At 45.4% G+C, this 56,376-nt stretch overlaps 2 protein-coding genes across 2 annotated transcripts; both read right to left on the reverse strand.

Annotated features, from left to right (window-relative positions):
- Window positions 1-8,400: 8,400 nt before the first annotated feature.
- Window positions 8,401-25,611, reverse strand: MMP14 (matrix metallopeptidase 14). The gene is made up of 10 exons (XM_072622940.1): window positions 25,075-25,611; window positions 17,296-17,444; window positions 16,416-16,538; window positions 15,721-16,028; window positions 14,505-14,666; window positions 13,025-13,185; window positions 12,695-12,833; window positions 12,406-12,556; window positions 11,143-11,258; window positions 8,401-10,796 (listed from the first exon to the last, which is right to left on the reverse strand). Exons 1-10 carry the CDS (start codon window positions 25,177-25,179, stop codon window positions 10,468-10,470), a joined length of 1,743 nt encoding a protein of 580 aa, XP_072479041.1. The 5' UTR covers window positions 25,180-25,611; the 3' UTR covers window positions 8,401-10,467.
- Window positions 25,612-27,587: 1,976 nt separating this feature from the next.
- Window positions 27,588-32,256, reverse strand: MRPL52 (mitochondrial ribosomal protein L52). The gene is made up of 5 exons (XM_072622942.1): window positions 32,153-32,256; window positions 31,996-32,053; window positions 31,386-31,453; window positions 28,905-28,969; window positions 27,588-27,751 (listed from the first exon to the last, which is right to left on the reverse strand). The coding sequence occupies exons 1-5, from the start codon at window positions 32,178-32,180 to the stop codon at window positions 27,611-27,613; spliced, it is 360 nt and encodes a 119-aa protein (XP_072479043.1). The 5' UTR covers window positions 32,181-32,256; the 3' UTR covers window positions 27,588-27,610.
- Window positions 32,257-56,376: the final 24,120 nt, after the last annotated feature.

Below are 56,376 nucleotides of genomic sequence, written 5' to 3' on the forward strand. Positions count from 1 at the left end.
GAATTTTTACTCACTGTTCCCCTTGCCTGAAATGCTCTTCCCCCTTATTTCCACCTCCTTGGTTTCCATCAAGTTCCACCTAAAATCTTTTATTCTAATGCATTCCCTGGTTCATTATTTCCTATTTATCAATCAATCAACATTTACTAAGTACTATTAGTCGTGAGGGCTTATGGAAAATTACGTCAAAATTTGGTTGCCCAGAGAAGTTCATCAGCATTATACGGCAATTTCATGATGGCATGTTTGCCCAGGTTCTGGATAATGGACAAAGCTCTCATGACTTCCCAGTCACCAATGGAGTGAAACAGGGCTATGTGTTTGCTCCCGTGCTTTTTAGCGTGATGTTTTCAGCCATGTGGTCAAATGCTTTCAATGAGGATGAACAAGATATCAAGGTCAACTACCATGCTGATGGTAAGTTCTTCAATTTGAAAAGGCTACAAGCCAAGACCAAAGTGGAGGGAGTGTTGGTGCATGATTTTCTGTTTGCAGATGATTGTGCACTCAATGCAGCCTCTGAAGCTGAGATGCAACAAAGTGTGGATCAATTCTCTGCTGCCTGAGCTAATTTTGGCCTAATAATTAACACCAAGGAAACACAGGTGCTCCATCAGTCACAGGACATCATGAATATGTGGAACCATCGGTTACAACATTTGGAGAGTTTTGCTATGGATACACTTACCTTAGCAGTGTAGTTTCCAGGGATGTACACATTGACAATGAGGTTGATGCATGCATTGCCAGAGCTAGCTCAGTGTTTGGGAGGCTCTGAAGAAAAGTTTGGGAGAGAAGAGGTATTGAACTGACGACCAAACTGAAGGTCTACAGAGCCATTGTGCTGACTTCATTGTTGTATGCCTGCGAAACATGGTGAGTCTACCAGCTCCATGCCAGGAAACTGAATCACTTCCATTTGAACTGTCTTAGGAAGATTCTGAGGATCACCTGGCAGGATGAGTTACCAGACACTGAAGTCCTTGCTCAAGCTGAACTGCCAAGCATTCAAACTATGCTTCAGAGATCACAACTCTGATGGGCTGGCCATGTTGTTCAAATGCAAAATGTATGCTTGCCCAAAAGACTATCTTCTGGAGAACTTGCCTGGGGCAGGCAATCAAATGGTGGCCAGAAGAAATGATCCAAGGACACTCTCAAAGTCTCTCTCAGTAACTTTGAATTTGACTGTGCAACATGGGAGACACTGGCACAGAACTGCTCAGCATGGTGTGCCCACATCAGAAAGGGGGCTGTGCTCTTTAATCAAAGCAGAATTGAGACAACACAAAGGAAATGTAGAATGCACAAATTTGCAGCAACCACCCCAAATATTCACACAGACTACCTGTGCCCAATCTGTAGTAGAGCCTTCGGAGCTCGTATTGGTTTGATCAGCCACAGTTGCTCACGCAGAAACTTGGCTTTATCATATGATGTCATTTTGGGCTTTTTCCCAAATGAAGGACAACCACCACCATTTATCAATCAATCTACATTTACTGAGTGCTTACCCTAGGCACTGCGGTAAAAGCTGGCGATAAAAATGCAGAAGGTAGAGTCTGACCTCAAAGAATTTACAATCTCTTGTAAGAAATAACAAAGATATAAAGCTAGCTATGTCCAGGATGAATAGGAAGTAATTAACATGGGGAAGGCCCCGGAAGACTTCCCACCAAATGTAGAATTGTAGTTAGAATTTTAAATTCTTTAAGAAAGCCTAGAGGAGGGGGGGGAGAACATTCCAGACTTGGGGGACAGTGAGAAAATGCCTACATTATATATAGCCTTTTATTCTATATACAGCTTGTTTACATGTTCTCCCTCCTATGGTACTGTGAGTGCCTCCAGGGCAGGGACTATCTTTCGCTTTTCTCCTCACTTAGCTTGGGGTAGCCTGTAGTAGGTGCTTAATAAAGGCTTATGGATGGATTGACTGAGATGAGTAAATGTAAAATACCGGCAAAGTGAATACGAAGTAATTTAGTAGTTTTGAGGGGGAAAGAACTAGCAACCATAGGCGCCAAGAATACCTTCATGCAGAAGATGATGTTTGAGTTGACTCTCGAAGGAAATTAGGAATTCTAAGACACGGAGGCCCAAAGGGAATGTGTTCCAGGAATGGTATAAAGGCAAGGAGATGAAAGGCGGAGTTTCCTTTATGAGGAACTATAAGACCAGTGTGGTTAAAGTGCATGAACAGAGGAGTAATATGTAACAAGTCTTGAACCTAGAGGCAATAGGGAGCCACTAGAGTTTAGAGGGCAGCTAGGTGGTGCCATAGTGCATATAGGGCTGGGCCTAAAGTCAGGAAGGCTATGCTTAATGAGTTCAAATCCAGCCTCGGACACTAGTAGCTGTGTGACCCTGGGCAAGTCACTTAACCTTGTTTGCCTCAGTTTCCTTATCTGTAAAATGACCTGAAGAAAAATATGGCAAGCTGATCCAGTATCTTTTCCAAGAAAACCCCAAACAGGGTCATGAAGAGTCAGACAGGATTGAAAAATGGCTAAACAGTAACAACAAAAGAATTTATTAAGTAGTGGTCTGTGCTTTAGAAAAAAATCACTTTAGAAGCTGTGTGGAGGAATGACTGGAATTCAGAGATGCTCAGACACAGAAATCAATTCAGAAACTATTGCAGTCATTCAAGTGAGGGGTAATCTTTTCTTTCCATTCATACTAACCCTTCTTTGGCCCCCTCCTCACCTTTTACCTATACCCCCCTTAACTTATTTGTCTGCCTACAGCTGTCTCTCCCTTCAATCTTTTCTGCCCATAGTTCCCGGTTTAATCTTCCAGCTTAATAAGGCACAGGTCTCATCGTGCCATTTCCTGGCTCCAAACTCTTCAGTGGCTTTGTATTACTTCTCTTAGCTTGGTTTCTAAAGGTCCCCGTGATACTGGTTCTAATCTACCTTTCCAATTTATTTTGTATTATTCCCTTTCCTATATTCTCTTCTAATAAAATTGGGCCATTACCTGAATTTAACATTGCATCTCCTGCCTTTGTGCATTTGCTGAAGCAGCCGTCCCCCACTTAAATCCAATTCACCTGCACATCAGGGTATCTTCTGCCTGATGTCCCAGTCCTCTTCCATACTCCCTTCTCTTTACCTCTATTGTGAACCCTTCCCTGATTCTCTTAAAAAAGTGTTTTCTTTTTCTCTAGATATTCCTAGAGCCTTTGTCTAGATCTCTCTTTTATGCTATCACTCTCTCCATTGTCGTATTATTTATCAGAGTATATTTCATATCTTCTCCTCCACAAGTAGAACGTAAGCTTTTCTTTCCCCCATTGTGGGGGAGAGAATCCTGGGAGGTCAAGAGGTGATAGGGATAGGATAGAAAAAGAGAGAGAAAAAAAAGCCATTGAAACCGCTTTTAAAATATGCATAGCAGAAAAGGAAGGTCAGAAAGAAATCGCAGACAAGTAGGGCAGCTCTGAAAGTGACAGGCTGAAGTCATTATATATAGAACTTAAAATGAAAAGTGGCATATAAGAGATATGTTGTTTCATGACCAACCCTTTTTTTTTTGGAGATGCCATCTAATTTCAAATTTTACCTGGTGTTTATTAAGTTCAAAATGAAAAGGAATTTGAGTTGCTTATATTGTCTAAGCAATTTTCATATGTGTGAAAGGGACATGATAGTTCTCTTTCCCAGGATTGTTGTAAGAAAACAATGTCATCCATTTTATAGTACCTAACATATAGGTATGAGATTTTTATGTTAAATACAGAATGTAAGTTTCTTGAAGGTAGGAACTGTTTCTTTGTCTTATTCCCGCTCCTAGAACTTAGTGACTTTGCAGCCAGGTCGGTGTTTGATAAATGTTGGTTTTTTTTTTCTTTAAATTTGTCTGTTTTTGTATCCCCAGCGCTGGGCACACACTGTGCGCTCAATTAATTCTTATTAATGGACTGACTCTTGCACTAGCTCACACTTGCCTGAACTCTCTGGCTGGGGTCAAGGGTATTCATCTTTTAGTATGAAACAGACGGAGACTAAACTGTCCAATGGCCTTGATATCTGAAGGGGAAGGGGTCCTTATGCAGATGTTCACGGGCAGGACCTGGCACAGTCTTTGTGCAAGGGAAATGCTCTTTACATGCAAACCAAGGAGACAGCAGGATGTGACTTATGAGGCAGTGTTCTTGTTTCATTCTTTTTGCCTCTGTCTAGTGAGTCATGAGCTACTTTGGGCCTTTAGAGGAAGCCTATTCATCCCTCTGCCACTTCAGTCACTACCCCTTCCATCCTCCCTTTCTGCCCTGTTCCTGCCACCCCAACTATGAGCCCTTGTGTAAGCTCCTCTTCCTTCCCGGACCCATGATCACAGAGCCTTTAGTGAAATAGGAGGAGTGAAGAAGGTGGTGGGATTTGGTGTCCCACTGGTCTTCAGGATGGTGGGCCAGGGAGTCCAGTCCCTTTGAGGTCCATTGAGGAAACCCCTTGGTTATGGTATCTCCAAGGGGCCCAGGAGAAAGTGGCAGTGAAGGTCGGAGGGGGTTGGGGCTTGGCTTGGGGAAAGCCTGGCCTGGGAAGAGCTCAGCCATCGGCTGTGGGCCAGGGTGGAAAGTGTGTGTGAGTGATCTCATTTGGAAGGCGGCAGGCCTGCTTCCCTTCCCCCTTCTGGGCTCTGGGTCTTCCCTGTGGCTCCGGAGACTGTTGGGGGACAAAAGGCAGCAGTCCAGTAAGATCGCCCCAGGACAGGGGCTGGGCTTATGGGAAGCAGCCTGATAGATATAAAGTCAGAGCCAAGAGAGGGGCCACACCAGTGATGGTGGATGATGGAGTAACTTTGGCAAGGACTTCCCTCAGGGCCCCCAGAGAATGGACATAGCTCTCTTCTGATTCCCAGTTTCTCCAGAGCTCCTTCCTAGGCCAATGAGTATCCCTTCAGGACTCCAGGAAGCCTGCTGCCCTGTGTTCTGGTCTTGAGCTCTTTTATTTGAGTGGGGAGTTGAGATGAACCCCAAAGGGAAGAGGATCGATCCTCTCTAAGCCAAACAAATGTGAACAGAGTTCATGTATATCCTTGTACCTATTGATACTTACAAAGTACCCCACAGACACAGTCACGCAGAGACCTGGAGACACTAAAACTTGGAAAACCTGGAATTCCCATCTACCCAGGCGCAGGTGAGGTGGTATTGTACAACGGACTGAGAGCTGGCCTGGGAGCGTCTGACACATAGTGGCTGTGTGACGATGGACGAGTGATTTAACCTCTCCTTTCTCTAACGCACTCTCTTGGGCCTAATAAATCGTAGAGAAGGTTGGGACCCGTATTATTAGAGGCACATGTAGGGTGAGAGATGCAGAATCAGAAAAGCTTCTGACTGGAAATGGGGTTAAGAAAGTGGGTAGGAAGAGGGGAGACCCAGAGAAAGGGGGAAGGGAGGAGTGGAGGTGGCTGGCCCAAGGGGAGGAGGGGCAGTCAGCCATAGGGTTCCCTCCCTTCGATGACTGGGTTTGGTTCAGCTCTGCTGACCCAGCGCCTGGCTGGCAGCCCTGCAGGCGGGGAGCCTAGCTGGCCGCAGGAGTCTCTGGAGGAGACTAGAGATGACAGGGGAGTCCCCAGCTACCCCTCCCCATTAAGGGGAGGGGGTCAGGGAGGAAGGCTACCCTACCCTCTTGTGGACATCCTTGCCCCCAGTTCTCTTCCCATTCCTCTCCCATCTTCAGTCTAGCTCTTTCTCACATGGTGCTGCTTTCGAATAAAGGAACTTGGAATAGGAAAAAGTGGGTCAGGCCTGGCTGGGCTAGTTGGGTCAGGGAAAGATCCAAGCAGGGCCAGGTGGCTGTTCTCTCATTCCATGGTTTGTTCTTCCCTCTTCCTCTTCTTCCACCCGTTATCCTTGTCCATCCCCTATACTGCTCTGGCCCAACCCAAGCAATACACTCAGGGACATCAGACTGGGGGTAGGGGGTGAGTGTGGCAGACACAGCTCCAGGTTTCTGCTCTCTCAAAGGGCAAGACTGGAGCTTCCCAAGCCCAAGTGTGATACGGTATGAGTGGTCTGGGGTGAGATGAATTTAGGGGTCCCCCTGACACTGCTGTGCTTGTATCGAAGCCACCCTTGCCTTGTTCCCCCTCTTTTCTTTTCCGCCTGCCCCGTCTCTCCCACTTGGCTGCTGAGAGCATCTTGTGATTGCAGAATCAGCTCCAAATAATTTTCCTCGTGATGGGGAAACCGCACTCCAGCAGCAGGAACCCTGGGCTCCCCTCCTCTTTTCCCTTGGCTGCCCCCCTCCCTCTAGGCTCCACCATTCTCCTTCACTGGCTCCAGCTGTGTTTTGCAGAACTCCCACTGGAGAACATCTGTAATTGCCTCCAGATGTGCCCCACACAAACACAAAGGGGCCATGAGCTCATCTTTGAGTTCTATGCCACATAAACTACCCTGCTACCTTTGAAGGCTCCCCCATCCAGGCCCAAATCATGTCACTCAGGATCCCCTCCCCCACTGAATTCCCCAAGATGAGGAGGGGCAGGATGTCTCTGATGGGAGATTCTGGCCCTAACAAGGCAGGGGCAGCAGTCCAAACAGCTGTTGGCAGGGGAAAGGCAGGGGGCCGGGCATAGGGTCAGGGTTCCTGGTTGGCAGGAAGGTGGGAGACCCCTTCTGCCAAAGCAATCAGACCAACCCAGCTCTGCAGAGCAGCTGGATAAACTGTCTGGGCTAGAGGAGACTGGCCGTGGAAACTGAGAACCCAGAGAGGCAGAATGATGGCGAGCAGAGAAGCCCAGGGTGGATAGAATGGGACTTAAAGGGTCCATGTCAGGAGTGCCAAAATGGGGGCATGCACGAATCTTTCCCTTACCCCCTCCCAAAAGCCAGGGGTTAGACTGGGCTGCACCAAGGGAAGGGCCTACCCTTCCCCAGCTGGGCTGACTCAGCATTGAGTTTTTCCTGTCCAAATGAACTGTGAGCTGACTGTGCTCATCTTCCTGGTGGGATGCACTCATGGGACAGTGAAGTCTATCCTTCAGCAGGGAGGGAAGGGAAAATGGGACTGTAATTTGGGGTCCCCTTCTCTGGGATTTTCTTTGTTGGAAAGGGGATTCATCTGAGATTTGACACTGGCTGTTCCCCATGTCTGGAATACTTTCCTTCTTTACCTCTACCTCCTGATTTCCTTGGCCTCCTTCAGGACTCAGCTCAAATCCAACCTTCTGATCTGCCTCCACCCACTCCATTACCCTCTGCTACTGCTTTCCCTCTGAGGTTACCTTTCATATTCTCTCTCTCTCTCTCCTCCTCTGTGTGCATCTGTGTCTCTTTCTTAAATGTACCTAGCTGATTTCATGTTGTCTTCCATATTAGATGTGAACTCCCTGAGGCAGGGACTTTGTTTGTACCCTCAGCCCCTAACACAGTGCTGGGCACATAATAGGTGCTCAATAAATGCTTTTGGAATGATTGACCCTTCCCTGGGTTGGAGTGGGAATCTTCATGTTCAATTCATGCCAAATGACCCCAGTGGGGTCAGGCTTTTGCCCCAAGGTAGCTATATGGCTATTTCTCTCCTTCTAGATTTCTGGGTTCTTGAACCTGAGAGGTGACTGATGTGTAGAAGACTTTGGAGGAATCAACTTGGGACTGTACCTCATGAGGCTTAGGAGAAGTTTGGAAATCCCCAGTTTGCTCAAGATAAAAGGGAAATGAGAATTGATGGCTAGATCACATGGCTAAGTCAGGAAAATTTAGGAAGATTTTCCTAGATGCCACTAGCTTGATCACTTCCTCTTGCCAAGGGGCCTTCCAACATGTCTCAGTCTCTCGTTTATTATGGTTCACTCTCCATCCGACACTGTCATCACCTCCAGGAATCTGTCTTCTGATCCTTTCAAGGTAGGATTCTGGGAGTTGTCATATCCACTTAAGAATACCCAAGTCCTACCTCACAGAAACAGAAGGTCATATTCTCTACCATATGCACCCCTCACTCTCTCCTCCCATAGCACCATAGGATTCAGAGCTGGAATAATAATAGCTAGTATTTATAGTCTTTTAAGATCTGCAAAGCATTTTACATCTATTCTCTCATTTGGGCATGACAACAGCCCAGTGAGGTAGGTGCTACTGTCTGCGGACACACGTTAGTAAGTGGCCTAGGCAGTGTTCAAACCCAAGTGTTCCTGTCTCTAAGTTCTGTACTCTGTCCACTACGTCATGAAAGAACATTAGAGTAAGCTGAAACCCCTAAAGGGGAAAGGACTTGTCCAGGGTCACACAGCTAGTCAGTGGCAGAATTTGTTCCCAAACCAGCGCTTTTTCCAACATCATAGATCTAACTTTTCCCCTGACCTTCCCCCCCCACACCCTTTTCCTTGCCACATGAACATCCAAATCCCAGCCACCCCTGGAGAGAGCAGTAAGCACTCGGAGAATGTGAAACACTTTTATTCTTTGTGAAAACACTGAAGGATTTAAAAAAAAAATGTTCTCCTCAGAGGGGACTGACCCAGACCCGCCCTGCAGGTTCCTGGGGTTAAAATTCCCTCCTTCCCCCCACCCCCACCCTCCACTTCCCATACCCTTTGTTAACAAAAAGGAACTATTTTAATGGAGTCATATAATAATTATAATAAAATATACATTAAAAAAACAAAAAAAACAAACAAGAAACAGAAATTTAGCCGAATTGCCAGCACCGTTCACCCCATCCCCACGATGTGCCCACCCCTTCCCCCCCTTTCCTCCTTTCCCCTTCCCCACAGGGTTCCTCCCTCTCCCAAGTCCCCCAGTACCATGTCCACCTTCTGGTGGCTGAAGGAGTTTGGAAATGGACAAATTGGGTGGGGAATGGGAGGGGAGGTCCAGGACAAAGAAGGGCGACATTAAAGTTCAGGTGTGAGAGGACCATGGATGTGAAGGTGGGAACCCCCAGGCCTGAGAGCCAAGTCCCAGCCCTCCCTCCTGAATGTGCAGGCGCTGAGGCTGCTAAGTTCTGCTCACTTTGGCCAAGATTTGTCCCAGTCATTTAGGGTGGGAGCCTGGGACCCTGGCAGCCAGGCCGAATCTCTAAAGAGGTGTCACTGGGCACTGTCCATCCAGGCTCAGGACATTCTTACTCTGTCTAGGAGCTCTCTGACCATCCTCTCTATTATCCCTCATTCCTCCTCCCCTGGCTTTCCTTGAGTCCACCTCCTTGGGTCCTGCTCACATGCAAAGTTGTGGGAACCAGTTTAAAAAAAGGATCTCCTCTCTAAAGCAGCCCCTTTCTCCAGCCTTCATAAATGCTTCCCTTCCACTGTGGAGCTCCTCACTAGTCAGTCCCAGCCCCCACCCTTGGCACCAGCTCCACCCTCCAGTTAGTCTTTGATTTGCTTTATTTACCTTTATCTTCTCTGAGTCTATTCACCCCCCACCCCTGCCCTGGGTCCCAGCCCCAGCTCCACTCCTCATCCATGTGGCTTTTGCCTCCATTGTTAACAGTCTCTCCACATCCATCATTGGGCCACTGAGCCTTTTCCCAGTTTCTTTTTTCTCTGTATAGCTACACCCCTGAGTTTCCATGACTCTGCCCTCTCTCCTTGGTCCCATCCCTATCCTCAGTAGCTACCCTATGGCTCTTCCAACCTTGGTTTCCCAAATCCAAGGTTAAGATTTGGAAGGGGACTGAGCAGGGACAGAGCTGGGGAGACGGTGAGTGGGGCAGCTGAGCATTTTTCCTTAGAGGTTCAAGCTTTTTGCCTTGTAAATAAATTCCTTGGAGTGAACAGGTGAGTGGGAAAGAAACAGATGCTTCCCATGGGGAGGGAGATGGATTGACCTAGCCATGCTGAAAGCAAAATGGCCACCCTGCTTTCCTTTGTCTATGTTCCAACCCCAATGGTTTGGGATGGGCAACCGTGGGAATAAAATACTCCATCCCCTACAACCCCACTATCTCTGCCCCTATAGATTTCCTCAGGGCTTTCTCCTCTTCCCTTACTGAGGTTCATTTTAGCCAGAAAAGGTGATGAGAGGCTGCCAACTGGGCAGATCTGGGGTCTGTGGGGCTGGAAGTATGCAGAGCCTCCTGAGGTTATTCAGAGGTGCAAGGTTTGTCCAGGAAAGGAAAAGGAGCAGGTGACCCAGACTTTGACCTTCACCAGGGAGGTCAGAGAGTCCTCACCTTCAAGTGCAGAGCCCCCAGGATGACCAGCAGGGGAGGGGATGGCACCAAGTAGGAGAGCTCCCCAGAGGGAGACAGGGGACCTCTACTGCTGTTCAGTACCCTAGGGACCTGTAGAGTGATGACATGAGGGGAGCAGAGGAAGGGCGAGGGCACAGGGAAAGGGATCAGGGGGTGAAAGGGACAGAAGGAGGGTTGTGGGCATCAAGGAGACCATGAGGAAATATGGGACCATCCCTCCCCTTACACCCGTAGCCCCTGGCCCCCAGAGGCAAAGTCTGTGTGGTGGGGGTGGGCAGGGGAGGGGTGCCGGTCCCCCAGCCTGTTGTGGGGGTCAGACCTTGTCCAACAGGGAACGCTGGCAGTAGAGCAGCTTCTTTGGGGTTCCGTGGCGTTTGAAGAAGAAGACAGCCAGGCCGACGGCAATGACACAGAGGAGCAGGAGCACTGGTAGCACAACAGCGGCCGCGTTCACTGACCCACTGCCCTCCTCATCTACCTCGATGATGATCACCTCTGTCTCTTCCTCTGTCTCATCGGGCCGGCCCGCAGAGGGGCAGCCCATCCAGTCCCGAAGTGCTGATTTGGGGTATCCTGGCTCCACCTTCAGCTTCTGGTTGTTGAACTTCCAGTACTTGTTCCCCTTATAGAAATAGGTGAAAGCTGTTGAGAAGGGAGAGAGTGCATTAGATCATGGGGAGGAAGGAAGGGAGGAGAGGCTTGGGGACAGTCAAGGTAGACAAAGAAGCAGGAAAAGTCCCAAAGAGAGGAAGAGATGGAAAAAACGCTCCCATTTGAGATCTCCACGTTGCTGTCATCGGGCAGTCTCCTTCCTTCCTGTCTCTCTCGTTTTTCTTTCCTCACTTTCCATCCTTCCTGTCTCATAGAGCACCCGGAGATTTAGAAGCAACCCTTAGAGAGAGATCCTGTAGCCCAACCTTTTCAGTTTACAGATGGAGAAATAGGTCTGCAGAGGCTGGCTAGCTTGGCTGCTTCCTTGGTCTCTCACCTTCATCACTGCCCATGAATGATCCCCTGGGGGATTCAGGAATTCCTTCCCAGACTTTGATATCTTTGGGATACTCGCTGTCCACGGCCCTGAACTCCTCATTGAATCGGTAGTACCTGAGGGAGAGCAGGAAAAAATGTCAGTCAGATGCCGTGACCAACAATAAGTGACATTTCTATGGTGCCTTAAAGGCTTGCAGTGTATCTTCTCTAGCCCTTACAACAACCCTGAAGTCAGTGCTATTATTATCCTGGTTTACAAATGAAGAAACAGAGGCTGGGAGAGGTTAAGTGACTTGCCCAGGATCCTACAGCTAGTAAAAGCATCAGAGGCAGAATTAAACTCAGGTTTTCCTCATTCCAGTTCTAACCGTTTATCTAGTGTACCGCCTCAAAGTCTAGGAATTTTGATGTTCAGGGCAAGTGAGAGCCCTTTGCCTACCTCTCCCCCCAAAATGTATTCCCTAACTGATGCTTTAAGGCCAATTCAGTGGTGATGGTGAGTCTCTAGGATATTCTCTCGCAGAGGGAAAGATTTCAGGAGAATGTCCTACGGTGGGGAGACGGAGACCCTACATCCTTGCCAGGATGATGCTGGAGAGCCTGTCCAAGGGAGAGGGAGGGTCAGATTACAGGGCAGAGCTGGCCAAAACTTCAGTTGGAATGTGAATGCAGTGAGTAAGGGAGGGAACTGGACTGTTTGCTTGCTTCCTACTTTAATTATTTTTCCTAACTAGGTGCTAAGCTCAATTATTTCTATGCTGCCGAAGGAATGCAAATGTGGTCAGCACTCTTTAAATTTCAGGACCCTTGGGGCAGGGTCCCAGTCATCTCATCCTTAGTTATAGCTATGGATGTTGGATATAGGGCCTGCCTGCTTGATAATGAGGGACTGCTGCCTTGGGGAAAGGGGAGGGACTGGGCCTCCTACAGTACCCATGATTAGCCCTCAGATGAACCACCACCAGCCTTTAATCATAGAGTTTGGCTAGAGGAGGCCAGACAGCCTGGGTGGAGCTGGGGGGGAGGGAGCTGGGGGGAGAGAGGGAAGGGTGATGTGGGTAGAAAGCACCAAATGATCAGGTCTGAAATGATGACCGGGTCATATCCCACTGATTTGATTCAGCACCTGATTTTGGCTGTTGTTGCTAGGCAACAGAGATAGCCAGTCACTTTGTGGGGGAAAGATCTCTGCAGGGCCTGGAGAGGGCCTGGATGTGGGTGATAGAAGTTTTTTTGGGGGGTGGAGAGTTGGGGTCCTCACTTGTTTCCCCGGAAGAAGTAGGTCTTTCCACTGGGCATCCAGAAAAGTGCCGCATCGATCTTGTCAGTGGGTAGACCTCGTCCCAGCTCCTTGATGTGTTTGGGGTAGCCGGGCTCCAGGGAAGCCTCATCAAATACCCAGTGTTTGTCTCCTTTGGAGAGGGAAGCAGGAAGGATGTCTGTGGTTAGTTCAGGCCTCAGAGACCCATAGATTCACTTCCAAAGAAGAGGCCTCCATCACCCCAAGACCCCTAGAACCTCCAGGGCCCTTAAACCAAATGCTTGAATACCTTTGAAGAAGACAAATTTGCCATCTTTTCTTTCATAAGCTGTGTTGACAGAAGCGGGCAGACCCCTCCAGAACTGACCAATGGGCATCGGGTACCCATCCATCACCTGGTTATTCCGAACTCGCCAGAACCACCGTTCCTGAATGGGACAAAGGTAGGTAGAGGAGAGGACCACCTGAAACTGCTTATCGCTATCCCTCCCTCTCCAAGGTTTAGTTGCTGAGCTATTTCACTCCTCCTTTCAGTCTCCTCCCATTTCCACATCAGAATCCCTTATTTCCCCAACTCTAGTTCTCCATCCCCATCAGCTTTATCCATGCTTCCCCTTACCTTGAAGACAAACATTTCCCCCCGAAGCACAGCCACGGTGTCAAAGTTCCCATCACATATGTTAGGTCCATAGGTGGGGTTTTTGGGCTTGCCTGGGACAGAGGGCCTGGAGGTGGTCCTGGGCTGTGAAGGATTCTTGGTGGGAGATGCAAACTTACTCCCTGGGACCAAGAACAGGTGCATGTCAGATACAGGCTCAATTGGGAAAGGACAGGACAAAAGGGCAGAAACCTCTTCGAGGAAAAGACAGAGTGAGTTCTAGAAGGACAGAAATGGGGTGTGAGGAGATGGAGAGAGGGGATAAAGGGAGATGGAGAGAGACAGCATGAAGAAACAGAGAAACATCATCAAAAGACAGAGAGAGATTGGGTGTATGGAAAGAAGACAAGGGTAGAAGGAGTTGTGATGAGAAAAGCTTTTTTGTGAAGACAGAGAGGAAGATCAATCCATTAACATGTACTTTATTAAACGCCCAGAGTGCCAGGCATTCTGCTAAGTGCTAGCGATACAAAGACAAAAAGGAAACAGTCCCTGACCACAAGGAGACACATATGAGTATATAATAGTATATATAAGATAGAAAATAGAAACAAAGTAACCTTAGAGGGAAAGGTACAAGTAGCTGGGATGGGGAGGGATGGGGGCTGGGAAAAGCCTCTTGTGGAAGGGGACATGTGAACTAAGTCTTGAAGGAGACTCGGGAGACTCCCAGTGGTGGACATGAGGAGGGGAGAGCATTCCAGCCAGGGCAATGACAGAGATGGGAACTGGAGCATCATGGGTACGCTAGTATGACTGCATCCCAGAGTGTGTGGTCAGGAACAATGTATGAGAAGACTGGGAAAATAGAATAAGGCCAAGTTGTTCAGAGCTTTCAATGACACATAGAGAAGCTTGATCCCAGATGGGGATATGAAGAGACAGAGTAAGACAGGAAGTAAGGTATGAAGAAGTGGAAAGAGACTGGGTGTGAGGCTGGGAGAGATGGGAGGAGAGGGCGAAAACAAACGGCTACAAGGAAATGGAGAGAGAATGCCTGTGAGGAACTGGAGAAGGATGTGATGGAAGGAAGGGACAGATTAGATGGGAGCAGAGAAGGAAAAAGACTGATACGAGAAAAGGGACAAAGATGGCGCTGGTGGAGAGGGGAAGGGAGTGAGTGTGGAGGAAATGGAGAGAGATGGAGAGGGAGGAAACGAAAAGAGACCAAGAGAGACTTCCGAACTGTATTCAATTCAATTCAATTTAACAAACATTTACTAAGGGCCGACTGTCTGCCAGGTGCGGCGCTGGGCAGCAAGAATACAGAAAGAGAGGGACTTCTTGCTCTTGTTTGTTTGGGTTTTTGGGCTGGTATTATTACTACTAATGATAATCAGCTGTCAGAGGAAAACATGTAAAGGGCTGATAGAAAACAAGTTTGAGAGGAGAGAGAGAGTACCGGGCTCTGGGAGTCTGGGGGAAAAGTTGGGATATTCACCATAGAGTTGCTGGATGCCCCGGCGGTCATCCTCGGGAAGCACAAAGTTCTCTGTGTCCATCCACTGGTAGAAGGGGGCCATGATGGCTGAAGGGTCATTGGAGTGCTCCAGACCTAGTGCATGGCCCAGTTCATGGACAGCCACCAGGAATATGTCATTCCCTGAAAGGGGCAATTCCTGTCATGGTTAGCTCCCTTCTATTGCTCCTGTAGCTACCCCAGACCTCAGTGACTTATCCAAACCAACCCACATTCTGTGTTACCATCCCTTCATCCACCTGGAAAGCTCTGGGCTCTACACTCTCCTGTAGCTTTGTCATCTGGGTCATAAAGTCAAACAATTCCTGTCCTACACACAGGGGGAGGTGGAGCAAGGAACATCCAGGGGCTCTCTACTCTTATGGTCTCCACAAAAAGAAATGCTGGAATCTGAATACAGACCGAAGCAGACTATTTTCACTTTCCTTATTTTTTTCATGCTGCTTTTAGTCTGTTCTTTCAGAACATGACTAAACCTATACCAAATTGCTTGCCATCTCAGGGAGTGGAAGGGCAGAGGGAAGAAGAGAGAGCATTTGGAGCTCCAAATTTTAAAAAATGAATGTTAAAAATTGTTTTTACATGTAATTTGGAAAAAAATTACTTAAAAAAGTGCCTCTGGCACTTCAAACCCATGTGACTTGATCTCATATGATCACAGAGCTAGTATGTGTCCAAGGCAGAATTTGAATCCAAGCCTTCCTGATTCCCAGGCCAGCCCTCTATCAACTGTGCCATGGCAAAGTGGCTGGTCAGAATCTGATAGAAAAGAAGTTTCATAGAGAAAGCTACATCTGAGAGGACAAGGAGACGATCCTAGAGCAAGAGCTGGAAGAGACTTTAGAGCTCATCTAGGTCAAGCTACTCATTTTACAAATGAGAAAACTGAGACCCAGGTGGTTAAGTTACACAGGTTACAAAGGTGTCACAGGGAGGATATGAACAAGAATCCTGGAATTGGAGAGTTGGGAGGGACCTCAGAAATCATATGGTCCACCATATGTGAAAGGCACCCCTAGTCTCATGTACCTGAGGACTCCCTGGAGTCAGTACTCTATCTTTATATGAGAATCACAGTACTGTACTTCCAGGTGTTAACTCTGGGATATCTCCTTGATATTTCATCTCCCTGGTCCCCACACTCTTTTCTCTATGTTACCCTGGCCACTCTACTCACCATTGAGATCCTCATTTCGGACAGTCCAGGGCTCAGCTGAATCAAAGTGAGTGTCTCCTCCAATGTTAGGGCCAGGGAAGTATGCATGGGCCAAGAAGCCGCCTTCCCCATCAAAGGGGGTGCTGTCACCGTGAAAGCCCTCAGCAAAGAAGATCATAATGTCCGCTTGCTTCTCATGGCCCTCTTGTATGTAGGAATAGGGCACCTCTCGGAAGCGCAGAGGTGTCGCCCCCTCCCATACTTTGAACGCTTTTCGGATAGCTTCGAATGTGGCATATTCACCTACTTTGGGTGTGTAATTCTGGATGCTGGAGTCCAGAGTAGGAGAAGAAGGAGAAGAAGACGTGAGGTGTAATAATTAGGATGGTGGGTATAAGGAACCCTCCCTATTCCCCAGTCCTGGAACTGTGTTCTCCATTCTACCAATTCCCTAAAATCAGGGCTGTGCCTTCTGCCCTAGTTCCTTGAGTTCATGGGGTCCTTTCCTTCTAGGACTGGGATATCCCATACTTATTGCTCCATAGGCCCCAGGAATGCCTGATTCCCCTTCTCCTCCATGTCTTTCTGAGCTATGGGTGGGGGTGATGCTCCTTTTTTTTCTGTGATTGGGGGAGGGGAGGTCTGTGCCTCTTAAGCAAAGCAGGCCAAGTGTGAACCTAGAAACAGTCTGCCCTCTGTACCTTCCTGAGACTTACCAAAATGTGATCTCATTGTGTTGCCATTTTAAACCCTGGATAGCATAGCGCTTCCTCCGTACGTTGGCCTTGATTTCCGCACCAAACTTGTCTGGGACACCACATCTGGGGCGCTTCATGGCCCTGAGAATGGGGGAGGGGGAGGGTCAGGGTCAATGTAGGAGGGGGACCAAAGAGTGTTGGGGAAAGGTGGGGGATCTGTGTAGGGGAAGGAAGAGGGCAGGGACTGCTTAGCTTTCACCTGTGTCATCGGTGCCTGCCACGGTGCCCAGCGTAGAGTCATTATTTAGTAATTATTTTGTAGATGAGTTGAAAGGCAGGGTGCATATGTGGAGATGGCCAAGGTCAGCGTATGGGTCAGGGCAGGATTAGTTCAAGGGGAAGGAATAGTCACCCAGCATTCTGCCCATTATGTGGGTAATGAGTGAAGAAAGTAGGCAGAACAGAAGCTCCTCCAACACTCTTCTAATGCTTGTTTTCATACCACTATTGCCTAGCCCAGCCTGGATCATGATAATAAATACTTGAGGATTGATTAATTAATTGACACAATCAGGTGATGAAGTAGATAGAACATAAGGCTTGCAGTCAGGAAGACCTGAGTTCAAATCCAGCCTCAGACACTTACTAGCTGTGTGACCCTGGGCAAGTCACTTAACCACTGTCTGCCTCAGTTTCCTCATCTGTAAAATAAGTATGATAACAGTACCTACCTCCCAGGGTTGTTGTGAGGATCAAATCAGATAACTGCAAAGCACTTAGCAGTGTCTGGCACATAGTAAATGCTAGTTATTATTAATTAATGAGGTCTAAGGGATGGGGAGAGGCAGTGGAGAAGTCAAGGGGCCAGGTCAGGTCTTAGCTGGCATTTGGCACTCACTTCATGGTGTCTCCATCAGCAGTGCCTGTAACACGCAGCCCGTAGAACCTCTGCATGGCGGCAATAGCAGTGGAGAGGGACTGGGGAGAGCGCTGGGTGTGAGTACGAAGGTCTCCAGGAGGTAGATAGCCATACTGCTGGAGCCAGGCCTGGAGGGGAGAAGGAAGTAGGAGCAGGCTATCTAAGGGGTAGGCAAGGAACAAGGAGGCCTTGTTCCCTCTACCCTTTCAGTGTTTTCTATCTCTCTGTCCAAGGTCCCCTTAACCCCTTTAATGGAATGGACTAGGTTTCTCCTCTGGAAAGGCTGAGAAGTGACCAGGTATGAGCTAGGCTGTCTTGGAGGCTTTCTTTCCTGGGAAGATAGACACAGAAGCCTATATTTTGTCTAAAACTTGACCTGAGAGGTTAAGATTGGTCCTGTGATAGTCGTGTGAGGACCTGGGCTCGAATTAAGCCTCTTCTACTTTCTGTGGCCTTGGGCAAATCACTGAACCTCTTAGGGAATGTTTCCTCATCTGCAAAATGAGGGAGTTGGGCATAGCATACTGAGATTTCAGAAGCAAAGCATTCAACAAAGTCACTGAAGATATCCTTGGGGTTCTAAGATGGAGGGATCTAGGCTAGGTGACAGGTAAATGCAAGAATTGTTGACTGATAAGACCCAAAGAGTGGTAATTACTGAGTTGAGGTCACCTTGGAGAAAAGTCTCAAGTGAAGTACCCCAGGGATCTGTCCTTGATCCTTTACCATTCAACCATTTACTTGGCTGAAGTCTTAGAAGGCAGGTATACTTGTCAGATTTGTAGATAATATGAAGCTGGAAGGAATAGGGAGCACAAAGGACAAAGGGAGGACAAAGACAGGATCTAAAGTGACCTTGATGCATTAGAACAACAGCCAATTTAAATAAGGTGAAATATGAATGGATCTAAAGTTTTGAATTGGATTTTAAAAATAAACTTCCCAAATATAGTCTTTCTTTTCACTAGAGAATAAGGGAAATATGGGTATAGAATATTGAACACGCCCTCAGGTATTAACCAAAAAAAGCCCAAATCAAACCAAGGGAGGGTTCATAGCAGGGTAAATGGGTTTATACCTGGGAATGACCGTGATACAAAAATAAGGCATCAAGAAAGCTTTTTAAAAATAAATTAGGATTAAGAAGTGGTTATGAGATAATACGTCATAGGGAAAAGATCTGGGAGTTTTAGTGAACTGTAAGCTCAAAAGTGTATCAGGGCAGTTAAAACAGTCCTATTCTATACTCCATTGAGAAGCATATTGTCTAGAATGAAGGAAATGATTGTCCCCACTTCAGTTTAGGGAGGATATTGACATTTTGGAATGTGTCTAGAATAGGGTGACCAGGATGGTGAAGAGACTGCAGAAGAAATGAAAGGATGGGGGTGCTTAGCCAGGAGAAGACTAGGTCTAGGAGGAAAGGGAACCTTCACATTTTTGAAAGACTACAATTGGAAAACAGATTAAACCTGCTCTTCTTGGCCTCAGAGGGCAGAATTAGAAGCAGTGGGATGCTGTAGTAAAGATAGATTTTTTTTTTGTAGACAAAAGAATGAGAACTGTCTAAAAGCAGGGTGAGCAGTCTTGGGAGATAGTGGGTTTCTCCTCAAGGAAGGTCTTCAAGCTAAGGATGGAAGATTATTTCACACAGGGATTTCTTGATCAAGTACCATTTGGTCTAGATGGTCTCTGATAATCCTTCCACCTTTGAGATTCACTGATCCTGCTTGGATGATCTCTAAGGTTCCCTCCAGTTCAAAATCCTATGATCTACACATGCATTATGGGAAGCTAGATGGTGCACTGGACCTGAAGTCAGGAAAACCCACCTTCCTGAGTCCAAATCTGTCTTCAGATACTTAAAGGCTGAGTGACCCTAGACAAGTCACTTAACTGTTTGCCTCAGTTCCTCATCTGTAAAATGAGCTAGAGAAGGAAATGGTAAACCATTCTAATATCTTTGCTAAGAAAACCCCAAATGGGGTCATGAAGAGTCAGACATGACTGAAAAGTGACTGAACACATCTATATCACAAGTATTAACTTTGTTCTATAACATAACCTAACTACTTGGCCTGGCCAGGAACTCAGAACAGTAGAGGAGCTGAGAGTCTTTAGTGGGGGTGCAAAACCAATTGGCTCGAATTCTACCTTGGGCCTTTTCCCAGCGAAGTTATTCTTCCTATCAATCAGTGTCCTTAGGAAATCAAGATGTTTGGGGAGGGCCCTTGGGTGACCATAGGGTCATGGATTTAGAACTGGAAAGGATCTCAGAGGCCATTTTGAGTCAGTCCAACCCCCTCCTTTTTCCAGGTGACAGAATTTAAGCAGAGAGAGATGAAATCACTTACCCAGGATCACACAACTAGCAAGTATTTGAGGTAGGTTTTGAACTCAGGTCTTCCTGAATTCAGCACTCTATCTATTGTCAGAGGGGTGGGGTGAAGGGTTGACTCTAAAACTGTCTTTAATACTTATTATCTGTGTGACCTTGGGTAAGTAATGTTATGTTTCTGGGCCTCAGTTTCCTTATCTGTAAGATGAGGTTCATGAAGATGAGTGAGATAGCTCTCAGGTCCCTTCCAGCTCTTTGGAGGATGACTCCAAAATGATGTTTCTTCAAGCTTAGCATGAAGCCCCTACTGGGCCTAAGCAACCAGTGCCTCATGAACTCAATGTTCATGGCCCCACTGGGACACCATTAGGGTTTGTAGTAAGACAGGGGTAGGTAGAGAGAAAGGGTCCTAGGTTATAGCTGTGCATGAAGGTTGGAGGAGAGGGATAGGACAGGCTCATGGTGTAGGTATGGTTGGCATAGCAATCAACATAAACCAAGTGCTTAGAAGGAGGATATGGATCTAACCTCATGCCTATTTACAGTTATATAACTTTGTTAGCTATAAAGAGAGGTTGTATGTTATAGTGGATGAGGCACTGGACATGGGCTTAGGAAGATCTGGGTTAAAATCCTACCTCAAACTCATATTAACTGTGAGACCTGGGCAAGTGATTTAAAATGATATGGCTGGACTAGGTGATTTTAGCGAAGGTATCATCCATCCCTAAGTCTATGGTCCGTTGAAGTTTATCTACATTCTTGTGCCCAGAATCGAATAGGAGGAAGAGAAGGTTAGTTAGCATTTGGAAAATTATACATTGTTCTTAGAGACTCTAGATTTACTAAAGCAAATCCCTGTTTTTAAACTCCAATGTATAGTTCTATGGCGGTGAATCATGGAATATTACAGTTTCTAGCAAATTAAAACTTCAGGTCACTCAAAGGGCAATGCAAACACGCAAGGATTGTAGCCCACAGTCAACGAACAATTATCACAAGAGGTGGCAGAAAGAGGTCTTCAAAGAGATACACGTATGACTGGAAAAAGAGGCCACTGAGGTAGTAAGACGGAAGGAAAATGGATTAGCAGCCTATGTGGTCCCCTGATAACTCCCTCTTCAGGTGATAGATTATAAGATGAGTAAGGAGGAGAAGGTAAAGACAGATCTAACCCTGCAAGAGACCTAGAAGGTCATTTAGTTCAGCCCTTTCATTTTACAGATGAGAAAACTGAGACTCAAGAAAGGGAAATGACTTGCCCAAGAATTATCTGCCTTACTGAGATCACAAGATCATATGATACCTAGCTCAATGTCAAAATATTCCAGTTCCAGGCACCATCAAACCTCTGGGCTGATGGTTTGCCCTTAAATTGCTTTCAGTATCCTAATAAGATAAGAAAAAGAATGGAAGGCTAGATGGGATTTAACCCAGGCATGTTTTATGAATTGTTCATATGATAAAGACTGGGTTTTTTTCTTAAAAAAAAAACCAAACAACCAAAACCCAACAACACTGAAATGAGACTTTTTTTTTTTTGGTGTTTGAATGAAAAACACACATATTACAAAAGCCCAGTTTCTGACAAAGTCAGCCTTTATTTTAGGAACAATGAGGTAAAGCCTGAAAATTCAAATTGGAAGTGTAAAGTGTAAGGTACAGAGTCTAGAGTATTGATATATTTGAATTCTTTTGTAGGGGGCTAACAGAGGTAGAATGATGAGTGGAGATAGGGAGACAGGGACGCTTTGGACTATTCCCTAGTTTGGCATTTTTAAGGGATAGGGAGTGACCAGAAGCTTGGGTTGGGGCTCAAAAGGAACGCAGACTTCTTAGCTGCAGATGGGACTTGAGTGTGTGTGTCACAATTAGGTAATTCCGAACTTTGCACAAGGGTGATATCTTATGCGGTGGAGTTGGGACTTCTGCTATGGGGTTGGCTTGGGGTGACTCAGGAGCAGCTGACAGGGGACCTGAGCCCAGAGGGATCGAAATTGCAACATGGGTTCTGGGAAGCCTTCTACAAGAGCTGATAGGAGGTAGGGCCCAAGCTGTAAACAAACCAATCTCTTCAGAATCCCCCACCCTCCTTTTCTGTTCAGTCCCTCCTTTAGAGAAGAGAGAAGAGGGGAGGGAAGAAACTTAACCTCCAAAGTGCTGGAACAAAACCATTTCAGGCATGTTGGGTCTCTGCGAGCCATGGACCTGTCCTGACATGTGCTGGGCTGGCCTGGTTTGCCCCACTGCCATTGTGTGCATAAGGCCTGCTGTGGCTTGTACTCAAGTATGTAGGGAACTCCCATCATCCTAGATCATCCCTGGGTTTTACCTGTGGGGAAGACCTGGACATCTTACCCCTAACAAGGAGACATGACTGTTACTGGGAAAGAGATTGGTAGATGGGCAGCAATACTGAGGTTTTTGCTTTGGCTTTAAATCAGACAGGGAGAAGGACTAGGGGAGGGGGGCCTCAGGATTTCAGGGATGTCTTCAGCACTGGGTCAATAGAGCAGCAGAAGTCATTGTTCAAACTTTTGAGGCTCTGAGGGCTTCTGGTGGGATAAGTACAGAGGAGAGCCACAACAAAATCTTTCAATATCCTTTTAGATCACATTAATTCCCCCTCTCTGAGGGCTTGGTTTCTGAGGATACCTGTTAGGGAAGCAGGCAGTAAATATTCACTTCCTGGAAGCCTAACCCAACCTGCATCCAATCCATTTTCTAGACAGGAAGACTGAGGCCAAGAGTAAGACAGGGACTTCTCCAGAGAAACTAAGCAAAGCAAATTCCATAAGAGCTAGGACTATCTCTTACTTAAACCTTGGTGTTTTCCCAGTTTAGCATAATTTGTACATGGTAGGCCCTTAATCTGTGATTGTTGGATTGAATTGGATCTCAGATCCCTTATCTGGAAACATGGAGGTTGGACCAGATGATCTCGAAGGTCCTCTCCAGTTATATGACCCTGAGATCCCTCCTCCCAGGCTCTTCAGGCTCTCTCCCCTCTCTCATAGAAACAGGAAGCTCAGTGGGGGTAAGAACCACAGAATGAAGCAGAGACCACAGAAGAGAAGACTCTTGGGTCTGTGGTGAGGGTGGGGGAAAGGATAAGGACCAGACAGACTGAGGGGAAGAGAGGTCAGCCGTGGAGTTAGGACAAAAAAGGCCCCTAGTTCAAGATTTAGGGGGTTTCTGGAGGGGAGAAATTTGCTCCAGCTCCTTGAATCTCCCCAACAATCTCCATGCACTCATTAGGGAAAGAGGGTCAGGGGTTGTGGGGTTCAAGGCTCTGTCTCAGGAATTCTGTCTTCAAATTTATATGGAGTAGGAAATTGGGGAGGATGGGTGAGGGGTGAGCCCAAGAGCCTAGCCTTGGTGGCAGCCAAGGTCAACAGGCCCCTTTCCATCTTCCTTCCTAGTTTAGATTCCCACTGCTGAAGCATGGGTGGGGGCCTGAAAACATTGCCTGAGGATCTCCCACCCTAGAGCGGGCCGTAAGCCCAGGGCCCCCCAGGCCCTGCTCCTCCCTTCCTCTCCCTCTCCACCCCTCAGTGGCCCAGGCAGAGGCCCAGAAGCAGATGGTGGCTCTGGCGCTGGGACCAGTTATGACCCACTTTAGCATAATGCCAGGGCTACCCAGCCCCTCCCCTCAGAGGGCCTGGGCCAGGGCCCCAGAGGAGGGGGAGGCTGGATAGGATCGGAGCAGGAGTTGGCAGTGGGCAGGTCCCACAGATGCCCAAGCTCCTTTTGTTCTAGGCTCTCCTCTTCATTCCATAGAGAGGCTAGAACTCGAGGCCTCACACTGCCAGTTTAGAAAGACAACTAACCCGTTCCTTCCAGCCCTAGTTCTAACACCAGCCTCAGGGCAGAGATTTTCCTTCCTGGCGTCTCTAGGTTCACCCAGGCCCAGGCTCAACCATTCTCATTATCAGGGAGACATTTTTCCATTCAGGGCCTTGGGGCTGATACAGATAACCAAAAAAGCCTCCCCACAGCCTGGGAGTCTGTCCTGCCTGCTGGAGAGGTTGCCACCTCTCTTTGAGGGCCTAAAGGGGCTGACTCCGAATTCTCCCCCTCCCTTCCCCCACTGCCCTACCCAGCCCCTCCCTGCCGCACCCAGGCCTTTTGCCACGGCTGAGCTGAGTGGGATGGGATAGCCCAAAATAAGAAGCCGGTTAAATCTGTCTCCCACCTTCACCCCAAAATAAAAAGTAGAGAGAGGAAAAAACTCCACAGACAACTCCCACACTGCTTCCTTTGGGAGACCTGGAGACCCAGGGCCTGGGACAGCTGGGGGTGGGGGTGTGAGGGGGCAGGGAGACCACAGAAGGCTAAGAACCAGGTTAGACTAAGGCAAAGGTGGAAGAAGTGTGTGTTGAGGGTCTTCTCCTTTGGGACGCAGGGTTGGAAGAACCTGGTGAAGGTGGCTTCTCCCACCAGCTTTGACCCACTTTCTCTCTCTCTCTCTCTCTCTCTCTCTCTCTCTCTCTCTCTCTCTCTCTCTCTCTCTGTCTCTGAACCCTTCACTGGCTTCGTTTTTCACATTAAAAAGGAAGAAAAGCCACCCCTCCCCCATATGCAGAAGACTAGCGGGGTGGGGGTAGTAGAGAAGGGCCCCAGTCCCTAAGCCCAGCTTCAGTGGAGCCCCTTGCTCACAAGGAGAGCTTTGTGTGGACGGAAACCCCAGCTCGGGTGTGGGGCCGGGCCAGGCCAGGGTGACCGCCCTGTGGACCTCGACGCCAGGGCACAGAAACAGTTCTCATGAGGAAGAAGGATTGCAGAGGAACCAAGTGGAGAAGAGGGAAGGGGAGGGGACGAGGGGAGATGGGAGGCACAGAGCTCCCTTTCCCTCCAGTGCCAGACTTCCAAACCATGAACTCTTTCCCCCTCCCCCTCCCCCACCCCGGCCCTGGGATGAGCAGAGCAGATGAGGCTGGAGAGGAGGGATGGAAGGAAGGAGGGAGGGAGGGAAGGAGGGAGCTTGGCTCTAGTGTGAGCGGTGTGCGAGTGAGAACTGGAGATGTGGAAAGTTGGAAAAACAAGCAACTCGGCACATGACAAGAAATGGGGACAGCGGCGGGGGTTTGAGCCGGCTCCAAATATTTATCAGAGTCCCAACCCGTTCCAGAGCTGAGCTCACAGCCCAGGGGGATTCAAGGGAAAAGTTCTGCCCCAGATGGACGGCTTTCCTAAAGAAAGGAAAGTAGTCAAGCATGGAGTTGGGAGCAAACGAAAGTTTTACCAACTTGGAGGCAGGACATGAAAGGGGAGAGGGGACCAGGGGAGGAGAGGCTGAGGCGCCCAAGAAACGATCCCCCATGCAGATTCGAGTCCCTCCTCTTGTCCTTTAGAGACACGAAGAGGGTGGTCCCCCCATGACAGATAGGAAGGGGGGAAGGAGGGAGAGTCACACTTACTTCAGGGCTAAAGTTGCTGTCTGCAGAGCAGAGGGAGGTGAGGGCTGTGCTGAGAGTGAGGAGAGAGAGGAGCAGGCTCCCGTCGGGGCTGGGGCCACAGAACATGGTTCACACCCAATTCTGGGCAACTTTTGGGAATCTCTCTGTTGGTACTCTGAGTCCTGTGCACCCCCTAGCTCCCACGCACCCCCCAGTGTCTCTGTCTCTTCTCTCTCTGGGCTCCTTTGTTCTGTCTCGTCTCCCCCTTGAATTTCAGGAGCAGGAGCAGGCTGGAGTTGGGGGGTTTGTTCTGTGGAAGTGGTTGTCTGGTTCTTCTTTCGGATTCCTGGGATTTGGTTTTTTTTGTTTTTTTTTTTGTTCTTTTTCTGCTTACTCGGCGATCTGGAGCCCTCTTCTCTCTCTCTCTCTCACTCACTTACTACTTTCGTCCCTCCCTTCTCTCCCAGCCTCTTCCCCTTGCCCCCTCCTTCTTTTCTGATGGGGACGTGGTTGCTTTAGTATGAATCCAATTACAGCAAAGAGCAGGAAAAAAAAAATAATAAGTTGCCTTTTTGTGGTATAGGCTGCCATCTGCAGGGGCTGAGCCCACAGGCAGGAGCAGGGAGCTGGAGGCTGGAGGTGGGAGGTTTTCTCATCATAAGCATATTTAGGGGTGGCTTTGTTCCTCTACCATTTAACCTCTCCCTACGGAGTGGGAAGTCTGGGGAGGCTCAGGTTGGGGGTAGGGGGCTAGATAGGGCTAAGTGTCCAGAAGTTCAGCATTCGAGTAGAGGAAACAGCAGAACACAGCAACGATTCAGGTTGTTTATAGGGAGCCAACCAATCCTGAATTGTAGACTTTTGTCCCTTTACTGACTTCCTTCATCCCATGATCCTCATGTACAGGTAGAGTGCATACTTAGTATCGGAATACAATTTGACAAAATATAATCCTTTTGTAAAACCTTGTTAAAAGTAACTCAGAAAAAAGGACATTGGGTTGGAGCATCTATAAACTACAGGGACTTTATCTGGAATTGTTTCTTGGGATGGGGTTGGGTGGGTGGGTGAGCCTGGTGTTTTCAGCTCCCAAAATGGACCAGGAGTTCAATCCAATGACTTTTAGTAGGAACATGAGGTAAAGGTACTTGGTAAAACGGTGAAAGAACAGAAAGAGGGATATAATTGGATTAAAAGATGATTCAACTCTAGTTCTTTTCAAGGACTGGACTTTAAATGAATAGATTTGGGGGGCGGTGTCCAGCTGACATAGTGGGAAGGAAGGAGGAGGAAGCTGATAAGAAGCTGATCTGGAGAGGCAACACAAAAGCAAGCAGGAAAAGAGTGGGAGACAAAATTGACAATCAGCGAAATCTAAGAGCCAAGAATTGCATTTGGTCAGCGGGAGAGGAAGGAGGAAGGGAGGGGAGCAGCGCGGGAGGGATCGAGGGAAGAAAGGAGGCTTAGCTTTTAGCTGGCCAGGTACGGGATTCCCGGGTAGGGAAGGCAAAACCCAGTTTGCAGGAGAGGAGCAAAACCAGTTCTACTGCTGTTCATAGTTGTGCGGGGATGGGAAATAGGAGAAGACATATTGTGGTGGGTTCTACTTGTTCTGGGCTGGGTTTCCCTACCAGGATCCTGAAGTGAATTGCATGGGCAAGACTTCTTCCTAATACCAAACACTATCATAACCATTTTAAGACTTGTATTTGTACATGGTTAAGATTTCTCAAGCACCTTCCTCAGACAGGGAGTGAGCTCCCCCAGACTTTCCTTGTATCCACTCACACCCCTCCCTTTCTCCTCAAGGTTTCACCTGGTGAACTTTTGGCATGTTTCCCAATAGCCAGAAATGGAGGTGTCTTGGCTCCTTTCTCATTCTGGCCTCACCACAGGATATCCTCCAAGGTTAATAGTGCCTTAGACAGGTTGCATCAGTGGTTTTATAGGAAAGATAGGTATCTCGGAGCTTACTAATTGCATTCATTGCTAAATTGGTGGTGTGTTAGTTGCCTGGACTCTGTCGGGGTTCGGTTCCTAGCCAAATATAGGGCAGCCTTTACTGCTACTTTGTGTTCACATGGCATGGTTTGTTCAAAAATACAGGATACGGGCCAGTCCTGTGTCCCGAGGCGGGAAGATATTGGCTTCTCATTTGTTCAGTTCAGTTGGATTGGAACCAGAAATAGAAGGATTGATCCAGAGCTGGAAGAGGCATCATCCAGCCCCACCCCGTCATGTTACAGACAAAGGACCTGAGGCCCATAGAGGTTAAATGACTTTTCCAAGGTCCCAAAGGCAGTTAGCCCAGAACAAGGGCCTTAGGTCCTTAGACTCCGGGTTCTCTATCACTCTCTCCAATGCTTCCCAGTGACAGGGGCATTAACGATCCTTCTAGACAAGTGACCCCACAGTTTTCCCCTCCTTGCTGGTATTCTTTTGCCCTTGAAGAATGGGGGGAGCCCTGGAGCTGTGAAAGGCTCCCTTGACTGAAGCTGAAAGAACATCAAGAACAACGGGAGGAAAGCTGGGGCTGGAGGAAAGTTCGCTTTATTTATCACAGGCCCCTCATGGAAGCCCCTTTAGGTTTGAGCAAGTTTCGCTCTTTCTTCTCTTCCTCCTGCCGTTTCTCCTGCTGCTTTTTCTCCCACGTCTTCATTCCTGCATCCATTTCCTGTGAAAGCAGCACAACTCGTCTCTGAAAGAGAAAGAACCACTGAGAACAGGTAAAGAGCACTTGGAAATGGAAGGGACCCCAGAGTTGACTTCATCTAACCTTTTTATTTTATAGATGAGGAAAATGATACTTAGGAAGGTTAAATCCAGTGTTCATGTGGGGACTCCTGTCCTGTCATCTATCCTTCTACTGTCAGATCAAAGTCAAATGTTTCTGACCAGAAAGAAGGAACAGGGAAGGACTAGGCCTGGGTCTTCAGACACAGAAAATTGGAAGAATGGTAGTGCCTGACATTTTTAGAGTGTCTAAATGCTGACTTCTTTTGTTTAAACTGAACTTCTCTATTATAACAGGAGTTGTGAGGAAGGAGTAAAGAGGGAATAATTGGGAGAGTATTATTTTTAAGGGGCAGCAACAAAACAGCAAGAAAATGTAGCCACTTGCATGAGATGGGCAAAGCATTGTAGCTGATCACCAGAAAATTCACATTTAGAAGAAGGGAGGGAAGGGCTGTGCTGGAGCCAGCTCATACCAGCTTAAGAGAGCTGACTGTCAAAATTTCATGAGCATTTACAGCTAGGAAATTGTCAAATGCTACAAATCAGGATCTGATTTGTTTTATCGATGGTTTAAACTTGAGAAATAATGGAGGAAATGTTAATGATGCAAATTAAATTTGCAAGTCTGTCACAGGTACATTTTTTTAAAAGAGTCAATCGTTAAGCATTTACTATCACACCACAGGGATACGACACAGACGGAAAGACACAAAGACATACCACCCCCCCTCCCCCAAAGTTTTGGACATGTTGAGTTAAGGTGATAGTAAGTCATCTAAGTGATCCAGCAGGTAGTTAAAAATGTGGAACTGGGGCTCAGGGGACAGATCAGGATTTTAGACTTAGACAGAGGTATTAAAAAGTCATTAATATGGATAAGGTCACCAAGGGAAAATGAAGAGGGTTACAGATAGAGCTCCGTGGGATGCCAATTTTTTTGGAGGAGGGCAGAAGAGATGAGGAGGTAAAGGATGAACCAGGAGAGAGCAGTGTCATGGAAGCCAAAGGAAAGGATATTAAAGTGGAGGTGATTAAAACCTCTAAGTCAGAGATAAATGCCAGTGCAGGAGTCCAGAGTCCTCAGAGTGGTCCTGACTAGGGCCTTAGTTACTCACCGCAAACTTTTCTCTCTGTGCCTTTCGTCGGAGTTGGCCTTTCATTGGGGGAGCACTTCTACCATCTATAAGTCGGGGTGAAAAGGAAAGGGCATATCTTGTGAAAAGCAATCCCCAACATTAAGTAGAAAATACCTTATTTGTCTATTCAGGAAGAGCTTTGCTCACCCCTGCCTCCTGAGAATTGCCTGATACTGTCTTTAGATCCTCCCTCTAATCCATCCTCTACACCAAAGCCAGTTTTTTCTTCTATGTTTTGTTACTTTGAAGTCATGGACTACATTCATGGTAAGACCACCACTTTCCATAGCATCCTAGCTTCCAAAACACTTCTACATATATTACTCAATTCAACATATGTTTCCCAGCAGTCTACTATGTGCAAAACACAGTGGTGGGCCAAATGAAATGAAGTCTACACAGGTAAGTTCTTATCCCCAGAAGGCTCGTAGTCCAATAAAGAAGTGCATCGAATATTGTAAAACAAAGTGCTATGTGAGGTCCAAAGAAGTTCATCAAAAACAAATAGTTAAGGTTTCATGGGAGATTTGGCATTTGAATTGGGCATTAATGAATGGGTAGCAATTCAAGGGGCAAAGAGGGAATATGTTTCAGGCCTAGGGGACCTCATGAGCCAGAGGCATGTAGAAAGCAAAGCATTTGGTGTGTTCAGGAGACATGGTGGTCCAGTTTAGCAGGAACAGAGTAAATGCAAGGAAACATCAGATAAGGCTGGAAAAGTGGGGTGGTTAAGACTGTCAGATTTTAGATGACCTTGCATGCCATCTAAATGCAAAGGAATCTGAATTTTTTTCTGAAGGCACTAGGGAGCTCCTGAAGATTTCTTAGAAGAGATGACTAGATCAATCCATAAGCAAGATTAGTCTGGCAGCAGAAGGAATGGATGGGAGTATTTTAGTAGTCCAGAAAAGTGTTTAATGACAGTTTGTACTCAGTTGGAAGCTAGCCTACCTAGGTGCTTGGTACAGGTTCAATAGATGTCCCAGCTAAAAATCTCACTTCCTACAGGAAGGGTGCAGGGATAATTCTTCCAATTTTAGTACTTCTGCATATAGCCTTTCTGTTTGCATGCTGTCTCCCACATTAGATTATGAGCTCGTTGAGGGTAGTGACTATTTTTTCCCCTTTGTATGCCCAGTGCTTAGTATATAGTAGGTATTTAATAAATGCTTAATGGCTAACTGACCTAAAGTCACAAGCTTTTTTCATTATACCACGCTGCCTCTTTGTATCTCCAATGGTGACATTCTAGCATTCAATTCAACAAACATTTGTTGAGTGCTTACTATACCCAAGGTCTGGGCTAGGCTCGTGGGATGAGAAAATATGAAAATAAAACCCACATATTCTCTGCTCTTAAAATCTACTAGGTCATGTATCTACTATCTACAATCTACTATGATCTGTATATAAGAAAGTAGAGTGTGAAAAGAGAAAAGTGGAGAGCCAGACAAAATGCCCTATGTAAATGGAGGGAGGGAAAGGTTAACTTTCAGCTGGGCAAGCATCAGGAAAGGCTTCATGCAGGAGGGGGCTGCCACTCAAGCAGGCAGACTTTGTCTTGTTTTCTTTCTGGGAGAAGCTGGGGTATGGTGAAAAGAACAGGGGGCCTCCTTTAAGCTTCAATTTCTTTATCTGCAAAGCCACAGGACTGGACTAGGTGGTCTCTTATTGCTTTCCAGCTCTAAATGCTACGATTACCTCTGAATTCCCAGTTCGTCGGGCAAAGCCCCAGCAAAGCTGATAAACGTTTGCTGAAGCATGCATTGCTAGGTACCCTGCCTACTTGTCCAGGCGGTTGGGGAAATGACTTTTTAATGGTCTACTTTTTAAACTGTTCTGTTAGCAGGCTGTGGTGGACGGAGCTGGTCTTTGAACCAAGAAGCTTCGGGTCCAAATCCCACCTCTTACAGATACTGGTTACGTGCACCTGGGTCAAGCTGACTGACCTCTCCACAGGCTTGAGAATTCTGACCTGCATTGGCAGCAGGTTTCTCATCGGGGAGTTCCCTGTGTCAATGAAATCACGGGTCTGGTCTCTCCCTCTATCAGATCCATTCCCAGAAGAGATCTTTAATAACTGCTCGTAGGCAGCCGGACGGTACACTGCATAGCGTCTGGCCTGGCCTGGCCTCGGAAGACCTGAGTTCAAACTCTGCCTGACTGCTAGCTGTGTAACTGTGGATGTCCGCCACCGTGACACAGGACGATGAACCTCTCGGGCTGTTGGGAGGACCCGCAAACCTACTTAGGGCTTGCGGTTCTTAGGGGCGGGCCCGGCCTCGAACGCCGCGGATATTGAACGTCCGGCTCTTTCCTCCACCGTAACACGGGGCCAACAGCGCATCTTTATGGGCACAAGGCCCCCACGACTAGCCCGGCCACCGCTCGGGCAGCGCCCCCTCCCACGGGGCACGGAGGGACACGGAGCCCGCACACGCAGACTCACGCCCGGCTCACCTGCGTAGGACCAGTCCGGCAGCTCGGTGAGGGGCCCGTAGCCGGAGGGGCCGGGGGCCAGGCCCTGCCTGGGGAGGGGGGGGAGGTCAGAGAGGCGGGGAGCCCCGCCCCCACCTAGGCCCTGGGCCCCCCTCCGGCCTCAGGAGGCCCCCTGCCCGCACCCCGCCTCGGCAGGCCCCCCCTGCCCGCACCCCGCCTCGGCAGGCCCCCCCCCCCTGCCCGCACCCCGCCTCGGCAGGCCCCCCCCCTGCCCGCACCCCGCCTCGGCAGGCCTCCCCTCCCCGCACCCCGCCTCGGCAGGCCCCCCCTGCCCGCACCCCGCCTCGGCAGGCCCCCCCTACCCCGCACCCCGCCTCGGCAGGCCCCCCCTGCCCGCACCCCGCCTCGGCAGGCCCCCCCTGCCCGCACCCCGCCTCGGCAGGCCCCCCCCCCCCTGCCCGCACCCCGCCTCGGCAGGCCCCCCCCCTGCCCGCACCCCGCCTCGGCAGGCCTCCCCTCCCCGCACCCCGCCTCGGCAGGCCCCCCCTGCCCGCACCCCGCCTCGGCAGGCCCCCCCTCCCCGCACCCCGTCCCCCCGCGCTCCTCCGGCCGCCCCGGCCCGGCCCCTCACTGCATTCGCCACGCGCTGCCCGCCCGGCTCGCCACGCTCACATGCAGCCGCCGCACACCTGGGGAGGAGAGGGGCGTCGTTAGCACCCCCAGAGCCCCCCGCCGCCCCGCCTCCGGGGACGCCCCCAGCCCCGGCCGGCTCCCCGGCTCCCACCTACCCAACCACACAACAGCCGGCCCGGCCATGCCAGGGGAGGGTTGAGGAAACCGGAAGGGGCGGGGCTACGACCAAGAGAAGGAGCGGAAGTTGCGTCGTACGTCCGCGAGGACAGGCCTGCGCGCCGCCATCTTGGCGCCGTCGGCCCTGGGAGCCGCCATCTTCGCGCTCTGTACGGACGGGCTCTGTTGCCATCTTGGTCGGACGAACCCGCCCCTGGGGTCCTGGGCCGCCGGGGCCGTGAGGGCCCTTCTGCGCCTGCGCCGCCTTTCATTCTGGACGAGTCCTTGAGCCGCCTCCTGCGTGCTGGGCCGTCCTTTCGCCGAGGAGGAGGAGGCCACCAAGAGAAGGAGGCCAGGGCCGGCCTTCTTACTTCCTGCCCGGAGCCATCGGCACAGCCGCCCCGGGGGAGAGACTCCAATGAGCCCCTATTTTACAGATGAGGAAACTGAGGCAGGCGGAGGCCCAGGGACTCGTCCAAGGTCACGCAGCTACGTTTGAACTCTGCCGCCGACAAACATTTATTAAGTGCCTACTGTTTGCGCGCCCCGCGGACTTCTGGGGGCACCCTGAGGGCGCTTAGGTCAGGAACCACGAGGGCAGACAATCTGCGAGGTCGTAGAGGGTCCCGACAAAGTGGACCGGGGCATTTCCAGACGGCGGCTGGGGAGACAAGGGCAGGTCTTGGGGCTCCCACCACGTCTGGTCCCCCCTGCGTGGGGCTCGTCTGTCCGCGCCACTGACCTGCAGCTCCTTCAGGAGCCACACCAGGTTGGGTGGTGCTGACCCTTAGTAGGAGCTGGGTCAGTGTTGTGGTGACTGAGAAGGGGGCGCTTGATCAAGGGGTTCTGAAGGAAAGAGGGGTTCCCATGATGTCTGATGGGGTTCCCACCACGTCTGGTCCCCCCTGCGTGGGGCTCGTCTGTCCGCACCACTGACCTGCAGCTCCTTCAGGAGCCACACCAGGTTGGGTGGTGCTGACCCTTAGTAGGAGCTGGGTCAGTGTTGTGGTGACTGAGAAGGGGGCGCTTGATCAAGGGGTTCTGAAGGAAAGAGGGGTTCCCAGGAGGGGGAGGGGAGACGGGTGTCCATTCTGAATTGGGGTTCTGTGTAAAGACCAGGTGGAGGGAGCCCCAGCTTAGCAGGATCCCAGTATGAGAAGGGGAGCCATGCGTAGGAGATTGGAGAATTATGTATTACACATTGGAAAGACTGCGAGCGGTTCAGAGCCAAACAGAGGGGTTCCTATTGGATTCTAGCAGCAGGAGGGAGCCCCTGGAGTTTACTGAGTCACAGAATGACGTGGTCAGATGGGTTCCATGTCTGACTACTGTCTGAATTCTTCCAGAATCTTGGAAGGGGAGTATTTGTGGATCATGGTGAATTCAAAGCCTCTGAGAATGGGTTTGGAGGTTCACTGTTCCTTCACCGTGTTACTTGTCTGAAGCCTTCAGTGCCATCTGCTGAAGAGGAGGGAATCTTTTGGTTTAAGCCCAGCACTTTACAGTTGTGACCCGGTCTTGTCCTTCTTGTGTATTCTCAAAAGCACCTGGCCCAGGGTTGTAGCTACCTCAGATGCTCACTCCCCAGGGGCTTGTAGAATGAATGGGAACGGATGCAGGGAGGGAGGAAAGGGGAAGTCTCATTAATGGACTCATTGGGAATCATTCATTATTTCTTCTGTCAATTCTGGGAAAGTCCGAGAAAGAGGGGAAGGGAGGAACCGTACTTGTAGAAAAAAAGACAGTTATTTCCATAATGGTGGGAATGACTGTGCAGAGATGGGGAAGGAGGGAGGAAGTGCAGGTCTCCTGGAGAGGGAATGTGAAACATGCTGACTTGACTAGACAAGATGGATTGAAAGCCAATTTGAACTCAACAAACCAATTTGTTGTAGACAAAGTTCATTAAAACATTTGTTTTTAACTTATGTTTCCCAATATATTCCTTCCCCTCCCCTCCCTTTCCAGAAAGCCATCCCTTATACCAAAGAATAAAAAAGAGGGGAAAAAATTCAGCAAAACTGAGCAGAACATGGAATATGACTGACACTTCATTCAGTGCCCCACACCCATAGTCTTCTGCCTCTCCAAAGAAGGTGGAGGAGGTGCTTCTTTTCTTCTCTTCTTTGGCAATAAATCTTTATTATGTACCTACTATGTGTAAAGGCACTATGTTCAGCCCTGGCTATACAATGATGAAAGGTGATAGAGCCTTTACTCTCCTGGAGCATGCATTGTACAACAGGGGTATATGAGTGTGAAGGATAGTGCATGCATTTAGATGTCATTTAATTAAACAAAACATTAACTAATTACCTGTTATATGCTAGGAGATACAAAGATGAAAAACAAAGCAGTCTCCTCTCAAGAAATTAATAAAAGGATGACTGATCGGGGCAAAGGAGAAATCTGGACGAAGTGATCTAAGGAAACTGGAGGCAGGAAAGAAGTTAATAGAGCCATAATAGCATTATGCTAGTGCTTTTTGCTTTCCTGTGAAGTCTTGCATGTGGTATTTCACCACAACCTCATGACCTGGGATGAAGCATGACAAAAACAATGATTTGACGGATGATTTATAACTCATGTGGATGAAGAACCGGAACCACCAAGTAGTTAAATGACTAATTTGTTGTTAAGCAGTGGCAAAATTAGGACTCCTGGTTCACTTTCTGGAGCTGTGGGCTCTAGACTGCAGCTGGAACAGGCTCATTGTGGCATCTGAAAATCATGAAGCAGGTGTGTAAATTTGATGTGTGGAAGCATTTGGAAGGTAAAGGGTTTTGAATAAGGAAATCAAGTTGAAACAGAAGGCTTAGATGATTACGTTAGTAGAAGGTGGAAAGTAATTCACATCACAGAAGGTCTGGTGTAAAAGGGAACTCATCTAATTCATCCCTTAGCTAAGCAAAGCAAGGCAAATCAACAGAGAGGAACTAGGGGAGAGACGGCTTAGAGAAGACAAGAAAAATTCCCACCTCAGGTAGGAAGACAGAACACCAAAATAAACAAGTGTAATAATTGTTTATAATACAATATTATGTGATAAATACATTTGAGAGTTACAAAACAAAGTGCTATTTAAGGTCTGAGGGAGAGGAGTTGGAATGAGTCAGGGGATTAAGGAAGGCTTTCTGTAGAAAGTAAACACTAGAATTGGGTAGAAGTTGTGGCAAATGGGGAGGAAGAATGTTGTAGGCATGAAAGTTTGAGAGTGGAGTCTAGGGAGGAGGGCAGAGAGTTAGTTGTTGGATTTGGCTAAAAAGTAAAGTGTGAGGAGGGGAGCCATATGTGATAAGGCTGAAAAGACTGGGTGGTGCTAACTTTTGGAGGCCTTTTGCCAGGTAAAAGAATGTGAACTTGACTGGGACCAGAGTAGGGAACTGCTGAAGATTTTTGAGCAGAGAAGTGATGTGGTCAGATCTGTATGTTAAAGGCTATCCTATTCTGAAATGAAATCAGTTCATGTCGATTACTTGGATTTATTTTTAGTTTGATTAGAGGCTTGAATTGTCTTCTTTAGGAAAAGCTAGCCCTAACAGCTACGTCAGACTAACATAAATAGATACCTATAGATTTAGCGAATAGATAGATTGATAAGACTTTATCATTTAGTAATAGATAATTTAGGGGAATAAAGGAGTGATAAGATCACAAGGTTTTTAAAGGCTGTTTCCCTTTCTAGCAGAAAAGGGGATTGACCAGAGGCTTGGCATCTGGAGAAAGGTTGGCTGGAGATTGAGGCCCTTTTACTATTCTGAGTGGATAAGCTCCCTTTTTTTCTTGAACTAGTCTAAGTTGAGTAATAGGATCTTCAAAGATTGGCAAGCTAGAAAATGGGGGGTGCCTGCTAACTTCAAACCACAAATTCTTTTCCCAGTGAGCGTTTCTGCTTACGGAAGACATCACCTCTGGGCAAGGACCTCTGGGTAGGACTTTTCTTGTTCACCATTCATTTCTGAAGAGGCCAGAAAGGTGATGTCTTGACTTGTGAGTGAACTGGGTTTAAGTGAGGCAGGGCTGTGCAAAGTCATCAGCCCCACTCTCTTCTCCAGAGTCATCATAATCCAGCGGCAAGACATAGATCGGGACAACTGATGATGGCCCTGGATGCAGTGGGAGACTCTGGCCTTTTAAGCTAAGGTCTTTCCCAGGTCTCGATTTGTTTGAGGCAACACCCATCCGGTGATTACAGGCTAGGTAAGAACTGAGGCAAAAGATGACCTAGTTTGACTTTCCCAAAGAATCAGTCTGTGTGGAGAAGACCCTCAGACTGGAAGAAGCTAGCTAGTCAAGTGACCTGCCTTGTCCAACTGTATTATGTTCAAAACAAGTTTCTGCATTTTTTGAAATTCCTCTCTTCTGTTATAAAAATAAGCTCTGTAAATCACTCCTGTTCTCTGATATCTGAGGAGTTAGGTGACCTGATTTTGATATACAAATTAAATCATAGATGCTTGATAACTTTGTCCTCAGTTTCCTTTTATTTCAGATAATTCATTTTAATAATTTACTTCTACGGTCACATTGCTGTTCCAGTTCAGTGTGGGGACTAAGAGCAGACCTCTTAGTTCTAAATAATGATAAAGAAATCTAATGGGAAGCTAAAGTGACTTCTTCTACCTGAGAATTACAGAAGAGGTCAGTTAGCACCAGTACAGACTAGCTCCTAGCCTTGAAGGCTCTGTGTCCTGAAGCAGCAGAAGGGAAGGTTCCCTTGAAAAAGCCCTAGTATAATCAGAAAGCCCCAGAGTAGGTATTTTGGAGGTGCTAGAAAACAAGCGGCCACCATCATGGCACTGTAGTCTCAGACTAGAAGAGCCAAGGCCCAGGGGTTCTTAGCTCCCTAACGTTCTGCCTGAGATGCCAGAGAAGACCTGGAAGATCCAGGGCTCTGAACCTCAAAGATGGGTCAGGGGACCCTGGGAGGCAGAGGTCAGTATAGGAGAAGTCAGGGGACTGTAGGCCAGTCCAAGCAGGGCTGACCCCTTTAAAGTGTAGCAGAGGATGGAGCCAGTTCTTGGCATAAAGACCTGATTCAGGAAATAAAGATTGGAGAGGTGAATAAATCAAAGAAAATACCAACTAATACAAAAAAATTATTGCAAATCTAGAGCTTTCCCCAAAGAAGGAGCTAGTAACTTGTAATGAGCGTTAAAAATCTTCCCCATCCATTGATAGGCGTCAGATCGGGGTATTGAGGGAGGTTTGATTAGGGGAGGCTTGCTTTGTGTGGGGGCCCACACCTTTTGCTGATTGCTGGTGAGGCACTGGATCAGAAGGGGTCATACCCTCCTGGTTTTAAAAAGAGTATATATACTCTGAGATGAGGTTTGACTTTGGGGCTTAGTTCTTGGAAGAAGGTTCTTGTGCCAGATGAGACTTTGGGCAGCCGTTTGAAGATGCCACCTTAGTGCCCCCCCCTTCCCCACTTTGACAATCCAGATGTGGGTGCTTCTCTCTCTGGTAAGGATGTATGTGTTGTCTACGGTCAGACAGTTGGAAGCCCTGTCTGTTGGTCCTGCTTGTATTTTCTATTGGGATATTTGTTTGATTAAAGTGATTGTTTACTCCTCAAAAGTTGCTTTCTTTTTACAAAAACAGATCTAAGAACCTGTGCAGCGGGCCCTCCTGTGTGTGCTGGGTGCTTTCTGCTACGGAACTTCATAGCAACTGCAAGCAGAGACTCAAAGAAAAAAAAAGATGCTCCATTAAAGACTACACAAAAACTTAAAAAAATATAAAACAGAAGATAAAAAAAGATAAAATCTCTAGAAGAAAGAATTGGAAGGATAAGTAGCTTGGAAAATAAAGTGGCAAATCTTATTCAAGAAATGGGCTCCCTGAGAACTAGAATGGACCAAACAGAAATCAGGGACTTTGAGACAGCGATAAATATTAGAGTAAAAGAGATGCTGGAGCCAATATTTGACTTAAGCCCTCGTTTAGTACCTTCCCCATCTCCAAGCTAGGAAGTTATGAGGAAACCCTCTGTTCATTATTTTTCCAGCAGCTCACACCTGGACCATCCGTATTACGTTGAAGATTTAGGCAGGAGGCAGAGTTGGTGGCCTTTGTTTTGCATTCCTGTAGACACAGCACAGTCCCTTCCTTTCTTAAAAGTATTGCCATCAGTCATAAATTTGTAGTCCCTGCAAGACACATTGGGTATACAGATAAAGTTTCTTAGTTCACATCCAAGTATCCATTAAATTTACACACAGAGTACTCACAGGCAAATATCCCAGATACATGGACCACATGCAGATAAGTACATAGTTCAGAGTTTCATAATAACAAAATCCATGGAGTAAGTTTTGTCTACTGCATTGGCTAGCTCAGGGGTGGGGAACCTGCAGCTTCAAGACTAGTTGGATTCAGTCAAAGGGCTGCACCTGAGGATCTAGGGGGCCACATGTGGCTTTGCATCTGAAGGTTCTCCACCCCTGGGTACAGAAAGGTTACTGCTGGAAGCTTCAGGAGAGAATGTTTGAAATAACTGTTATGGAGAATGAGATAAAAAATAATGAGGGAGAAGATAAAGGATGTTTTGCTTTAGAAATACTTATGTTGGAGTTAGATAGTCAAGTTAGATAGACAGAACATTTATTCTACAGTAATAACCAAAATTTATATAGCTCTTATTATGTGCTAGATATTGTGCTAGCTAGTCACTGGGATTACATATGAATTACATATTATATAGACTCCATCAGAGGACATTGCTGACACATGTGTAGTTTCTTCATCCATAACCCCTGGGTCATCACCTATCTGTTTGGTCTCTGGCTATAGAACTCTTGGCATTTTTACTCTCAGTGCCTGTTCTCATTTCTGCATATTTCATACTATCAGGCTCCACAGCCTGCAGACCCAGTTGTAGTGACCTTTTGATGATCCAAGCTTACCACTATTGTCTCTAATAATAAATCTAAATCCAAGCACATAGCTCAGGTATATGAATGGGCCATGAATCAATCAGTCATCAATGAACAAGAACCCAGGATCAGGTGTAACAGGGTCTCTCTCTGGTCTCTATTATACGTCAGCTTACAATTATATAGAATACCCCAATAGATGATGTGCTGAACAAAAATCCGTTAGTCCTTTGCTTAACTGAATTTGTTCTTCTAGAAACTTCTTGACTATGAAAGGACTGCCCCAAAAGTTTTGTTATAAATAAATTCTTGTTTGCCTTTTGCATGAGATGACTTCAAGTTGGAAGAAATGATTGTATTAAGACAGGATATATCTATATATTTATAGATATATATGTATGTGTATATAATATATATATACCTCATACATATAATACATATTTATACTTATTGTAATAACCTTTAAAAATGATTTTGTGCTTGCATCTTCTATGTCCACTCTCCTATTTCCCCACATTATAGCCCTGTAGATAACTACCTGGTCTGACAGGATAGAGCCTCATGGTCTGAGCAGGTATAGATAAGAGAGTTTTGCAGCTCCCGACTCAAGGCTGTTAAGCAACAGGGTGCAAACATTCCACTCTGACTTCATTGACCTTTGTCTTAGCCAATCTCTGTTAGACTCTGGAGAAGTGGGGGAAGTGGTGAGATATCACCAATATATGTCAGTGTTGGGACTCTTTTTTTTCTCTCTAGAAAGGAAAAGTTCAATCCATTTTCTGTGCTGCTACCATGCTATGAGCTGATCCAGAGAAAAAATTCACAATGCATGAGAAAGAGGGGCTAATCGCTGTAGTAAGGTCCTGAAGGAGCTTGTAGAGACTGGGATCAAGGAAAAAGGTTGAGTGAATATTGAGTAACAAAGATGTCCCTTCTACAACATTCCTGATGAGTGGTCAGCTAACCTCCACTTGAAAACCTCCAGTGATGGTGGAGCCTTCTCCCTCCTGGTAATCCTGGGCAGATTTAATTGTTAGGAAGTTTTCCCTTATTCCAACCCTAAGTCTCTGCATATCCTGGGTGAGGAAAAGGGCTGCCTCTTCATCAGAGACTGAAATAAAGGAGGAAATGGCAGGAGATGATGTCAAGGGCATTTGAGGGTTGCCAGAGGAGAAGTTCTCAGTGAATAGTCTCTCTTTTTGTCTTTGCTCAGTTCTTTAGTCATGTCTGGCTCTTGACCCTATCTGGAGTTTTCTTGGCAAAGATACTGAAGTGATTTGCAATTTCCTTCTCCAGCTCATTTTACAGATGAGGAAACTCAGGCAAACAGGGTTAAGAGGCTTAACACAGGGTCACACGGATAGTACATGTATGAGGCCGGATTTGAATTCAGGAAGATGAGTCTTCCTGACTTGAGGCCTGGTGCTCTATCCACTACACCACCTAGCTGCCAAAAAAGTCTCAAATTACCTTTAGTAAAGCATGGAGTGAGAGCCTTAGTTGAGAGAGTAGCAGAGGGAGTACTACTGGAGGGCTTGAGGAGAAAAAGTTTGAAAACGTCATTATGGAGAATGGGATAGAGAATCAATTAGGGAGGAGAAAAAGGATTGCCTTGCTTCAGTGAAGATCTGGTTGAAATGAGATAAAATAAATATGAAGTGGACCTAGTCAGCATAGTTTGGAATCTTCCTGTAGCTCTGACCAGCGTCTGTAAGGGCAGACAAAAAGATTGCTTAGGAGTAATATCATGTTGGCGTTTGGCAAATGTAAGCAGTGATAGGACAAGGGAGCGAGATCTTGGAGAGAAGAGATGAATTGCATCACTGAGGGGTAGAGATTAGGAGGTGGGAAGGTTTGTCAGAGCAGGGGTTATAGTCTGGCAAAATACTGAGAAAGGGAGAGACTGTAGGGTGAGATGAGTATAAAGAGTAGGTTTGTCAGGGATAAGACAGAGGAAGTGATGGAGTGATAGGAGATTGTGATTGGTTAAAAGAATTTGAGAATTCTTGATCATAGAAATGAAGCACTTGCAGGTGGTGACAAGACTGTTTCTATGAAAATAGGAATTGAGGAGAAAAGGAACCAGGAGAGGTTAAGGTATTTGGGGCAAAATCAACATCTATGTTGAAATTTTCTATTATGAAGGCAGGAACTGGGGTAGAGAGGACTACTGTGAGCCAGGCACTGAACTCACTGGGAGGGACATTCAAGTTGATATATATAAAAATATATATATGTATACACATACATACATATATATACATACATGTATATATATGTGTGTATATATGTGTATATACACAAAATACCTGGAATATAGTTGCTATCAGGATCTGAATTGGATGATAAATTTATATAGAGAGAAGGAGAGGTTGCTGGATGATGATGGGAGAATAGACTGGGAAGTAGAAACAGAGGGCAAGAAGTATTTTGACTATGCCTTTGGGACTAGTGAACTGGGGGATATAAGTAATGGGGTAGCCAGTACTCGAAAGGAAGGTCTGGAATTTAATGTTATTTGAGAGAACTTAGTGAGGCGCAAATTTCAGTGACAGCTAGAAGGCAGAATAAGCATGAGAGAAAGAATCTAAAGTGAAGAGAAGTTTGTAGAGTGGAAGTCTCAGAAGGAATAGTGGAAAGGGCAGTGGAAATGGGGAGGAGAGCGTCCAAGTTGTTGTGGATGAGAGTCTGGGATTCACTTTTACTTACTAGGTGGGGAGAGTGAGAGGGGTTTGAAATTTCCTAACTAATGGGGAATGAATGAGTCAGGCAGATGTCACTAGATGGGAGGCAGGTAAGTAGAATATTCTTTGATAGGTCTTACGTCGTGATCTGCATGTCCACAATGACAACCTGGTGGTGTAGACTCAACTCAAATGTTCCTCTAAGACACTCTTGATGGTAGAAATAGCAGTAGTGGTCTGGGTTGGGTGGTCCTGGTACTGAGAGTCCAACTTCAATGTCCTCTTGTCTAAGAAGACTTCCTTGATTACCCCCTTCTAGCCTAATATAGCATTTTGTCTTGTACTTCCTAATCCACTTACCATATTATATAATTTATTATAATTACCTATAAGCTTGTTTACTGATGTTATCCATGTCTTTATTATCCTTTCTACTAGAATGAGTCCTCTCTGAGGGTAGGATTAAACTTTTACCTCATCAGTTCCTACCTGAGTTTTATAGATGTGGGGGACACTGTATATGTTTATTGAATTTTATTTGTGTTTGCTATGAAGTGGTAAGCTTTATGAGGGCAGGGAAATTTTTTCTTCTTTGAGGGAAGCAGAACTATTTAGAAACTAATTGGATATATAGGGCAATTCAGTTCCATTCAATTCAACAGCCATGGCCTAGTGGAGCACCAACCTACTAGATCTGGCAGAGGACTGGGCTTTGAATTCCAGCTTTTGTACTTATCCAAACTTGTTTTCTCACCTGTAAGATGAGGGGTTGGATTAGATGACCTCCAAGGTCCTTTCCAACTTTAAACATGTGGTTCTTTTGTAAAGGTGGGGGCCCATTGATTATCAACTCCTGTCTATTAACAAGTAGTTACCTTTATTAGATGGAAATGCTTCCTGGTTGAATCAATCAATCAAAACTAATTATGATGGGAAGAGTACTCCTATTGGATAGAGAAGCTTGGCCACACCCTGAAGAGCTTGTATGAAAGCTGGAGTTGAGAAATAGAGAAAGATTTCGAAGACCTGGAAGAGCAGGCGAAGGAGTGGAAACATCCAGAGCTGAGCTTGAAAGAGTCATATCCCTGGGACAGTCAACAGAAGGAGAAAGAGAAAATCAGATTGGGCCGGGACAGAAGGGAGAGATCAAGGAGGGTCATCAGCCTTCCAGGCATCTTGGAGCAGATGACACCAGCTGATACTAGCTGTATCCAACTTCTCAAGGACTCAGAGAGATTCCAAGAAAAGGTCTGCTCTTTGCATAACTTCTCCTCCCTTCCAGGGCCTATCTTTTAACATGTACAATAGACTCTCCTTCTTTATCCTAACATTTCTGGTATCCTGAATTTTTCATCAACCATAATGAGGTTAGGGGTTATCCAGATATAGCTATAAATGTTAATTAAGTCAGAGAGTCAAAATTCTGCCTGAATATTAAGCGTTTTCCTAACTGGGTGTTCAGAGTGATTATCATGATATTTCTAATTTTTCAATTAATATAAATTCCATAAAGTAACAGAGGTAGGAACTGTGTGGACCCGCGGGAGCATTATATTTTCATATATATATATATATCATATTGTATCATGATGTATTGTATTTATCATCATATTGTAACATGATATTACGCTATGATCCTAATTCAAGAAGCACTTTTTTTTTGTTTAGGAGGATCTGTGTTGGCTTCTGGGAGTAGCAAAAACCAAAACAAAGAAGTATCTGCCCTTTAAAGCTTCATCTTTAAATAGGCATCAGACCTGTCCAAGTGTTTTAGTCTTTGGAGAAAAAGCAGTGATATTTTGGTGAGACGTGAGGAAGCTGGGAGTAAAGAGGTTTGCAGAGAGAAGACAAGGTAATTCTATGATATAGTAGGTTTGATGTGGCAGCAGGAGTCTTGTAAATAGCAAAATATGTGAGATTGAATTGGGGGAGAAAGAGAAAGCATTATCATATCCCCTCTTGGGAATCTCACAACGAAGGCATTCAGTGACTTTATTATCACCTGACTTCATGAGAAAGTAGCTTCACTCTCAGGTGTCCTTTAGTCTTAAAGCCTTTAGCAAACTAATAGAGGAAATGATCTAGTTCAATGACTGTAGGGCCAAGTCCATTATTGAGATTATCTTGTCATCCAGAATCCTCTTTCCGTCATTATTTCCTAGGATCCTAAAGTCAGTGGCTTTTGGTTTGATGTGGGTGAAGAGATTGGAAAAAAATACTTTTGTTGCGCTTTTTTTTTGGATTTTGGTCCTTTCTCCTTTATCTCAATAGAATGATCCAAAGGGGTTGGAGTCCTTCTCTTTGCCCTTCCCGATATGGAGTGGAAGTCACATAGCTACTTTCCTGGATTTCAACTGTATTCAATTTCCCTCCATTTTATGTTTTTTCTTTCTCCCATCTCTCTCAATTTAAAAGGAAAAATCCCTTGTTAGAAGTACATGTGTTGAGGAAAACAAATTCTCGTATTGTCTATCCATGTCAAAAAATGTACGTCTTATTCTACATCTTTAATCTATCAGCTCTCGGTTAGGAAGTGAAGAGCTTGATTTCATCAGTGGTCCTCCACCTCATGTGAGGAGGGTGCTCTGACTCTTGTCAAGGCAAATTCCTCTTCATGGATTGTCTTCTCCAGAAGATTGTTCCTTCTGCCATCCATAGTCTCTCACTTATCTTCAGTCTCTCCCTGCTTACTAGCTGCTTCCCCATTGCCTACAAACATGCCACATCTTCAAAAGCCACCCTCATCCTTAAAAAATCTATTCCTGCTACCTGTAATCCTCTCCCTGTTCTCCCTTTTGTGGCTACACTCCTTGAGAAGGCTGTCTCCAATTGCCTCCATATCCTAGCCTCTCATTCCCTTCTTAATTCTCTGCTTTCTTCCAGCGTCATCATTCAGCTGAAACTGTCCTCTCCAAAGCTACCAGTGATCTCTTAATGTCCAAATGTAATGACTTTTTCTGTTTTCATCCTTTTTGACCTCTCTGCAGACTTTTATGGTGTTCATCACCCTTTTCCCCCTTAATATTCTGTTCTCTCTAGGTTTTTATGACACACTCTCTCTCTCCTCCTACCTATCTGACCACCACTTCTCAGTCTCATTTGCAAGATCTTCATTCATGTCCTAACAGTAAGAGTCTTCCAAGGTTCTATCATGAATCCTCTTCTTTTCTGCCTCCATACTTTTTCACTTGGGGGTCTTATCAACTATTGATTTTACCTTCATAATATCTCTTACACACACACACATATCTATATATCTACATATATCTGTATCACCCCTTCTCTTTAACACTGCCCACAACCCAGGTGCAAGCCCTCATTGCCTCACTCCTGGACTATTGCAAGTCTGTTGGTCTCCCATTCCAATCCATCCTCCACTTAAGATGTTGAATTAATCTTGCTAAAGTGTGAATTGACCATATCAGACTTTTATTCAGTAAACTGCAGTGCCTTTCTATTGCTTCCAGGATCAAACCCTCTGTTTGTCTTAGAAAGCCTTCCATAATATGACGTCTTCCTACCTTTGTAGTCTACTTACACCTTACACTCCCCCACCCCCGCTACCCTGGATTGCTCTCCCACCTCATCTCCACCTCTAGCTTCCTTGACTTCCTTCAAGTCTCAGCTAAATTCCTTTTGCAAGAAGCCTTTCCCCACTCCCAGCTTAATAGTAGTGCCTTTTCTTAGTTGAATCCTCAGGGATATGTAGATGATACCTTCTTTATATTCAGTCATTTACATCTTGTGTATGCTCAGTTGTTTCCTTAGACTACTCCTTGAGAGTAGGGTTTGTCTTGGACCTTTCTTTGGATCCCCAGTGTTTAGCACTGGACCTGGCTAACAATAGCAGGGACTCTTACTATTTACTTTGTATTTATCATGGGTCTTATAGTATCTACCAGTCATCATAAGCAGCCTCATGATTTCCTACAGTGCAAAAGTTACTTTACCTGTTAGTGCTACATGCAAGTGAAATCCCAAGTCCAGTCCCATCCTGTGTGTCAGACACTGTGCTAGGTGACAGAAAATCATTCAGTTTTATAGCATGTTGATATTTGCAGATACTTTCCTTCCTACAGCTAGGGTAGTGCAAGTATCATCTGTTTTGTAGATGAAGAAACTGAGGTTCTGACTTGCCTATGATCACCCAGTTGGTGTCACTTGAAGCCAAGTCTCCCGCCAACTTCAGCTCTTTATCTGCTATGACACGATGATGCTAAGCTGAGTTATGCACACTTCAGTTTTCTACTCTTAATTTGTATACTGATTATTATTTTTATATTATAATATAGTATAGTACATACATATGTACTATGTTATCATATGTTATAGAAATATTATTATATTTGTATACTGATTATTTGAGCGTGGATTATATGCTAAATACTCTGCCTAGACACTGGGAGTGTGTTTGGGAGGTGGGGTGGTGGGAATAGAAAAATATATGTTTCTTCCCCTTAAAGGAATTTATAGCCTATGCTGCGGGGAGGAACCTGCAGTCTTGAGGCCTCCGCTTCAACCTTTTGAGTGAGTCCAAGTTTTACAGAACAAATCCTTTTATTAAGGGAATTTGTTCTATGAAGTTTGGATTTAATCAAAGGGCCGCACTTGAGGACCTAAAGGGCTTTGAGGCCAAAGGTTCCCCATCCACACTAGTATATTGTCTTCATCCTTTGTTGCCTGTTCACATTTTTTATTTTGATATCTTTTTATTCTACACATTTGTTCCTGCTCCTTAAAACTATTAGGTCATGGAGGGCAAAAGCTCTACAATGGGCCACCATCCACTTTATGGTTCTGATGACAAATAGATGAAATGCGTAAAACTGACTTTCAGCGGGTGATCCTGTCCCCCTTTTCCTCCTCTTCCATTCTGGCACACCATAGGCACTTAATAAATGCTTATCAATTGAGTAATTGATGATTCAAGGGACGTAGTTGAGAGACTGCAAGGGAGTGGGCTGGCTAGAGTCCATAATGCTTTGCTGGAGACCGTGAGGCTGTTTCTTCTTTCCCATTCTGTCGTGTTCTTTCTTTCTGTCCCCTCTCCTCAGCAGCACCCAAGAATCAATGATACCCCTTTCACTCAACTGCAATCAGTGATGCAGATGGTGGTGATAAAACAAACCGCAGAACAATAAAATATTAGTTTGTCTATTATCTACACCTCATTTGAATTCTTAATTTAATGTAAGACTTCTCCATCTCTTCATTCAGCTATAGCCCTGGATGCCACTCCCTTCCCTTACTGCTGCAGAAATGTTCATTGGGCTCTCCAAGTGGAAATGAACACATGCCTCTAGTGAAGGCCTGGAGCCCCCTAGTGCATGGAGGGAGAAGCATCACTAGCTGAAAGAATTTTACCCAGTAAGTAGAAGCCAATGAGTACTTAAATTAAGCGCCTACTATATGCCATGCACTGTGCTAAGTGCTGGGGATGCAGTGAAAGTCAAGAACAGTCCTTGCCCTCAAGGAGCTCATAATTTAATGATGAAAAGCTGACAATTTGAGGTCAGGAAGACTAGGGTTCAAGTCCCGCCTCTGATACTAGCTGAGCAAGTCAGCTAAAATTTTTCAGCCTCAGTTTCCTTATGTGTAAAGTGAATATAATAATGCCTTCAGTACCCGTCTCACAGGATTGTGAGGTTCAAATGAGATAATGCACATGATTCCTATTCAGAATTATAGACCTTGTTTTTGAAGGTGTTAGAAGGATCCTCACATTCCTTCATTTACTGAAGAAACATTTCTTGATAAACAACTTTTTTTGATGGTGGTGAAGTCTGAACTTATGATTTTGTCAGTGGGGGAGCTCCCAGTATGAATGCCCTCTTCAGGTAGACAGGTAGCTCCTATGTAATGTATCTAATGTAAGGAGTTGCCTGGGGTACCCGTGGAGGAATTAGGCCCAGGGTTTCCTCGATTCCAAGGTGTGCTGTCTATCCATTGTCTGTTATCTCCAATCCACTAGGCCAGGTTGTTCCTCATTCATAATAGCTGATTTTTGTGAGGGAGGCTTAAGTGACTTAGCCAGGATCAAGCAGCTAGTGTCTGAGGCTGGATTTGAACTCAGCCCCTCCTGACTTCAGGGCTGGTGCTCTATCCACTGCACTACCTAGCTTCCCTAAAGCTGATATTTAAGCAATATGGTATAATACATAGAGAGCAGACCTTCAAGTTTTGAAAACCTGAGTTCAAGCCTCACCTCTGACACATACTGGCCCTGTGACCTGGGATGAATCACTTGACTTTTCTGTACTTTTCAGCAAGCATTGGTGGAGGAAGTTTCCTCATGTGTCCTTATGGATTGCACAGTTTACAAAATTCTACAGAGCTGTAATTATGTTCTTTGACACCCTGGCAAAAAATACCGTCTTTGAAAATTAGTAGATACAATTTGCATATAATGTACATGTCGACATTTGATATTAAAATGCTCTAAAATACTTCTAGCTCTTCTTTTCCCCAACTACCCAATTTCTCCCCGCTTTGTCCCTAGCGCCTATTAGCCTGTGCAGCCGGCTGCCACTGCAGTTATGTACCTATGAGATGCTTTGGGATCCTCCTGTGCAAGGCTCCACTGTTCATTACTCCATGTCTCAGCAGCTGCCCATCATATAAAAAGCACAGTGCAAGCCTTAAAAAGGTTAAGTTACAAACCACTGGTACCCCGGACAAATCCCTAAAACTATAGATTACATAAGAGTTGCCTGTCTGCCTAAAGAGCGTTTTCATATTGGGAGCTCCCGCACTGACACCTCTCCACTACCACCAAAACAAATGATCAGTAAATGAAGGAATGTGTGAGGATCCTTCCAGTACCTTCAAAAACTAGGTCTGCAATACTGAATGGAAATTTACATTTCTTTATGGGGGCCTTACAACCTGTGAGGGGGTTCCTGAAGGTATCAATTATCAAAACAAGGAAACAGCGTGAGAGAGGATCTCTGAGTAGTCCATGGCCACACAGCTAGTGAGTGTTAGGGCCGGTGTTTGAGCCCATCTGCTATTTAATAGTACAAATAGCTTAAATCTTTCAGATCTTGTTTTTTTCTCAACTAGTTAGCTTATGTGCTATTGGCTGCAATTCAGATTGTGTGCTTGTAAAGCGCTTTGGGATCCTCAAACTAGAGGCTCTGGCTAGTGATGGAAGCAGCACTACATTGATACGAATGCTTGCTTCACTGCTGCCTCCCAGCGACGACTCATTGCACAGTGTCCCCTCCCCTACCTGGCAGAGAAAGCTGGAACTGAGGATTCCTAAGCTGATGCAATCGCCGCTCAGTGGGGGCGGAGGGAATAGCTGTAGAAGACCAGGCGTGGGAGGGATGGGGCACTTTTCAGGGGGCACCTTTGGCTTCCTGTAGAGACGCCTCAAATTCCTCATGGCCTTGGGTTTCCCTGGCCAGTGTCCTGAGTTTCAGCAAAATATCCCCTCTGCCTGACTCTCACCTAGGCTGCTTTGGGTGACAGCCACCTCCTCTGCCCACCCCAGAGAATATGGGCTTTGTGCCCATGGAGACAAGACTAGAAAGGAAGAAGAATAATATGTCAGGTAACCTGGGTGAGGGAGCAAAGTTGAGAGGAGAGAGAGACAGAGACAGACAGAGAGCTGGAGAAACACAGAGACAGACAGAGCACACTTTGAGAGACAGAGAGAGAGAATAAATGTTGATTGACTGGGAGGGGCGTAGGAGGAAGATCATTTTTTAATTGTATTTTTTTTCCAATGACATGTACAGACAATTTTTAACATTCACTTAAAAAATTTTCGAGTTCTACATTTTTCTCCCTCCCTCCCACTTCTGTAAGACAGTAAGCAATTTGATGTGCGATCATGTAAAACATTTCCATATTAGTCATGTTGTGAAAGAAGAAACAGACCAAAAAAATGCCCACAAAAACATAAAGTGAAAGCAGTGTGCTTTGATCTGCATCCGGATTCCATCAGTTCTTTCTCTGGATGAGGATAGCATTTTCCATCATGAGTCCTTTGGAATTGTCTTGGATCATTAGATTGTTGAAAAGAGCTAAGTCATTCATAACTGATCATCAACAATGTTGCTGTTACCATGTACAATGTTCTCCTGGTTCTGTTCATTTCACTTTGCATCAGTTCATGTAAATCTCAGAGGTTAATTTTTTTGGGGAGACAATTGGGATTAAGTGCCTTGCCCAGGGCACAAAGCTAGTAATTGAGGATAATTTTTAATGACTGAGAAATAAACAGGTCTTGACAAGGACCTGAGGGCACAAAAGCAACCCTTGTCCTCCCAGCTTACCAGTCTGTTTCCATAACTATGGCAGATCCTTAATGAGACCCATATTTCCATTTTCACAACACTCCCTTACCCCCAAACCAGCTTTTGAGTAGCTTAGCCTTAATAATGAATCCAACAACCATTTATCAAGCCCTTATTAGGAGCAAGGCACCTGAGAATTTTGGAGGGGAATCAGAGAAGGATGCTGTCTAAACCCATTAGGGTCATCTTAGGCACTTCTCCACTGCCTTCTATCTCCTCACCAAGACCACTAGATTCTCCCAAGGTTACTGCATTCCAGAGAGGGCCTATGGGCTGAAGGGAAGTTGTGCAGACAGGAGTTGGAGTTGAGAGAAGAAAAGTAGAAAGTTAGGATTCTGGATAAAGATCCCAACAAGGCACACAGCTTTTGTTCTTTGGGCAATGGTCTTCATGACAACAAGGAACTGATCTTTTTAAGTTGGGCAGAACACAACTTGTTGGCAGATTCCAGAGGTAGGTGTTAGAGTGGGAAGGAGGGGAGGAGAGAAAATTAGATAGGTGATAAGGCAATGGAAAATTACAGAGAAGCAAGAGGTGGAGAAAATAGGGAGTCTTGATAGATGGAGAAGAGGGGGAAAGGTGAGAACACTGAGGAAATGTGGGATAGAGGAAGCTGATGAACATGTTCCAGGGAGGAATTTGGTAAGAATTTTAGGACAGGGTGAAATAGATAGGCACAGAAAAAGAGAGAAGAAATTACAGGAAAAGGTGAGAGTTTTGAACTACATAATGGGGAGAAGCAGGAGATATCAGGTTATCAAAGTCAAAACTAAAAACCCAGAACTAAGGAATAATTTAACATATCACCAAGAAACATGATTCTGTGAATAGTCAAGTTAATCAACCAATAGCCCATTTGAAATCCTATGGAGAGAAAATAAGGAAGATAGAAAAATAAGAGTGGAAACAAAGAAGGAAAAAGAGAGTTTCTAGGTGGAAAGGACAGGACAGTTTTATTTTTAGAATAAAAGTCCCTGTTCTGATTCTTTGGATCCAACTGAGTTTCCATAAAAACTCTCCATGGAACCGTAAGGCCTTTGTGGCATCTCCAGAGTCCCATCTATTCTCTCTCATTTTCCTTATGTGTAAAATGAAGATAAATCTTCAGATCCTCCCATCAGTGGGGGAAGGAAAGAAACACATCAAACAAAGCACATCCCTGGGAACGACAACAAAATACATGAGAAAGAGCCTTGAAGTCAGGAAGAACTGTGTTCCAGTCCTGCTTCAGACACATGCTAGTTGTGTGAATATGGGCAAACTTCAGTGCTCCCAGGAAAATATTCAAGGCTCAGTTACAGAAGAATCACCTGTCTGATTCAGTGAAGGAGAAATCGTAGATCTAGCCTCTGTGTATATATGTGTGTGTGTGCATGTATGTATATCTATGTATGTGTATGTATGTGTATATATAATACAAATACGTGCATCCGCTAGCATTTATGTAGTGTCTACTATGTGCCAAGCACTGTGCTAAGTATTTTACAAATATCATTTGAGACTAGGAACAACCCTGGGCGGTAGTGCTATTATTATTCCCATTTTACAGTTGAGAAAACTGAGGCAGACAGAGCTTAAATGACTTGCTCAGGTCACACATCTAGTATATTTGAAGCTGGATTTCAATTCAAGTCTTCCTGACTCCAGGACCCTTGCCAGTTGTTTCCTGCTCTGCCCTTCCCCATACACCACAAGCCATCCATAACTGTCCATACTGGGTGACTCTTGTCCCTTCCCCATACACCACAAGCCATCCATAAGTGTCCATACTGGGTGACTCTTGTCCCTTCCCCATACACCACAAGCCATCCATAACTATCCATACTGGGTGACTCTTGTCCCTTCCCCATACACCACAAGCCATCCATAACTGTCCATACTGGGTGACTCTTGTCCCTTCCCCATACACCACAAGCCATCCATAACTGTCCATACTAGGTGACTCTTGTCCCTTCCCCATACACCACAAGCCATCCATAACTGTCCATACTGGGTGACTCTTGTCCATATCCTGTTGTGAGTTTTCTTCTGACATGGAGAAGGTGCCATTAAAACACTCTGGCTGTTTACTTGGCATTCCTCACCCTTATTATGTTTCTGGCTACGATGTATAAAAAGTCTGAGAGACATAGTTTCTGAGTAATTAATAATTTTATTAATTATGCTAACAATAATTAATAAAAGGGGTCAGTGGCACCATCAAATGCCAAAGATCCTTCATGGAACCCATTCAATGCTTATGTGTCCTTGGAAGAGTGGGTATTCCTGAGGGTGGAAATCAACTTTGATTGACTGGATAACAAGTAATGAGAAAATGAATATTATAATGAGAGGTGGACTTATTCTAATGAGATGCTGGGGGATGTAACTGATCACTCAGTCTTGGTCAAAGAGACTTATCTATATCCATGTTGCACTGCCTAAGGTAATCTAGACAAAAGGGGGAATCCACTTTTACCCAAACCTGAGTAAAACACAATGGGCTAGAATCTATCAATTCACCTAAACTAGAAATTTTTTGCCTTTTGATCAGATCTGAGTTTTCCAGTTGAATCGGTTTCATCCAAGATTTCATCTCATTATGAGCCCTATATTTCAAAGACTTCCTGAATAACCTACAGGGACTGAGTTCTAAATGAGGAAAAGAAGGGGAAAAAACCTTAGTCTTAATTCAGTAATTGGCTATTAATATAGAAAAGAAATAATAATTTCTTTCACTGACCCATCTGTTCTTCCTATCATACAATTCTTTTATAACCTTCTTGACTCCTTTTTTTCTTTTCATAAGTTCCTCATTTGTTCTCTGTTGCAGCCTGTTCATATCCACCATGTACCTTTTCATTGCCTTCTGTGTAATTTTTTAATTTCATAGAAATGGTTGTATTCTATGCAACTTCATGGCTATAGAGTAAGACTGACAGAATTTTGGCATTATAAAGATGTACCTTTGCTTTCATGAAAAGTTAGTTTTCCGGTGACAGTCCACCTTCTATTCAACTCTATTTTGTCCAATTTATTTTCTATTCATATTGTCTGTCCCAGATAGAGAGGCTGATAAAAAACAAAAAATAGCTCTATAGTCTGTCCATCCAAATGCATGTTGTAATTTGGACAATATTGTGTAGTCACATCAAGCTCTTGAGTGATTCCTGATGTCTTCTAGGAAGCTCTGCCTCAGGCAATCAGCATAAAATCATCCATCCATGAGGATCTGGAAGATCTCATGAATTGCAGGGAATCCTTCTTTGCCTTTTACTCTGCTCTGGATCTCTTCCATCCCAGTAGCCAACAACTCTGGTGAACATATATGCCCTTGTTTTATGCCTCACCTACCATTTATGATCAGAGGACTGTTGAATAGAGTTATTTCTGTTATTATATCTTTCAAGGAATTTTGAATGATTTTAACATATAGTTGGGAGACAACTTGTTGAAAAGAGCCTATAAGGTAGTGTTTTATTCTGCATCAAATGGTTTTTCCTCATCAACAAATATGAAACGTGAGGGGATGTTGTATTCTGTACTATTTCAGTAAACTGTGAAATAGTAAATATGTGGTCCATTGTTTAACAGTATTTGTGAGAGTCTGCTTGTTCCCTGCTTATAGTCATATTAAGACTGTCCATGATTTGGGAATGGATTATTTTCATAAAATATTTTTTACTATTTTTTCTTTTTTTTTTTACATTTTAAAAAATAGTTATTTTATTTGTTTTCAGTGTTCTATAATCATTTCCATATAATCTTAGATTTTTTTCCCCTCCTTTCCCCTCCTTCTCCCTTCATTCCTCACTCCCTCCCCGAGATGGCATTGCAATCTTATATAGGTTCTACACATACATTCCTATTAAACACAATTTCACCATAATAATGTTGAATGTAGAAGTGAATGGGAGAAACCATAAAACAAAACAAAACAAAACACAATATAAAAGAAAATGGTCTGCTTCATTCTGCAATCCAATTTCATAGTTCTTTCTCTGGGTGTGGAAGGCATTTTGCCTCAAAAGTCCATTGGGAATTTTTTAGGTCCTTGCATTGCTGTGAAAGGCTAAGTCTACCAGGAAAATTCCTCTCACACTGTGGTCGTTGCTGTGCACAGAGTTCTCCTGGTTCTGCTCCTTTCACTCAGCATCAGGTCATATAAGTCTTTCCAGGCCTCTCTGAAGTCTTTCTGTTCATCATTTCTTATAGCACAATAGTATTCCATTACATTCATATACCACAACTTGTTCAGCCATTCCCCAACTGATGGGCATCCCCTCAATTAGCAGTTTTTGGCCACCACAAAAAGAACTGCTATAAATATTTTTGTATATGTGGGACCCTTTCCCATTTTTATGATCTCTTTGGGATACAACTCTAGAAGCGATATTGCTGGGTCAAAGGGCATGCACATTTTTATAGCCCTTTGGGCATAGTTCCAAATTGCTGTCCAGAATGGTTGGATCAGCTCACAGCTCCACCAACAATGAATTAGTGTTTCAACTCTCCCACATGTTCTTCAGCACTTATCATCTTCCTGTTTTGTCATGTTAGCCAATCTGATAGGTGTGATGTGGTACCTCAGAGTTATTTTGATTTGCATCTCTCTAATCAATAGTGATTTAGAGCATTTTTTCATATGACTATAGATATCTTTAATTTCTTCCTCTGAAAACTGCATGTTCATATCCTTTGACCATTTATCAGTTGGGGAATGACTTGTATTCTTGTACATTTGATTCAGTTCTCTCTATATTTTAGAAATGAGGCCTTTATCACAGACACTAGTTGCAAAAATTCTTTCCCAGTTTTCTGCTTCCCTCCTAATCTTGGTTGCATTGGGTTTGTTTGTGCAAAAACTTCTCAATTTAATGTAATCAAAATTATCCATTTTGCACTTCATAATGTTCTCTGTCTCTTGTTTGGTCAAAAATTTCTCCATTCTCCATAAATCTGACAAGTACACTATTCTTTGCTCCACTAATTTGTTTATAATATCAATCTTTATACCTAGATTATGTACCCATTTGGACTTTATTCTTGTGTACGGTGTCAGGCATTGGTGTATGCCCAGTTTCCGCCACACTGTTATCCAATTTTCCAGCAATTTTTGTCAAACAATGAGTTCTTATCCCAGAAGCTGGGATCCTTGGGTTTATCAAACAGTAGATTGCTATATTCATTGACTGCCATGTCTTAACCTAACCTTAACCTAACCTAACCTTAACCTTAACCTAACCTATTCTACTGGTAATTGCTGCTTTATAATACAATCTGAGGTCTGGTAGGGCTAGGCCACCTTCCCTAGCATTTCTTTTCATTAGTTCCCTTGATATTCTGAACTTTTTGTTCTTCCAGTTGAATTTTGATATTATTTTTTCTAGCTCTAGAAAATAATTATCTGGTAGTTTGATCGACAGGACACTAAGTAAATTAATTTAGGTAGAATTGTCATTTTTATTATATTAGCTCTAAAATTTGTTTTATGTATCAGTGCGTATGAGCATAGATTGGCAGTTATTGATGCTTCCTTGGCTGACTTTCTTTGGTATTAGCAGAGTCTGAGATATTCTCTATACTTTTAGTTTCTTCTTCAGATAGCTCATATAGTGATCCCTTCACACAATAGTATCACCTCCCAGAACAGATATCCTTAGTGTACATTTAGCTCAATCTGGCTCCCTTTGTTCTTACTAGCTATTTTTTACCTTCCCTATAAGCACACCGGGCATTGTGATGTTAGGGTCCGACTAACCTGTTCTTGATGGAAAAAACAAATTTTTGGTAATAATTTTCTTCACAGCTTTGCCATTATTCTTATTTTTTGTGGTCCTTCTGTTTTAGTTCTTAAATGCCCTTGGGATGACTTTGCTTAGCTGGATGCCTCGCCAAGCATTCTTTAAATTGGTTTTACCCTCCACTGCTTCTCTCTGGTATATGGGATGATACTGTTCATGACTGCCCATCTTTTTTTTCTAAGATATTTTGCAAATGAGTTTACATGCTAACCCTGTGTTGTCATCAGTGGAGAGATCCATCTTTTTTTGTTGACAATTAAGTAGTTGTTGACTAAGGTGCTTGCTGGACTCTTGATCTTCTTGTTGTGGCAATTTATATTGCCTGGACTTGTTTAATAATTATTATAATTAGTGTCATTGTCATTTCTATTATCTGTTTTCCATTTTTGGTTAATTGTTTAAATAGTTCAGAACTGAATTATTTCAATGGTTCACCATGTCTTTTTTTCTCATAATTTTTTCTTCTTGCTTTTTTTTTTTTAACTAATTCTAATCTTAACTCCGACAAGTTGATGGTTCGACTCATACACACTTAATTCAATGTGTGGGGCAGCTAAGTGGTGCAGTGGATAGAG

This window comes from Notamacropus eugenii, chromosome 7 (assembly GCF_028372415.1).
Source record: "Notamacropus eugenii isolate mMacEug1 chromosome 7, mMacEug1.pri_v2, whole genome shotgun sequence".
NCBI classification, from domain to species: domain Eukaryota; kingdom Metazoa; phylum Chordata; class Mammalia; order Diprotodontia; family Macropodidae; genus Notamacropus; species Notamacropus eugenii.

Coding starts and splice junctions, on each gene's coding strand:
- MMP14 (XM_072622940.1), bottom strand. CDS start 25,179: ATGTTCTGTGGCCCCAGCCCCGACGGGAGCCTGCTCCTCTCTCTCCTC. Junction 12,834..13,024: donor GGGAAATGTTTGTCTTCAAG/GTAAGGGGAAGC, acceptor TGTCCCATTCAG/GAACGGTGGTTCTGGCGAGT. Junction 12,557..12,694: donor CAAATTTGTCTTCTTCAAAG/GTATTCAAGCAT, acceptor CCCTCTCCAAAG/GAGACAAACACTGGGTATTT.
- MRPL52 (XM_072622942.1), bottom strand. CDS start 32,180: ATGGCCGGGCCGGCTGTTGTGTGGTTGG. Junction 32,054..32,152: donor GCCGGCTGTTGTGTGGTTGG/GTAGGTGGGAGC, acceptor TCTCCTCCCCAG/GTGTGCGGCGGCTGCATGTG. Junction 28,970..31,385: donor GCCGGACTGGTCCTACGCAG/GTGAGCCGGGCG, acceptor CCCGACTTATAG/ATGGTAGAAGTGCTCCCCCA.